This window comes from Apodemus sylvaticus, chromosome 3 (genome assembly GCF_947179515.1).
Source record: "Apodemus sylvaticus chromosome 3, mApoSyl1.1, whole genome shotgun sequence".
NCBI classification, from domain to species: Eukaryota; Metazoa; Chordata; class Mammalia; order Rodentia; family Muridae; genus Apodemus; species Apodemus sylvaticus.
The window spans coordinates 143497524-143569048 of NC_067474.1; the positions used below are offsets into that span (position 1 = coordinate 143497524).

Here is a 71525-nt window from a genome sequence, read left to right on the forward strand (position 1 = left end):
GCTGGGATTAAAGGCATACACCACCACCGCCTGGCTCAGTTGCCCTGTCTTTAAGACAAAACGGACTCTGAGCCTCATGGCTCAAGTTTCCCCCCTCTTCCCCAGTTCTTAAAACCATTTTTCTTTAGAGGAAATCCAGTTACACTTGACTCCAGAGATGGACACCTAGATTACAGACTGCCCAGGGAACAGAGACGGCTCTCGTACAGTCCACCCCATCGGATGCGATGCGGGTTCCAGCCGAAGATTTCCAGCTCCAACTGGCACCAGGACCATGAATTGTCGCCTAGAATCGACAGCTCCACTTCCTCCCCGCTGAGCTCCTCCAAAGCCAGGAGCACAGGGAAGGGTGCTGTAAGCACGCCACCGGGTGTGCTTCTGACACCAGGGCCCCAAGGCTTCCTGTACCCGCGGATCTGCAGGGCGGGGGTTGGGGGAGCTGGTTCTGCAGAGGACTGGAACCGGCGCCCTGCCCCCAACTCCGCAGTTCTTCACTCCAGAGAAAGAGGGCTGTAAAATTCCGGAAGAGAGATTAGAGGCAGGGGATGGGTGGGGCGGTGAATCAGTACATTCCTTCCAACCCCTGCCTCCTCCTCTTCGGTTATCACTCTTTGGAGGGTAGGGCCATTTTCTCATAGCTTTTTCAGTTAACTGCTTCACTGGCTGTGTCCGGATGTACGGAGGCAAACCTAGGCGGGAATTTCCCACGTTCATCTGAACTTTGTAGAGCCTCGTTAGCTTAATTTGCAACTCATGACCTATTTAGTTTGGGGCCGAAGAGTTTCAGCTGTGGCTTCCAACTTGGCCCTTCCTGTAAGTCTGTGGGTGCATTTACCAGTAGTAGCTCCTAGCACGGTGTCAAATTGCTCCGAGGTTTCTATAAACACATATTTAGAGTTAGAGGCAGGGACACCTGGGCTCAGAAAGGCTAGGTAACTTTCACCTGGTCGTACAGTGGCGGAGCCTGGAATAACCTCTGCTGGCTTGGTTGCTGTATTTCCCACCACACCCTGTTACTTCCTTTACTTGAGATCACTAAAAGACAAAGCGTGTTTGTAAAAGGGGTAGAAAAGTCACAAAGGACAGACCACTGCCACAGTGCCAGATACTCTAAATGGTGTCTTTAATTTCTAGGTTTTCCAAAACTAGAACAGAATAGATGTGACCACCTCGCTCTGTATAGAAGGAGGCTTTAGCAGTCAGGAATTTTACAATTCAAGGGCTAAAATCTTTTTATGTCCAGTTATAGTATGAAGTCTCCGTAGCTGGTCCTTCGCTACTTTGTGGGTTCTTCTTCCTTCCAACTTTCTCCACCCTTTTAACCCCCAACAGTAGATAAGAGAGATGTCTTAGTCAGGGTTTCTTTCTTTCTTTCTTTCTTTCTTTTTTTAATTTTTTTTTCCCCCGAGACAGGGTTCCTCTGTGTAGCCCTGGCTGTCCTGGAACTCACTTGTAGACCAGGCTGGCCTCAAACTCAGAAATCCGCCTGTCTCTGTCTCCCAGAGTGCTGGGATTACAGGCGTGCGCCACCACTGCCTGGCTGTTTAGTCAGGGTTTCTTATTCCTGCACAAACATCATGACCAAGAAGCAAGTTGAGGAGGAAAGGGTTTATTCAGTTTACACTGTGGAAACATTGCTGTTCATCACCAAAGGAAGTCAGGACTGGAAGTCAAGGAGTTCAGGAAGCAGGAGCTGATGCAGAGGCCATGGAGGGATGTTTCTTACTAGCTTGCTTCTCCCGGCTTGCTCAGCCAGCTCTCTTATAGAACCCAAGAATACAGCCCAGAGATGGTACCACTCACAAGGGGTCCTCCTCCCAAGATCACTAATTGAGAAAATGTCCCACAGCCGGATCTCATGGAGGCACTTCCCCAACTGAAGCTCCTTTCTCTGTGATAACTCCAACCTGTGTCAAGTTGACACATAAAACCAGCCCGTACAAGAGGAAAAAAAGGAGAGGAAAAGAAAGAGATCTTTGAATAGAATCAGGGGTCTGAAAAGGGGTGACATTATCATTAGATTACTTCCTGCTTATTAGGGCCATCGAGTTCTTTGGGGAAAATTTGATCTTCACAGTCAGGATATCTAATTTCTTATTTCTTCTTTGCATGATCAATAGCAAATAACAATCTACCAACTTCTTGGGGCCCTAGCATTTATATACTCTCTGAGAGGTACCCAGAATTCCAAACATCATGCAATCATAGAAACTTTCTCTATGATAAGTGGATATTAGCCGAAAAGCTCGGAATATCAAAGGTACAATTCACAGACCACGTGAAGCCCAAGATGAAGGAAGACCAAAGTGTGGATACCTTAATCCTTATTGGAAAGTGGATCAAAATACCAAGGGCTCACAGGCAACCAATAGACTGAGTATAGGGTCCCCAATGGAGCAGCTAGAGAAAGGACCCAAGGAGCTGAAGAGGTTTGCAGCCCTCTAGGAGGAACAATAACACGTACCAACCCGTACCCCCAGAGTTCCCAGAGACTAAACCACCAACCAAAGAGTGCACATGGAGGGACCCATGACTCCAGCTACATATGTAGCAGAAGATGACCATTTCAGACAACAATGAGAGGAGAGGTCCTGTTTAATTGTTTTAGTGATGGAGTGTCACTATGTTAACTAGGTTGGTCTAAAACTTCTGGTCTCAAGTACCTTCCAGAGTCAGCCACCCAAGCAGATGAAACTACAGGCCCACAATCATTTCTGCCCAATAGATTCTGTAGTGTGTGTGTGTGGTCAGAAATCACTATCCTTAGTTGCCCTTCATCTTATTTTTTGAGAGAGGACCTCTCATCAAATCTGGAGCTCACTGATTTGACTAAACAAGTTGGATAGGAAGTCCAAGCAATGCTGTCTGTGCCCTTGAAGTGCTGGGATTACTTATACTGTCACATCCATGAGAGTACTTCTGATTCTAACTCAGGTTCTAAATCTCGGTGGCAAGCACTTTACCAACTGAGTTGATGCTTCAGTCATGTTTGAGACAGACTCTCCATAGCCCTGGGTATGTGAAAGCAGCATTTAATTTCTCAGATGTAATTGTCTCTGATACTTACTGCTGAATAAATTCACCATTTCTAGCTCTTTCTGAACTCTGGCTGGCTGATTCAGTTCAGCTGTTTAGGCTCAAACTCTTCTCCGTGATTTCTGATTCAAACTGGATTCTCTTGGCTTCTGACTGAATTGCTCTGCTCGGTATTAAACTAATTCTGGCAATCTGTTCTAATCTCCTGGCTCCTTCTCATTCTCTGGCTCATTCTGTCTTCACCTGCAACCTGTCTCTGTAAAACTGTCCCAATAAAAACTGTTCTCTCTCACTCTCTCTCTCTCATGCTCTCCTCCTCCTGTCTGTTCTGTTCTCATGAGAACTGGGCATATCCTTTCTCTGACTCATTCTGTCAAATCTTCCTCTGATTTCTCACTTTGCCCCTCAATTAGACATCACTTTCAAACATGGCTGCTTCCGTCTATAAACTACCCTTACCTACATTGAGATTAAAGGTGTACACTAAGGACATGTCTGTATTCCAGCCAGATAATACTGTAATCCCGGGCTTGAGCTGGATCATCTCTTTGGATGTGATCCTTTGCCAGAACAGCCGTGTTGTTGGATTAAATTTCCTCTACCTGGTGACCTGGTATTTGGTATATTAACCAGGTCAGTCTCAAAACTTGTAGCAGTTTGGCACTCTGTTAGTCTGCTTTCAGTGACTGCATGACAGCAGTTTATGTCATTACCGGATGATGTCATGTGTGTGTGTGTGTGGTATATTTCCACTGTTGATTCAAGTTGTGTGTCAACACTTACCCCTTTAAAGAATTCTGGTCGGGGCTGGAGAGATGGCTCAGTGGCTAAGAGCACTGACTGCTCTTCTGAAGGTCCTGAGTTCAATTCCCAGCAACCACACGGTGGCTCACAACCACTTGTAATGGGATCTGATGCACTCTTCTGGTGTGTCTGATGACAGCTATAGGGTACTCACATACATGAAATAAATAATTTTAACCAAAAAATAAAAAATTAAAAAATAAAAAAATAAAAAATTCTGGCCACCCCAGATTGTTCTATCTTGTTCATTCTCTCTGTTTCCTAGTCTATCTTGTCTGTCTGTCTGACTCTTTTATGTCTCCACTCCCAGATGGTCTTTTGCTCTTCCCCCTTCTCCAACAATCCTCTTGTGCTAGATCTGTTGTGTGGCACGATCTCTTAGCAGTGCACCTTGCCCCCAACCCACCAATGTACCCCTGCCGTTTTATCTTAACAATCCTCCCAAGTGTTCTTAGTGTAGAGGTTGCAAATTAATGAAAATAAGAAATAAAAAAGGAAAGGACATGGTGGAGGGAAAGGTCTAATGTAGATAAGTGAGAGAGCATAACCAGGGGCAGGGACATCTGGGAGAGTCCAGAGTGACTGTGTCCTGAGCCAGGCTATGTGAGGAGAGGTGGGAGGGAAGAGAAGAAAGGACCAGCCGACCAAGACAGGTAGCCTGGGCCAAGAGACTGGTCAAGGGTAGAAAAGCTTGTCCACAAAAAGGGCAGATCAGGCAAAAAAAAGCCAAAAGGGACCAGCAAAGCAAAATGGCTGGATTATATGGGGAAGGGCAGCTGGGGGAAGGACAGCCTAGCCCTTGGGCTGGGAAAGTTAAGAGTAGGGGATGAGGTATGTGGGCCTAGTGGGGCCTGTAATAGGTAGGGACTGGGGGATGCTTGGAGAACCTAGTGACCAATGTTCACTCTGACACATCAATAGACACTTCAGTTATCCCTAACAGCCAAATGTCACCATACCTAGCTTGAGAACCTTTATGTATTTTTGCTTGTTTTTGTTTTGAGACAGGGTTTCTCTGTACAGCCCTGGCTGTCCTGGAACTCACTCTGTAGACCAGGTTGGCCTCATACTCCCAGAAATTTGCCTGCTTCTGCCCAATGGGATGGGATTAAAGGTATGTGCCACCACTACCAGGGCATGAGAGTCTATAATTTTTAATTAAACTCTATAATGCCTATAGTATCAAAGTTTAGTCCATGTTATGCTACAGTGCCAAGTGCCATTCTAATAATATTAATTAGCATTTATAAAACACCAAGAGTCCACTAGAGTGTTACATATACAGTAATGTCTTCCGGGCTCAAAATGCTTCTTTTTAAAGCATCATGCCCCCTCTTTTAATTTTCACCTATTTTCCCCCCTCCTGTGGGGGAAAATTGACCCAGGGATTTGTTGTTGTTGTTGTTGTTTTGTTTTTTTGGATTTGGTTTTTTTTTTCGAGACAGGGTTTCTCTGTATAGCCCTAGCTGTCCTGGAACTCACTCTGTAGACCAGGCTGGCCTCAAACTCAGAAATCTGCCTGCCTCTGCCTCCCAGAGTGCTGGGATTAAATGCGTGCACCACCACCGCCCAGCTTGACCCAGGGATTTATGCATGCTAGGAAGTGCTTTACTATTGAGCTATAACCCCAGTCCTGTTTAATTATTAATAATGGCATGTCACTAAATGAGAAGTTACCTTTTCTTTTTTGTTTGTTTTGTTTTTTTGTTTTTGTTTTTGTTTTTGAGGCAGGGTTTCTCTGTGTAGCCCTGGAACTCACTCTGTAGATCAGGCTGGCCTTGAATTCAGATATCCACCTGCCTCTGCCTCCTAAGTACTGGGATTGAAGGCATGTGCACTACCACCATCATCTGGAGAAAAGTTACCTTTTCATTGTGTGTGTGTGCTAGTGAGCATAGAGGCCAGAGGGCAATGCTTGGATGTCATTCCTTAAGAGCCACACACCTTGTCTTTGTGGTGTGTGTTGAAGACAAGGTCTCACTAGCTTTACCTGTCCTAGAACTCACTCTGTAGACCAGACCAAACTCACAGAGATCTGCCTGCCTCTGCCTCCCAAGTCCTGGAGTTTAATGGTCTGGCCACCATACCTGGGTACCTTATCTTCCTTGAGTCAGGGTCTCCCAGTGGCCTGGAGCCCTCATCAGGCCAGTCAGGGAGCCCCAGGAACACACCTGCCCATTTCCTCAGTGCTTGGATTTCAAGTGCTCATCAGCACACTTTTTTTTTTTTTTTGGTGTGTGTTTGGTTTTTTTGTTTGTTTTTCCATGTGAGTTCTGGGACTTGAACTCAGGCCTTCAATTTGAGGCGAGTGCTTCATACTCCATGGACTAGCTGCTTAGCGCCACCTTTTCATTTTATAGAAGGGGAAACTGACACTCTGAAACTTGAAATAATGTTCTAAGGAATCTTAGTTTGCCTGCTATTGCTGTGATAGATACTGTGACCAAAAGGAACCCGGGGAGGAAAGGATTCATTCCACCTTTCAGTTTGTAACCCATCTCAAAGGAAAGGCAGGAACTCAAGGCAGGAACCTGGAGGCCGGAACTGAAGGAGGGGGCATAGGAGAAGTTACTCACTGGCTTGCTTGAAGGGACTCTAGCCAGCAAAAGCATGGCAAACATGGCTCTGGTGGGCCTTGCCTTTCTTCCTCATTTCCTCTGCCTTTTTAAAAACCGTTAGATTACGTTCCTAAAACTAGACATCAAGGTCTATTCCCTTATTTCTTATTTATCCACTTCTTCCTCCTGAGGCTGATTGCAAAGGTCCAACTACCAAAATATTGAAGTCCAGCGATCAAAACCCCCTTTGGCTCACCTAATTAACATGCCAATTAAACACCTCAACCTAACACAGAGTTTCCCCGTGTACCTTTATGAACTGCCATTGGCCAGTGGGCCATGTCTGTCTCTGCTCTATTCAGAGGCAGTCCTGTCATGTTGTCTTGTATCCTGTGTTCCCCGACACCACACACACACACACACACACACACACACACACACACACTAACCCCTCCTCCTTCATCCTATATCTCCTGTCTTTGTCTCTTATTCCCTGATCCTTGTCTCTCTGGGGCACCTCCTTGGTGCTGAGAAGTTGGTCTTGCGATGTCCTGAACCCGTATTGATCCTTTTATTGCTCCCCAAGGCTTGCTCAGCTTGTTATCTTACATATCCTAGGATCATCTGTCCAGGGGTTGGCGCCACCCATAGTGGTCCAGGCCCTCCCACATCAATCATTAATCAAGAAACTGCCCTACAGACTTGCCTGTGGGCCATTCTAATGGTGGCATCTTCTCATCTAAAGCTCTCTCTTCCCAAATAACTCTGATTTGTTCCAAGTTGAAAAGAAAGAAAAAAATTAATCAGGACACAAGGTTACATAGCAACTTGGTGGCCACACAATGATGCTAAGTAAGAGAGCATAAACTCACAGAATGGGAACCAGGGACCTGGGTGTGTCTTAACCCTAGCACCTCGGTTTCTCTGCCATAACCCTGTATCTTCTTTGGTATTGCTGTGTATGGCCAGCCCACACTGCTTTTGCTTCCAAGGAGATCATGCCAGGAATACCGCCAGCTTAGCCTCACCAGGGTGCTGGGAGGATTAATAAGCTAATGGCACTTGGACTGCTTCAGCAATGGCCCTGGATAAACTCAGGGTACTTATGTGTGAAACTCCCTGCCAAGGTAGTTTGTGTTTAATAAGGCACCTGCAGCCCTGATCTGTTTACGGTGAGGAGGAAGTACAACTGCCTTGGAGCCTTTTCTGGCAAAACTAGATTTGACCTCTTCACTGGCCTATGGGTAAGGCAAAGTGATGGTGACCCTGTGACCTCTTAAAGGTGGGTGCCCAAGGTCTCAGAAGGCTTTCCAGTGTACTCTGAGGGACACCAATTAGTGACGGAAGTCAGAGACTAACACGATTATCTGGGCCCCAGAGGCAGACAAACCTGGGCCAAGTTCTGCTTCTGACATTTCATTTCTCTGAGCCTCTATTCTCTTTTAAAATGAGTTAATAATACCTTCTTCACAGGGTTATTTAGAAGCATAAATCTGGTAATTTATTTAAAAGCACCTTGCCCAGAGCTTGGAATAGAGTAGATGCTTTTTAAAAATGGCCATTAGTGTAGGTGTTACTGCTATCCTCATGTTGTTATGTTATTTACTGATATTTTAGGGCCAGGCTGAGAGCCAGATGGTAGGAAATTCATTCAGTTATCTACTAGTTTGCCCTAGTTAGACCCGTCCAGCAGAGGAGAATCATGAAAACAGGCATTTATAGCATGTTGTGCATACTATGGTAGGATGTGCATAATAAAGTGTTTTGAGGCCATAAAGGAAGCATCTGTAACCAGGAAATGCAGCAAAAGTTCTGCCGGGTGGTTAGTTCTTCCTCTGCAGTCTGTCCTTGGAGGAAACACAGCCACACGGAAGGCTGGGAGAATAATGCAGGCAGCCCCTGAGTGTTCACACCCTCTGCCAGGGGCCTTGATTCTAATCTGCAGTCTCTCTTGCTCCTCAAGGCCTTTTAACTCCCACGCGGCAAGGCCATGCAGCCTTGCTCTAAAATATCCGGTCCTCTTGAGCTCTGTGCGCACGAGCTGCTGGAGGAGGCTGAGTCATTAGATCTTTCCTTCTAAAACTAAGTTCTAATGGACAGCTTCTGGTCAGGAGCGATGCTCTAGGTCTGCCTTGTGGGAAAGGCTAATGATCACTGTGACCACTGCATTTCCTCACAGGGCAAGGGCAGGACAAACGGAGCTGGGGAGCAACTGCTCAAGCGGCATTTTAATTTCCTTGTAAGGGTCAATCCCGGGTGGGTGAGAGTTCCAGGCCAGATAGTGAGTACACACTTTTCTGCTCACTCCCATCTTGGGGGAAATCTAATCCGTTTCTCCACAGCCTTTTCCTGCTCCATTTGGCAATTGCCCAAACTAGTCTCCCAACTCACTGGATAACCACATTTTCCAAACTAGAATTTAGGATGCATGAGCTGGCTTATAATTTCTGGCCAGGTTCCAAAAGCAAAAGGCAAAAAAGCAAAACACAAACAAAAGCAAAAAAAAACAAAACAAAACAAAAAAAAACCAAAAAACAAAAAAAACCAAACCCTCTTTCCATTAGAGAATCTCTAAGATAATCTTCAACATTGTTAAAATGGACATTGATTAGACAATCTTGACATCCAACCCAAACATTTTTTTTTTGAGGTCCCAAGAATTGAATTAGGACCTCACATTCAAGGCAAGCTTTTACTAGAGTTATATTCCCAGTTTCAATTCCAGAGTTGCTTTCTTTCTGTAGACCAGGCTGGCTTTAAACTTGTAGGGCTGGCCTTAAAGGCGTATGTCACCACCTCCTGGCTTTTTGTTTGTTTGTTTAAATCACGAACATTCTTCATACTTTATATAGGTACTGAAGAGTATCTGCGAAGACAGTATTCTGCTTAGTAGTTGAGAATACCTAGGAAAAGACTTGTTCCTTAATTCTGCATTTCCGTATGTAAAGGGTCTGTATATTGCTAGCCGCATAGGGACCTGGGCAGAGACCCTTGGCAGAGATGTACACGTCGTTCGAGGCCTCCAACAAGGGCAGCCAAGTATAAGGTACTCGGTTCCCCACTTCTGAGCTGGAAATCCCCGAGCTCAGATCTCGGTTGCCGCCCAGTCCCAGTCTCAGCGGGATCTGGCTCGAGGCGCCTCCCGGGATCTGGAATCCGCCCGCGACCTTACGGGTCACTGGGTGGCCAGAGGCGCTAACTTAGACCCAGGTGCGGATGGGAGAGTCGCGGCGTGGGCGGGTGCTTCCCTCGGCCACGTTAGTCACCCCGCTACCCCCACCGCGCGCCGGTCACATGTATGCGCCTTCCGTCGCCCCCAGTGCGGAACGCATTAAACCACGCGGAGGCGGAGCGCGGGAGGCGCCCAGGGCAGTGGGTCAAAGCTCCTTAGGCTGAGTGGGCGGGGCCAGCCGCCGCGAGCCGCCGGTAACCAATCATCGGTTCCGAGGGCGTGGCCGCGCCGCGCGCGCCGCGCCCCGCAGCGCCCCCTGAGGGGCGGCGGCGGGAGCTGGTCCGGCTGCGCGCGCAGCGGTGGTGGCGGCGGCGCGATCGGCCGGGCTGTAACCGTCGTCCGTCCGGGAGCGGCTGTAGCGGCAGCAGCGGCCGGGCACGGCGCGAGTCGACGCCAGCAGGCAGCGGCGGTAGCGGGGGCAGCGGCGGCAGCGGGGGACACAGCGGCGGTCGAGGCAGCAGCAGCAGCAGCAGCAAGACGGACTCGTGGACACGCGCCGCCGCCGGGCCGGGCCGGGTGTCGCGCGCCGAGGCTGGGGGGGAGTCGTCGCCGCCGCCGCCGCCGCTCCCGCCGCCGCCGCCGCCGCCGCCGCCGAGGTGACTGAGGAGAGAGGCGCCTCCTCGCTCCCGCCTCCGCCGGCCTTCAATGCCCAGTCCCCAGCTCGCCAGCGTAAGTGCGCCCCTCCCGGGCGGCCCCGCGCGGCTCCCGGGCCTCGGGCAGGGGAGGGCGGGAGGCGCCGCTGCCATTAGAGCAGGCCCGAGACACGTCCCCGGAAGGAGGGCCGGGCCGGGCCAGGGGCGGGGAGCGCGGCTCGAGGTGGGGGGAGCGAGCGAGCGAGTGAGCGTGGAAGAATGCGGGAGAAGGTGCGTGTGCGGGCAGCATGTGTCCTTGTGGGGGCGAAGGTGTGGCTAGAGGGAGAGTGGGGGCGAGGAGGAGCGTGGCGGACGAGGAGGTGTGCAGGGGTGCGCCTGCGTTTGTCCGGCGCGTGAGCACAGGCATCCTGGAGGCCCCTTGGTCTTTGTGTTGATAGTGAACCTTCGCGTCCAGGGTCTTAACTCGGTCAGAAGCGTGGGATCCCTGAGTTGCAGTCAAGTAAGAGAAAAGGGTCTGAGTCTCCCGTGACTCCGATCTCTGGCGCTTCTTTCCCCTTTCGTAAAAAAGTGTATGTAAATTTATGAATTTTCAGAGATGTCTTTGCCATCCTCCCCACCCCCATTTCCCAGCGCTAACCACCCAAGCTTGACTTTTGTCCAGGAGCCTGAGTTTTTGCCGGTAAAGTATTCGGAAGCGTAAACTTTTTTTTTTTTTTTTTCTGGGCAATGCTTAGTGTTCGGGTCAAGGATATTTAATGAGGTAAACCGCAGAATCTTTTATCTGTGAGTGAGTCTCTCTTATCCTTCTGCAGGAAAGCGCCTAAGAAACGGTTATAAATATCGATAAAGAAGTGCCATAGTTTAGTTTCTGTCCTTGGATTTGTCACGAAGAATAAAGTGACTAATCTAGCGTCATTGTAGGCATTCAGCAAATGCTTCAGTTTGGAGTCGCTATTGCTGGATTAGTATATGGTATTTGTTTCCTCGCTCTGTGTTACTGAGCAGTTTCAGACAGGAAGTGAGAGAAGTTGAGCCTTGTTAGTGCGCGATGCGCAAGAGGAAACTAAGACTATAGAAGAACTCACATTATCAGACCTTTGTTTTCCGATCCTGTCATTTTTAGTTTTGGATTGGATGATCGGAAAGAATTGTTAATGGACTTTATCTATGGGGTTTCAGAAATAATTCTTTTGTCTCATTTGCTTTATTGTACTTTTAGAAATTCAAAATAAGTTCTTGTTTTGGTATCGTTTAACAGGTTGGCTTTGAACTCTGATCCTACTGCTTCAGGTCTTCCAAGTATTAAAAGTGTAGGCTGACTTGGGGATTGGAGATGAAGAATTGTTGATGCAGATTTTGTGTCTAATGATGTAATTATAGAAGGTAATTGGAAATAAGCAAGCAAAGCTGAGCCTGGCAGCAGAGTCTGTGATCTTAGTGACTCGGGCAGAGGCCAGAGAGGAAGGTGGGACACTTCAAGGGCAGTGTGTGAAACTTTGTGAGACCTAAATCTCAAAATAGTAAGAAGGAGGGGGCGGGGGAGTCTTCAAAATAGTAAAAGGGGTCTGAGGGTGTATATAGCTCAGTGGCAGAGCACTGCCTTGGATAAGGAAGAACGCAGTCCAATTTCTAGTGCTACTATTACAAAAAATGTTGGGAATGAGGAAAGTTAAAGTGGTTCTTTGTGATGTGGGTATAGAATTACAACAAAAGTCAATGTGAAGTTAGATATATATAACTTAGTTGGGTTTTTTTTTTTTTTTTTTTTTTTTTTTTTGAGGTCAGGTTTTATCCTGTAGCCTTGGCCTGGAACCTAACTGCTGGCCTGGCATTTGTGGTATTCTTGCTGCAGCTTTCCAACTCTAGGATGCCAGGCATGACCCTACTAAGTTTGGGGGAGAAGTTAATGGCGGATTCCTTTTCTCAAAAATCAGCTTACTCTGCTTGAGAAGCAGCATTGTCTTTCACTGGGAGGTGGGAGTAGTTAGTAATGAGTGCTGCTATGCTACAGGTGTCTTTTTAATATTCATCTAATTATCACAGCCACAAAGGTGGAGGATATCCTTGTTGGCATTTGTTTGGCAGGTTTTTTGAGATGCTTCTGTTTGCTAGGCACTAGGGATTTGGTGTTGTGCCCCTTGGACACATGGGCAGCAGGCACTTTGTTCAGTAGCTGTCCCAGGTCACACAGATAATAGGAATTGGATTAAAAAAAATTAAGGTCATTTTTCCAGAATACCAAGCCATTCTCTCAGAAGCATATCTGATTTTTAATGTCTCATTCTTACAGTGACCTAGCATTTGCACACAGGACAGCTGTGGATGCTAATGGAGAGCACAAGTGTCTTTGAGGAGAGAGGATGGTGTAGGAGATGCTGACTTGAGGCTTTTGGGGGGCCTAAGCTAGGCTTTTATGTGGGAGGAGATGCAGCCTTGAAACTGTCTTGGGGCCCCAGGGTGTGTGCTTTGAGACAGTTTTTATGAGGCACCTGGGATATGTCTGGGAGGAAAGTGATTAAAGAAATGTAGCAGACTTTTATGCTTGGGAATTTTGTTTATTATAGGGGGCATTTATTGGAGCTGAGGAGTCAACTGAAGTTGTCACTTTGTAAAAGTTTCTCTTGGGATGTGCAGATAATTAAGAGATTGCAAATCACATGTAAGAAAATTCACTTGAAAGTACTTGGTTAATTGTAAGTTGAACTTCAGATGCAAAAGTATTACTAAGACAACAGTTTGTTACCTTTCGTATCTAGAATAAGCTTCAGAACATCTTTACAGTGAAAATTAGTTAAGAACTGCTGAACTGGGTATTTTCTGACTCGGAACAGAAGTCAGACCACTCCCTCCATGAGTCAGTCAAGTAATATTTAATTTGAACCAAGTTTATTGCAGAAACCGTTTACAACATCACTGAACTTTGATGGCATAAGGGAAGGAAGAGTAAACGAATGCTTCTGCATGTTTTTCTTAAAGTCAAAGGCCCATATATACTTGGAAATTGTGAGCAGATTAAGTTGTATTTCTTCTTTTTTTTTTCTTTTTTCCTTTTTTTCAGGTCCACTTCCCACCCTACCTCCTTTGAACCCAGGGCCTCCTGTCACTCTCCTGCAAAGCTGCACCCTAAGTCCTTGGAGGACAGTTTTGATACAATGCTGAAATTCAATAGGGACTTTGATTACAGTTCCACCTTTTATTGGAATTAGGGGTTGGAGATCAGTAAACCCTCTGGAGAAAGCATTCTCAAAGAAAGCTTCAGGGAAACAACACACAGCTTTTCCACATTCACTCTGGAGATTGGAACATTATTATTTGTGCCTAAATAGAAGTTGGGGATTGTTAAATAAGAATTTTTTTGTTGTTGTTTGGTTTTTGGATTTTTGTTTTTTCGAGACAGGGTTTCTCTGTGTAGCCCTGGCTGTCCTGGAACTCACTCTATAGACCAGGCTGGCCTCGAACTCAGAAATCCGCCTGCTTCTGCCTCCGAGTGCTGGGATTACAGGCTTGCGCCACCATTGCCTGGCTAAGATTTTGAGTGAGTAGAAATCTAGACACAGTTTAATGTTGTAGAGTAATAGAGCAAATTAGTAAGGAGGGTAGTGGTAGAGTGGATTTAGGTGCTTGTAAAATCTGTTAGAGTTCAGTGTTCTTGGTTACAGCATAAAAATAGTGCTCCCTTTTTCTAGGTCTGTATGTGTTTGCTCACAAACTATAACCTTTATATTCATCGAGGTGATGGCTCCTCAAGTAAAGGTGCTTGTTGACAACCTGAGTGTCATCCTTGGAGTCTCACCATAGAAGGAGGGAACCAACTGCAGCTTGGGTATATGTAAAATGAAATAAATGTATAAAACAGATAATTCACATTTATTAATCTCATAGCGATACTCTTTCATTTTTACAAGGAAGGAAATTGGTTTATAGAATAAATGTTGAATTCCAAGTATTGGGATCTAAGCTGAGAGAGACATCAGGACATGGTGGTGAGTGGAAAATTGTTTTTCTTTTGGAATTAACGCACACCCCACTGAAACAGTGGAAGCTACTAGTCAGAATTGCTTTGGCAAATGGAGATTTGAGCTTAATCTGTTGAATACAGTAAGAGTTGTCCCTCATTTCCAATTTCAGAACTGTTATATATAGATGCCTGGTATCCCCATGAACTACATGGTTGTCCATGAACTGTTTTCTAGTTCACTTGGCTCACTGGACTGTCTTTTGGGCTTTAATGCCTTACGGGAAGGAGTGCCTGGTATAGAGCTATATATATGTTCTCTCTCCCCCTCTCTCCTCTCTCCTACCTCTCCCCATCTCTTTCCTCTCCCCTTCCTTTCTTTCTGAGAAAGGGTGTCTCTAACTCCTACCTGGCTGTCCTAGAACTCACTAGGTAGCCCAGGCTGGCTGGACACTCAGCTCCTCCAGCCACTGCTTTCCAGTGCTGTTCATTCTCACACCTGGCCCCCTATATGTTCAGTCATTGTAGATTTTATAAAGGATCAAAATCTTTCTCAAAAAAGTTATTTTGAAAAGTAGACTAATTATACAAGTTTTTGTGGCTTGATTACCTGTTTCTTGTTTGTATGCCTTTTTGATATTTATCTTCAGTCTAGAGGCTGAGGCTATAAATTCAAGGTCACCTTGAGCTTTGGGGTCACCCTGGGCTACAGTGAAGCTGTGTCTCAAGCACTCTTTTTCTAACTCTAAATTTATTAGAGAATTTAAAGATGAGGCTTTAGTGTGCCCCTTTGCTAGTTGAGCCTTGTCTGAAACAACACACTTGAACATTCCAGCAGCCAGTTTCCTTTGGAGAAGTGGTGTTTAATTCTTTTCGTAGTATTTTTGGGTTGAAATTACAGTCTTAGAGAATGTTAATTCTTTTGGCATAAAATGCACCCTTGATACATTTGCTTTAGCAGTTCTGATAAATTATATTTTTATTTCGACAGTGGTAAGAAATATTGGCTCTAAGTAATGTATCATTTAATAGAATTCAAAATCAGATCTTCTAGTTTGTCTTGAGATTTGGACATCCTTTTCCCTCTCATTGTCTTACAGGAAGGTTGTTCCAGCTTGTGCCATCATTATATTTGTTTATGCAATTTATATACGTGCTTTATGTGGGTTGTATTTAGTAGTGGCATGCATTTTCTACTTTGCATTATGGTGAAAAGCCTATCATGAGGGACATGGCTGGTTGGTACAGAAAGATGAGAGTCAGCAGATTGAAAAGGATGTGTTAGAGAAACAGTAGAGTCCAGTGACATGGCTCTGCCTCATGTGTGCTTACAAACAAGGTTTTGTTTGGTGAGTAGTTTAAATTATGTAAATATGGGAAGTGCTTCAAGTGTTGAATCACTATGTGCATGTGGAGTATACTCTGTGGTCCACGGGAAGCTAACCCAGAGCCTTGGTTATGTAAGGTAAGGTATATCCTTAGCTCTGACTGTCTTTTGACAGGGTCTTGCTGCGTGGCCCAGGACCCAAAACTGTCTATGACCAGTTTGCTCCTGTGACAGTTTTTGAGACCTGGAATTCATGCTCCACAAAGCCTGACTTGGCTATATTCTGTTTTCCATTTCTGATGAGATGGGTTCTTTAAAGTCGTTTCTGTTTCTGGGGGTAAACCAGCTCATTGATCAAGTGGGATTAATGAGAATAGATAATATTTTTATTGGGGAGTTTGTGTTTTAGAGGAGAAGGAACCCCAGTTCCCAAGAATGGAGTATTTGTTCTATTCTTAAGACTACTACTCCACTTTGGAATTTCTGAGAATCTTTAGAGTGGTTAGAACTGGCCTAAAATTCTCCATACGGTGAAGACTGATTCCAGTGTTAATCTGGTTAATCAAGGCTAATCTTTCTCAAGTCACATTATCTTGTTTTTTTATGATTTCTACTGAGTTCTTCCAGTTCCTGTCAGCTTCATATTTTCCTTAAGTTTTTATTTTCACATGCTCATTTGTGTGTGTCATTCAGAGGACAGTTTAACAGTTGCTTCTCAGGGAAACTCTGGTTCCCCATTGCTGCTTGGAAGTAGGCACCTTGGCTTGCTGAGCCATTCTGCTGACTTTCTTTTGAAGCCTTGATCCTCTTCCCTTTTCACGCTTTCTCTAACATATATAGTGTTAACATGAAAGCTTAATTCCTGTCAAGTATTTTCACTCATATTGATCTTGTAGGAGCCGGATCCTTAGTAGAGTGCATATGGTGTGCTGCATTTTAGTGCCATTCAGAGGTGATAGGGTATTACAAATGAAAGAAGCATTTGGAAGAAGAGGACAAGGGAAAATTTGATTTTATGTTCGTAAATTAGAGCCCATGTCAGACTAAGTTAGCGGCAGCTGGAGACTCTTGGCATGACGTTAGTAATCTCACCGCTTTATTTCACACTCTCACATACACACCTTTCATTTTCATTGTTAGTTATTTCTTTAAATTGGGAATGTTTCTTCATTTAATGAAAAAAAAACATCATGCCAATATTGGACAGTTAGTGACTGGATAATATAAGAGACCTGTGGATGCAGACGACTGTGAAGCATGATTCATAAAACAAGCATTGAGGAAGTGAGGTCATGACATAACCAGTTTTCTCTGAAATGTAGACAAAAATGTCCTAACAGCAGAATATTTTATGGAGAATTTTATGCTGACAAGATAGGTTTTAGAATGTCTTTGTTTGTTGTCCTAAATAAAGAGAACATCCCCTTGCCTCCCCCCCCCCCCCTTTGGGTGGACATTGGACAAATTGTAGTTTTGTCAATGTATTTGACAAACTGAGAAAGCAAAGTGTTAAGTTGACCTATGCATAGCTGGGAAGTTTCAAGACTCTGTATTATATAGATGCTAAAAAGGGCCTTGGGGTTCTTGCTTTGCATGCTGCCCCTGTGCTATGGGTTATTTTGAAAGGTGATTCAAATAACCTTTTCTAAATGTCAACCTCAGGGAACTTGCAGCTGCTACAGTCATTTCAACTGTCCTGATGCAGGGTAGGAAGCATTTCAAAATGGTGTTGACAAGCAGAAGCCAGGTGTTGTTTGGGGTTTGCTTCTGAGTTTGCTTTATTAAAACTATTACAGTTGAAAGTTGGAATTTTGGTGAGTAGATTTTTGGTTCTGGGGATTACTGAACCTAAGGCCTTGAGCACACTTTACTGCTCACTCTACCACAGAATAACACCCTAAGTCCTCAAGTGTATCCTTTAATGAAATAATCAATTCGGTAAGCAGGTTTTGAATTAATATGTGAAGTTAAAAAGTGAATTAAAATGATTTAAGATTTAAGTTGTTTTCCAGGAAAACTACTTAGTCTTATGAGATTAAAAGAAAGAAAGAAAAATCAAGAAAAACATTTGACTTAATTTTCAGGGCAAAGCAACTAATTTGGGGTAGTTCTTACTGCATACGAAAGTTGCTGCAGTTGTGTAGAAAAAGAACAAGCTTTTTAAAAATTTTTTATTATTTTTTAAAAAGACAGTACATTTTTGAAAAAGATTTATTTATTCATTATATATAAGTAAACTGTAGTTGTCTTCAGACACACCAGAAGAGGACATCTTATCCCATTACAGACGGTTGTGAGCCATCATGTGCTTTCTGGGAATTGAACTCAGGACCTGGAAGTGCTCTTCATCACTGAGCCATTTCTGTAGACCCCCAAGCTTAACTTTATAATAAAAGATGCTTGGTTATCTTTAGGTGCTATTAATTAGTCTCTAAATGTAAAGTATAAATGAAATGACAGTTTGAATGAGTGAATCAATTTAACTTTTATTTTTTAGTTGAGACAGTTTCTCTGTGTAGCCTTTGCATCTAGGAACTCACTTTATAGACCAGGCTGGCTTCAAATTCAGAGATCTGCCTGCCTCTGCTTCCCTTGTGTGCCACTGCTGCCCAGGCCATCTGTTTTACTTTTTTAAGATTAAACAATTAGATCAGCACCTAGTGTTAGGATCATAACATTAGGCCTTTTCATGTTATTTATTAACCAGTATACTTAATATGTTTTCAATATGAGTTGAAAATACTACAATACTTGCATCAAAGCTATTTGTAGAGAAAGATATTACTAAAATCTTTACTAAGATACTACTAAAATTACTAAAAAGGAAAATTTTATAATCATCAGGATACAAAACTTAAAAACCATTCCCTTTGATTTGGGTGGACACAGGGCCCACTGGATGTGAGCAGCAGCTGTCTGAGTCTCAGAAGCAGGTGTGGCTTGCTGGCTAATTGCTTTCCTTTCCTTTTTGAGTGGCAGGCCATGTGTCTGCTGATTCCGAAATGTTAAGACATTTCCTACCATCAAGGTCATAGCTTCTTTTTATAGACTGGATTATTGATTTCTGTACTGGAACTTCATTCTCAAGTTCCCTTCTTAAAGGAGGAAGTGCAGGAATGAGAGTAACCAAGGAGTAACTCTGAACCTCTTGAGTGTTTTCTAAAGAAGCTATCCTGCTGTTCGTCTTATTTACAGATATTGTGGTTTCTAGTATATGAAATACATTGGATATTTTATCTACCGTCTAGGATCAAAGTCAGTAGAAAGAGGGAAATTAATATGAATCTAATAAACTTCAAGAAGCCAGCATAGCAGGTTTTGTTTGATAAAGGTAGCATTAAAGGATAAAGTAAGGTAGATTCCCAGGCTGGAGAGAGTAGTTGTCTCAGCAGTACTCAGCCAGGTCAGTCAGGAAAAAGAACAATTTCCGTTTGAGACTCGTTTACGAAATGAGAAGTGTTCTCATTCAAGTTCTCTTCAGATTACATGCCTTCAGAAGCGTTCTCAAAAGCTCAAACAGTACAGTGCTTCACTTAGTACTGAGTGTAGGGAGCTATTGATGGTCAAATTGAATTCACTACAGTCTGAATAGGTGCCTATGAATTTTACTTAGGGTCTTGACTCTCACCTTCAATATCCAGTCTGTGGACGCAGTCTTCTTGGTTCTACTTTAGAGTGTATCTGAAAACTGACCTTTTATCCTCTGGATTTTTACTGTCTTGTCTCCTAGATTAGAGCAACAGGCCCCTCCCCCATCTTTTTGCTTCCACCCATATCATTTTTCCAGTCTATCTTTATAAAGCAGCTGGAGTGATCTCTTTAAAACGTAGATTGTCATTATTGCATGAAACCCTTAATTGGCTTCATTTGAGGGTCATCAGTCTCTGAATGGAAGCCAAAAACCTCATGGAGCCTATACATTTCTCACTTCTGACTCTGAATGTCTTTGCCCTCTAATCCAGTAGCATTGTCCCTCCTGTTTTTCCTGGTACACCCAAAGTATGTCCTTATTTTATAATCATAATTATATCTTATCTCTTTGTCTAAAATGTTCTTTGAATATCTATTTGGTTCACACCTTCTGAACTTAGTCACTTTTCTAGCAAGTTCTTACTGATGGGTTTTTAAAAAAAATATTGGAATCCTGGTCGATTCTGGAACTGCAGATTGTTTTACTTTGCATTTTTCTCCAAGGAGTGGCATTATGTTTATCTTTTTTTGCCCGCTAAAATATAAAATCCATTCCAACAGTAATTTTTTAAATTGCTTTGCCTTAAGAGGGATGTGATATCTATTCAATAGACATTTAAATTAATATATTCTTTTTTAAAAGATTTATTTATATATTTATTATATGTAAGTATACTGTAGCTGTCGGAAGAAGAGAGCATTTGATCTCATTATAGATGGTTGTGAGCCACCATGCAGTTGCTGGAATTTGAACTCAGAACCTTCGGAAGAGCAGCCAGTTGTCTTAATTGCTGAGCCATCTCTCCGGCCCAAATTATTCTTAACTAGACATACACAAAGAAATTTTAGCACATTTGGGTAAATTTCCAGGTTAGGTCAGTTGAATTTATTTCAGTGGGAAATGCAGATGGTTTTGTTCATGTAAAATGGATTTGTTTTAGGGAAAATATTACAAGGTTTTGGCTGTGTATACAGTGTGTGTATATTTTGTCTTTATGTTGCTTGAGCTTAGAGGCTAATCAGACTCACTTGGCTTCCTATAGAATTTCTGATAAGAAAACAGTAAATACACTTACTTGTTTTTTAGACTTTGGAGTGTAGGTTCTATTTCCTTCTGTCTGGAATTCTTTTATTGTGCATTTGTATTCTAATGTGCTGTTTTAATTGGTGAATACTGGCATAGGTCATCACATTAGGGCTTATATGACTTAATTTAGAGTTAAAAGGTGGGAAGCTTGATGGGAGTGGGTTGATGGAAGAAAGACTGGATCAAGTTAATTAGGACTGACCTCTCATGCCACTGTGCTCACATTTAAACAGGATTGTAGTTTGCTGAGTTTTTAACAAATATGAAAACTCTTCCTGGGACTGTGTTACAGGCTTGCTCAAGGCAGAGGGACTAGCTCTCTGGAGGCCTTAGTAATAGTATTGTTTGGAACCTAAATTTTAAGCCATTAGAGGTTTTTGATCATCTAAGAATTTTTGTTTTGTTTTGTTTTGTTTTGTTTTTGAAACAGGGTTTCTCTGTGTAGTCCTGGCTGTCCTGGAACTCCCTCTGGGTAGACCAGGCTGGCCTCAGAACTCAGAAATCCACCTGCCTCTGTTGCCCAAGTTCTGGAGATTAAAGGTAGGCACCACCGCCGTCCAGCCTTCTAAGAAATTTTTAAGAAGATACGCAGAATAGCTAAAAACCATTTGAAAGGTGTGTGTTAAGATAAGCAAATTAATGCTTCTGTCCTTCAGCTTCCCCTCCCCCTTCTCTGCTTCCTGGAATCCTTACCCTTATCTTTGTAACCTTTCAGATAGTCCTTGGGTTTGCGTGTATCCACAAATACATTTTTTAAAGCATATCATTTTTTCTGCCATGCATCTTTAAGGTTTGTTTGCTCAATAGTGTCTTTCATCTATCTTTACCTGTTTGTTATCATGCAGATCTATTTTATTTTTAAGTTTTGCCTAGTTTTCCATTTTAAGAATATACCCTGTATCCAGGCAGTGGAGGTGCACAAAACACCTTTAATCCCAGTACTCAGGAGGCAGAGGCCTCTGATCGCTGAGTTTTTGAGGCCAGCCTGGCTGGCCTACAGAGTGAGTTCAGAATAACCAGGACAAAACAAAACAACAACAAAGAAGAGTATACCCTGATTAAAGGGTGGGTACTGGACTGTATTATACAGCTTTAGGTTCTCATTTAGGTAGATACAAATGGCAAAATAATGATACCAGGATTTTAGTTGTTTTAAACCCCCAGAGTTTTTTTTTTTTTTAAATATTTGTTTTGTGTGCATTGGTATTTTGTGTGTATGTGTGCTAGATACCTTGAAACTGGAGTTATAGACAGTTGTGAACTGCTGTGTAGGTGTTGGGAATTGAGTACAGGTCTGGAAAAGCAGTCTGTCCCTTCATCCACTGTGCTGTCTCTCCAGCCCTCTGCCTTCAGAGTTTTACATAGTTTGTATGCCACTGACTGGCAGTACACTGTCAGCTAGTTAGGACTCAGCTAACCCAGAGCTGCCAAACCCCTACATCTTTTCCCTCTGCTCCCCATCCCTGCTATCCAGTCTCCACTTAGAGAGGTTTCTGTCACAGGCTATGCCTTCAATTCTTCTGTGAAAATACTCTTGCTGAAATTAAAATATTACATAAAAACAGAATTAACTTTTTTTTTAATGTGTGTATTTGTGGAGGTATATGTGAGTAAGGATGGGTGCTCTTGGAGGCCAGCTGTGCTGTGACTGCCTGATAATGCTGGGAACTGAATGATGGTCTTCTGAAAGAGAAGCAAATGCTCTGAACCACAGAGCCATTTCTTTACTTCCCCCAATGGAACCTTTCTAAAATTAGGCTCTATAAAAGGTAGAATATTTTGTGCTTAATAATTTGCTGTTATTTGTCAAATATAATGTATCATGTCGCTGGTAAGTTTTTTGATATAGGGTCTTGAACTCCCTCTCTAGGTGAGAATGCCTTGAGGTTTTGAGGCCTTCTGCCTCCACCTCCTGAGCGGCCAAATGTGATTCCATGATGGTGGTGGCGCACGCCTGTAATCCCAGCACTCTGGGAGGCAGAAGCAGGCGGATTTCTGAGTTCAAGGCCAGCCTGGTCTACAGTGAGTTCCAGGACAGCCAGGGCTATACAGAGAAACCCTGTCTCGAAAAAACCAAACAAGTTTTGGGTTTGCCAAGAATGTGTTCTCCCACTGAGCTACTTTTCCAAGTCAATAATAAATTTTCTTTTTTAAAGTAGGTAGAGCAGAATTAATGCTAGACAGAAGTTTAGAAAAAGATTCCCCTGTATGGGACATAAGTGCAATATTTATGCTGTAATACGGGACTCTGCAACTTTTGAGCATTCTAGCTGTGGTAGGTTATGGTGGAGATTCTGATTTGTTTTAAAACAGGTTTGCTTTGCGTTGTCAATGTAGTTAACATTAGTTCAGCTGAAGTGACAGGTGCAAAACTTGTACTATCATGTGTAGTTGGACTCTTAGGAGAAAGGGTGGGACAAAAGCTTGCTTTTATCATGTGTCTGTTAATTTTGATAGAACATACTGTTTCTTTTGGCAGTAATTCTGTTGTTGGAGCTCTTCAGTATTGAGAATTGAAAAGCTAATAAAAAGTTACCATTATCCCTGGAAATGGTTCTACCAGAATGAACTGGGAGTTATAAAATGGGATAAACCTTGTTTTCTCAACAGAAAAACACTGGAGACTAGGTAGAAAGTGTCATGCTAGGACTGTAAGCTTTGAGTCTGGCTGCCACTACAGTGCAGTCCTTCTAGTGCCTCTACCCATCTGATACACATTAGTTGTGATAAGCTTGAACCAGGAGATTCAAATGCAGCTTAGAATGTCCTTGTTTTCCTGTGCTCTGTGTGCAAGCCATTGTTTTTGAGTAACTGTTTAAATGTCCCTTTCCTCATAAAAGTCATCAGTTGCAGTTACTTGAAAAGGTAGACTTGAATGGAAAGAGAATGGACTTGAATATGTGGGTGCATCCAAAATTGAAGGAAAAAAGTAACCAAGAAGTCAGGAGATCTAGGCTCTTGTCCATGATTTGTTTAGTTAATAGTGTTGGCATAAAAACAGTTTTATCGGTGCTGGAGAGATGGTTCAGCAGTTAAGAGCACTGACTGCTCTTCTGAAGGTCCTGAGTTCAAATCCCAGCAACCACATGGAAGCTCACAACCATCTGTGATCTGACCCCCTCTTCTGGGATGTCTGAAGACAGCTACAGTATACTTATATATAATAAATAATTAATTAAAAAACAATTTTATCTACTTAAGCACGATCTTTTAGTTTTTAAGGTTAAGGTTAGAATAGAATAGTTTATCTTTGCATTTCTGCTAGCTCTAAAGCTCTTTGTACCAGGAGTGTTCTGTAAAATATCTTGTATAATCTCAGGTGCCTATGTTTAAGGTTGCAGTTACAATTTAGAGTTACAAGACTAGTCATAATATGGACAGGCCTCTGTGGAGCCCTTGTCCTGGAGCTATATAGGCCTAGATGGACTTATAAAGATCTGTACTGCTGGGCGGTAGTGGTACACGCCTTTAATCCCAGCACTTGGGAGGCAGAGACAGGGGGATTTTTGAGTTCGAGGCCAGCCTGGTCTACAGAGTGAGTTCCAGGACAGCCAGGACTATACAGAGAAACCCTGCCTCAAAAAAACCAAATCCAAAAAAAACAAACAATCAAAAAAGAATATCTATAAGGAAAAAAGATTTGAGACTAGAAGATGTTTGAAAGTTTGTAGGCCCAGGTTCTCTGTATTTTACTGTCTTCCCCAAATGACTTACACCAATATATATCTTTCATAATCTTTTTCTATCTGCTTACATAGAGCCTTTATTTTTATTTTTCCTTTTCAGTACTGGGGATGGAACCTGAGGCCTGTGCCTGCTGGGCAAGCCCTCTATTACTGAAGTACATCCAGTACAAATGTTTTTATTGATATAAATTTAATATGGTTTTTGAGACAAGGCTTAACAATGAATGTAACCCTGGCTTGGCCTGGAACTTGGATTCTTCTGCTTCTGTTTCCCAGGAGCTGGGATTTATAGGTGTGTGCCAGTGCCTTTTAAATTATTGTTTTAATTTTTGCAGTGTTGGGGTATAAAACCCAGGGTTTTATGCATATTAGGCCATCATGGGGTATATTTTTAGTCCTGAAACTTCAAATAAGTGTTTAGTTATTGGTGACATAGAGAAGAGGCAAGAGAAAAATTTTAGACCATTTCCCTGTATCCAGAGGCACTTTGGGTTATATAGACACCATCTTACTGAGCCAGTTTGTAATGAAATATTAAATCGTTTGGAAGCACCAGGCCTAAACTGATATCATAGAAGCTGCCACTTCTGACTAGTGTTGTTACAGTGATATTTGGAGAGAATGCTGTGGGAATCACTGACGTTCAGCTAGCTTCTACTTTTTTGTTTTTTTTTTTTTCCTCCCTGGCTGTCCTGTAACTTACTCTGTAGATCAGACTGGCCTCAAACTCAAAAGATCTGCCTGCCTCTGCCTTCCGAGTGCTGGGATCAAAACCCTGCCCTGCTGCTGTACTGCAGATGCCTCCCAGCTTTTTTTTTTTTTTTTTTTTTGTGGGGTGTGCCCCACATGCATGCAGAAACCTCATAGGTCAGAAGAGGTTGGATTGTTTGGAACTGGAGCTGCAGGCAGTTGTTAGCTACCATATGCATACTGGGAACCAAACCCAGGTCTTTTGCAAAAGCAACAAGTATTCTTAATACTGAGCCATTTCTCTTAGCCTCAGAATTGTTCCTATTTTTTTTCCCTTTTAAGGTGTTATTTTGTTTTGTTTTTGTTATTAGTTCTGGAGAGATATCTCAGTATGTCAGTCCTGGTTAAGTGTACTCACTGTGCTTCCAGAGTACCCAGATTCCATCCCCAGCACCCACAAAGTGACTCATCTATCATTTCATGTACATGGTGTAAAGACATAATTCAGGCAAAAATACCTGTACACAGAACAATTAATATTTAAAAGAAACATAATTATTGCATTTTTCAAAACTATTTTTTTTAAAAAGGTTTACTTTTATTACTACTTTTAACTCTGTATACATGTGTCCTGGCTATGCTCACATGGGTGCAGGTACCCTTGAAAGTCAGAAGTTTTGGATCTCTGGAACTGAAGTCATAGGGAGTTGTGAGCTGCTTGCTCAGTGCTCAGTATTGGAAATTTAAGATTACCCTCTCAACCACGAAGACATCTTTTTAGTCCTAAAATTGAGAGGGGCTTACTGTGTATATCCCTGACTGGCCTAGAATTCCCTGTGTAGACTAAGGTGGCCTCAAACATACAGGACTCCATCTGCTTTTGCTTCCCAAGACCTGAGATTAAATGTGTATGCCACTAAGTCCAAATTTTTTGGGGGAAAAAAATCCCTTAAATTATTTTTGATAGAGGATCTATCTTAATGTGTAGACAAAGTTGGTCTAAGAATTGTCATTTTCCTGTCCCCACATCCTGAGTACTGAGATTACAGCCATGCCTGGCCGATTTTGTACTCTTGATGAGGTGATGTGAAAAATGGCAAAAAGGAAAACCTGGACCAGAAAGAAATAAGAACATGGCTTACAGTGTACATGAGCTGAGTCTGTAGACAGTGGGGATACATTAAAAACAAAATCACATGGCCCAGTTAATTCACTGTGTGACTTGAGTCAAATCCTTTCACTTACATGCACGTGTGCGTGTAGACGGGGCTTGCCCTAAACTTACTGTGTGGCAAAGAATGATCTTGAATTTCTGATCTTCCTGCTTCTACCTTTGGTGCTAGAATTACTGGGTATGTGCCACACACCCGCTTTATGAGGTGCTGCTGATCAAATGAGGGTTGTAATGTTAGGCAAGCACTCTCCAACTGAGTTCTATCTCCAGTCCTAAAATAAAAGGTTTGACTATACTTAATGGATTAATATCATAATCGGGGAACCAGTTCATAATATTTTATTAAAATTACATTTTTGAAGTAAACATTTGTTAATTATCCTTAGCCTAGTTACAAATGGATACCCTATTTTAAACAGAATACACGTGAAAGAGTAGGTCACCAAAACAGAAAAATACAGTAGTTTTGTGAGCTGAAGAATTAAAAAAGAGTCCATGGAAGGAAATCTTCTTCAAATACACTTAATTTATGATTTGAATGAATTTTTAAGATCTCAAGACAATGAAAAATGAGTTAGATGTGGTCATAAGACCGGTGTTTAAGATCTTGCTATGTATGTCCCCTTATCTGAATCTTTATAGGTGTTAATAATTAGCATTTGCTACATTTTTACCTATTTTGGTCTCTTAAAGAATCTAGTCTTTCTGAAGGCTTTATGTTTATTCTATTTCCTTACTCACTTCATCTTACCTGTGTTTTTTCCCCAGGTTATTCGTTGGAATATACGTTGCACATTTATGGCGATTCTGAGTGTGAGGGCAGACTTCTGCCAGGCTCAGCACAGCCTTTTTGCTGACAAGTGAGCTTGGAGGTTATATGTGCCATAATTAGCATTGCCTTGAAGACTCTGGACACCGAGACTGGCCTCAGAAGTAGTAGGCCTTTTTTTTTTTTTTTTTTTTTTTTTTTTTTTTTTTTAAATTGCAAGCGTATTCTTTTAATGACTCCAGTAAAATTAAGCATCAAGTAAACAAAAGTGGAGAAGAACTTACACTTTTAACTTGTCTCACTAGTGCCTAAATGTAGTGTAAAGGCTGCTTAAATTTTGTATGTAGTTGGATTTTTTGGGAAGCTGAAGGTATCCATCTGCACACATTGAGGCTCAAGTTGAATTTGGATTCAAGTGGATTCTTAATACTTCTGCCTGTGTTGAAGAGAGAAGCTTGATAAGGAATAAGCAAGTTGAATAGAGAAAATAGTGATCAATAATAGGCATTTTAGTGGTCTTTTTAATGTTTTCTGCTGCGAAACATTTCAAGATTTATTGATTTCCTCCTCCCCCCATTTTTTTCCCACCACACTCACACGCACCCTCACACTTTTTATTTGCCATAATGAACCGTCCAGCCCCTGTGGAGATCTCTTATGAGAACATGCGTTTTCTGATAACTCACAACCCCACCAACGCAACTCTCAACAAGTTCACAGAGGTAAGATTGTAGCATGGTCTACTTTCAGGATTGATTTTCTTTTTTTTTTTTTTTTTTTTAAGATTTATTTATTTATTATATGTAAGTACACTGTAGCTGTCTTTAGACACACCAGAAGAGGGAGTCACATCTCGTTATAGATGGTTGTGAGCCACCATGTGGTTGCTGGGATTTGAACTCAGGACCTTAGGCAGAGCAGTCATTGCTCTTAACCACTGAGCTATCTCTCCAGCCCCAGGATTGATTTTCTTAACTGTGAATGTTTATCCTTACATTGGGTTGAATTGTTACAATAGAATTTTTGAAAGAAAATGGGATTTGGGGGATACTATAGATTATCTAGTACTTATAATTGTGTGTTCTTTCTGTGTTTATTAGTAGTACTTTTTGTCATTTTCATTAAAAAAAAAAAAAAAAAACTCCACATTTATGGACCATAGTGTGTACTCAGCATTACAGTAAAAGCTGAATACTGTTTGTTTTTAAGGTTAAGGTACGAACATAAGACCACAGGTACTAGTATTTCCTCCATTTTAGAGGAAGGAAATGCCTCTCAGCTTCAAAGCTATTTCATCATTTGCCCAAAGGCTCATTGTATTTGGTAGAACTAGCACCTTAAGCCTGTCATACACACCAGGACACGTTAAGGGGTGTGTGAGATGGGTAAGGGAGCTTGTTGTGTGTGACAACCTGAGTTCTACCCTTGGGAATATGAGAACTGATTTTCCAAGTTGTCCTGATCTTTGCATACTGCCAGAACACGTGTCCCATATGCACTAAATTAAAATGTAATAATTTAAAAAATAAACATGTTATATTTACTTCAACCGTAAGCTACTTAGTAACAGTAGTTATCACAAATACAGGAATCCAGAAACTTGGGGAAGGAAGTGGTCATGAGTAGTAAAACATGGAGCCTCATCTTCCCTCCTGTAGGTAATGAAGACAGTCTTTCTCAAGTTTTTAATCTCTTGCAGGTTATACCATCAAATGTGAGTTCTGTTGATGTGTTATGGAGTAGAGAGAGCAGCAGTGGAGGGTCAGACATCCAGGACACTTGTTTTATGGGTGGCAAAGCTGAAGCCAGATAGTTTTACCATAAAAAATTGTAATAGTTTTCTGATGAGGGTTAACTGTGAAACTCACTTTAACACACATGCACTACCCCACCCCCACCGCACACCCACCCCAGCCCTGCTCTTTTGGTGCTGGGGACTGAACCCAGGGCGCTGTTCAGGCTTGCATGGACTTACCACTGAGTTACCAACATCCTCAGCACATATATTTTGAAGTCTTTGTCTCAACTTCAGTGGCACTGGAAATGGGGCCCAGGGCCTCAGGCAGGCCAAGAAGCACAGTGCCGTGAACTATGTCCCCAGACCTTTTATATTTACTTTTTATTTTGAAGCACGCACTCAGTTTCCGAACCTGGCCTTAATTTAATAATGCAGCTCAGGTGGTCCTTGTGGTTCTTCTGTTTAGCCATCTAAGTAGCAGAGATGACAGGCCTGTGCCACTAAAAATATTCATTTTTAAATTTCCTAGCTGGGAGCTGGTGAGATGGTTCAGTGGGTATAAACCCTTACCACCAAACCTGATGACCTAAGCTCAACCCCAAAACCCATATATGGTGGAAAGAGAGAACTGAAATTTGAATATTGTTCACAAGCACAGGCACAAAAATGAACAAATGAAAATGTTTGTTTTTTAGACATGGTCTCACTATATGGCTGTCTGGCCTCAAACTCTGAGATCTGACTACCTTTGTCACTGGAGAGCCATTCTTGCCTGAATTAACTGTTTGAAGGAGTTAACTGGCTATAATTGTTTACTAACTTCTTTAAAATTACTTTTTCTTCCTAATTTCAAAATTAAACTTTTGCTCTTTAGAAAAGCAATAAATGATTATTGCATAGAAATGAAAACTGGGGAGGCAGAGGCTGATCTCTCAATTTCAGGCAATCCTGATCTACAGAGCTAGTTCTGGGATAGCCAGAGCCACACAAAGAAATACTTTGTCGGAGCGGGTGTGTGATACATAAAGGCAAAAATAAGAGCTAGGTGTTAACCCAACAATGGGAGTCAGGGACAGGCAGGTGGATCTCTGTAAGTTCAGAGCAAGCCTGGTCTACAAATGTTCCAGGACAGCCAGGGATGTTAAACAGAGACCCTATCTTGAAAATAGACAACAAAAGCAAAATAACAGAAATTAAAAACATTCAATTGTTACATATCTTAGACTTCTAGATTTTCCCCCACATGTGTGTATATTCAGAAATATACATATGTAAGATCATACCACATATTTAAAACGAGTTTCCCCTGTCTCTTTTCTGTAGCTGTCATAGTATTCACTGTTCTGTTTTTGGTGAAGATACTGTGTAAGCTGTCCTGTCTTTAATACCTGTTTTCTGTGAAGTCCCAAGAATGCAATTTCTAGGTCATTGTATATATGAACTTTTAAAAAGTTTGTGCTATGCTACTGAATTGCCCTTTAGGGAGATGATTATTTCCGCAAGGAGTGTGTGTCTGTTATGCTTATGCGGTGAGATCAGTTTAGAGCTTTGTCTAAGAAGGATACTACTGCCTAGTTTCAGTTTGTCATAGTACATTTCTAAAACCTAGGTTTCAGATTCCAAAAGCAAGTTCTTTGATAACTGTTTTTCTTTAAAGGAACTTAAGAAGTATGGAGTGACGACTTTGGTTCGAGTTTGTGATGCCACATATGATAAAGCTCCAGTTGAAAAAGAAGGAATCCACGTTCTAGTGAGTGTCGAGTGTCCTTGTTTGCTTGTTTCTGTGAGTGCACTGACATTTCAACGCTGATGTTTATGAAGCTTGGAACTCAAATGCCAAGTTAGGAGGCAGTTTTAATAGAAGTCTCATAAAGTTTCTTTGGATTAATACAGGAGCAGCATTATCCATTGTGTCCTCAGAGTCTACAATTGCAGTGTATTTTCAACAAATGAAAGTCAAAATTGAGTGCACACATTTCTAAAATGGAAATTGGGGCATTCCCAAGAATCTCAGGGGGAGAAGGGAAGTTGGGTATGGCAGTACCTGCTTTTAATTCCAGCACTGAGAGGCACTCCATGAGTTCAAGGTCATCTTGGTCTATGTAGTGAGTTCCAGACCAGCCAAGGCCACAACAGTGAGGCCATGTCTCAAGACCCCTCAGAAATGAAGTGGACAATAGCTGAGCAGGAACAAAACCTGAGGTTGTTCTCAGACCCCAGCAGGCCTACACACAATGAAAAAAGAATGGCCATGTTTTGGAGATTCATGAAGTATTTAGCTTCTGTTTCTGTGCTACTTACTAATATGAATATAATAGGTAATTTCCTTCAGAAATACTTCATATGGAAATATCTGTTGCCTTATTTGTAAGTACTAATCAGTGACTTAATATTTTGTGAATAATTTGTAGAGGACAAAAAGGCAGGGGAAAATGCTAAGGGCTGGGAGAAGGTGCAGAGTAGTTTGTAACACTTGGGTAGATTTCTGAAGAGCTCTGGTCAGGTTAGATCTAGTTATTCAATTTGAATATAAAGCAAGCATGCTAATTGCTGTTTCTTTACAGAAGAGACTGGGTTAGTTAAAACTCTATCTTTTCTCCTGAATAATTTGGCTCACCAGGTGCAGCTCTTAGGAATGAAATGACCCTACAGTCTTCTGTGCCATAAGATCTTTTGTGATTCTGTGAGGGCAATGTAATAGGTATCTGCCTGGTCAGTGGCTGGGAAGGCAGTTATGTAGGGAGGTTTCCTTGTTGGTAAGGTGAGTGGTCATTTTATGTCTGTGATCTATCTCATTTTTTTCACTTTAGTAAGAACATAAAAACTGCCACCAACATTTTTTTTTAAGTTGTTTTATGGGGGCTGGAAAGATGACTCAGTAGTTAAAAGCACTAACTGCTCTTCTAGAAGTCCTGAGTTCAAATCCCATATGGTGGCTCACAACCACCTGTAATGGGATCTGATGATCTCATTTGGTGTGTCTGAAGACAGGTATAGTGTACATTAAATAAATAGAGAAAGAAGGAAGGAGAGAGAGAGGAAGTGAGAGTGAGTTGTTTTACTACTTGGCATTGTAACATTGCAAGCATTCCTGTTCTAAAAGACTGGTCATTTAGTTGACTGGAGTTCTTGTCAGTAAGAAGACATGAAGAATGCAGCCCTGTGATTTGACTGTTTGAGGCAGTCTCATGTTTCTAGGCAGGCCTCAAACTCACTGCATAGCTGAAGGTGACTTGGAATTCTCTTTCCTCTACCTCCCAGTGCTGGCGTTTCAGGTGTGTGCTGCTATGTTTGCTTTATGCAGTTTTGGGGGAATTGAACCCAGGGCTTCTTGTATGCTAGGCAAGCACTCTTTCAAGTAAGCTATGTCTCCAGTCTATTATTAATTTTGCCTGATTGTGTGGGGTTGGGGGGCAGAGAAAGGTACCCAGAGAGCCGGGATTAAAGGTATGTACCACCACTACCTTTCTCAGAGTAAAGTGCTCTTAAACACTGAGCCAGCTATTAAGTGTTTAAATAACATTTTCTTTTTCATTATTGTGTACCTCTGTAGAGGTCAGAAAAGAACTTTGTGGAACCAATTGTCTCCTTCAGTTATTTGGATACCAGGGATTCAACTCAGTTCACCAGGCTTATGTGACTAGCACTTTTATTCAGTGGAGCCATCTAGCTTGCCTGGTCTTTTTTGTTATTGATTTTGTTTTTGAGACAGGGTTTTTCTGTGTAGCTTTGGCTGGCCTAGAACTTACAGAGTGCCACTACTTCCCAAGTGCTGGAATTAAAGTGTGCTCCATAACAACCTGCTAGAAAGCATTTCTTTAAGGAAAAGACATGATAGCTGTCTTAGGGTTTTTATTTCTGTGAATAGACACCATGACCATGGCAGCTCTCTTTTTGTTTTTTTTGTTTTTTGTTTGTTTTTTGTTTTTGAGTCAAGGTTTCTCTGTGTAGCCCTGGCTGTCCTGGAACTCACTTTGTAGACCAGGCTGGCCTTGAACTCAGAAATCTGCCTGCCTCTACCTCCGGAGTGCTAGCATTACAGGTGTGTGCCACCATGCCTGACTTTCTTTTTTTGTTTTTTAAAAAGATTTATTTATTTTATGAATGTGAATACACTATCTTCAGATACATCAGAACATGGCATCATATCCCATTACAGATGGTTGTGAGCCACCATGTGGTTGCTAGAATTGAACTCAGGATCTCTGGAAGAGCAGTCAGTGCTCTTTAACTGCTGAGCCATCTCTTCAGCCCCTGACCATGACAGTTCTTATGAAGGACAACATTTAATTACAGGTTCAGAGGTTTGGTCTATTATTGTCACTGCAGAAGCATGGTAATGGGCAGGCAGGCATGGTGCTGGAAAAGGAGCTGAGAGTGCTACATCTTGATCTGCAGGCAGCAGGAGTAGTCTGTGTGTTACACAGACCAGACTTGAGCTTCTAAGACTCCCAAAGCCCACAGTAACCTACTTCCTCCAGCAAGGCCACTCCCTATGGCTAAGAATTCAAACAGATGAATCTGTAGGGGCCATTCCTATTCAAACCACCACAGTAGGCAAGAGGAATACTCCTCAAATGCACTAGTGAAGAAGAGACCAGTGAGACTCATCTGGCATATGGTTCCGGGTGGGCTGAAAGCAAGAAAGCAATGATCCTCTTACTTGGTCTCAGCTTTCAGGGTTTTCTCTAGTATGTCTAGTTGCTACCCTGACCATACCAGATTTAGATCTGTGACATAAAGATATTTGGTTAAGATTGGGATGGGGTGGGGGATGGTCAATGGTACAATCTTTACTTGCCTAGTATTTATAAGTTCCTAGGCTCAGTTTAAAATATTTGTGTGTATGTGTTTGTCTTTAGGTGGGTGTGACATTTAGAATTTCATTTGAGAAGACTTACTTGACAGATTCAGATATTGGTCTTGGATAGATTTTCAGCAGTGATCGTGATTTTGTTAAGAATAGATATGAGGTGGCACACATCTTTTGTCCCAGAGTAGAATCTCTGAGTTCAAGGCCAGCCTGATCTACTGAGTGAGTTCCAGGATGGCTAGGGATATACAGAAAATACACACACACACACACACACACACACACACACACACACACACACACACGAGAGAGAGAGAGAGAGAGAGAGAGAGAGAGAGAGAGAGAGAGAGAGAGAGAGAGAGAGAGAGAGAGAGAGGGAGGGAGGGGGGGGGGAGGGAGAGGGAGAGGGAGGGAGAGAGGTAGGTAAACTGGTTGGTGATGACTCATGCCTTTGATTCTAGCACTTCGGAGACAGACCGGTGGGTCTCCCTGTCTGGGGGGTTGGAGGAGATTAAAAAGGAATAAGTAAAGTGGTGTATTCAGCTAAGCCTGTCTGCCCTGGCTGTTTTCAGCTCATTTTTATTAGGAAGTTAGTCCCTGAGAACATACCAGTTTAATGTAAGAAGTCATTTCTTTTCAGGATTGGCCATTTGATGATGGAGCTCCACCCCCTAATCAGATAGTAGATGATTGGCTAAACCTGTTAAAAACCAAATTTCGTGAAGAGCCAGGCTGCTGTGTTGCAGTGCATTGTGTTGCAGGATTGGGAAGGTAATTCACTTTTTCTCAATTCACTGTATCTAAATAAATCAACTGAAATTTTTACCTTGGTAGAATTTGCATTTAGTAATTAAGTGATACTAAATCACCAAAAAGGAAATGAGACAATGCCAGTGTAATAAGCTCTAATAGGAGCTCTTTGGGTTGTGTCTGGATCTGATTCTAATGCCACACTGAATGTAATGAAGGTCCCTGCCCCCCTTTCAAGAAAAAGAGATTTAGGTCATTAAGTGGGCAACAAAATTAAAGGTTGTCTTAGAGATTACATTATCTATACATAATTGGGTTTGGATTGAATGAAACTAAGTGAAGTTAGTTAACAGGTAGAAGGTTACTTTAAACTCTGGAACAGAAATGTGAACACAATGAGAGTTGTCTGTGATTGTAAAACTCTTTCACTGAGCATTGCTTCTGATAGTGTTTTACACTTTGATCAACAACTGGCTAAATTCCAATTTTAAGGTCTGCACTGTGCACTTGGAACATCACTGTGAGGTGCCATTGCATCAGGGTGCTGGTGGCTTGAGTCATTAGCTCTGCTTAGCACTTTAGTATGGCAAGGTTGCTTCATAAGGGTGGGTATTTGAGTTCTCTTGAAGTCTGGTGTTCTCGTGGTGGTGTGATTCTTTCCTGGGTGGCTTTATTTGTATTGCCTATCTCAGTGTAATTGGAGGCAGTGCTTTAGTAATGTGCTTTTTAAGAATTGACAATAGAGCTGGCTGGTGGTGGTGGCACAGTCCTTTTATCTCTCAGCACTTGGGAATCAAAAGCAGGTGGATCACTGAGTTCAGGGCCAGCCTGGTCTACAGATCGAGGACAGCCAAGGCTACAGAGAAACCCTGTCTTGAAAAACAAACAAGAATTGAGAAGCTAGGGACTGGAGAGATGGCTTTGCAGTTAAGAGAACTGACTGCTCTTCCAGAGGTCCTGGTGTATCTGAAGACAGCCACAGTGTCCCCACATACATGAAATAAATAAAATTTTATAAACAAAACTAAACAAGAATTGAGAAGCTGAGTACAGTGGTACTGGGAGGCAGAGACAAAGACTGCTTGTGAGTATTAGGCTAGCCTGCTCTACATAATAAGTCCTTGTTTTAGAAGAAAACATTAGGTTACCTGGTTGGGAGGCGGTGACACTTGAGTTTTCCTGTCCGTCTGTCCATACATCCATCTATCTATTATTCACCCATCCATCTATTATTATTTATCTATCCATCTATTATCCATCCATCCATTGTCAGTCTGTCTAAGAATGAGATTCAGTCTGTGGTCCTGCCTGCCCCAGAACTCAGAGATTTGCTTATCTTCCAAATGTTGGGATTAAAGGCATATATACCACTACACCCAACACTAGCTCAAGTTGATAATGTATAAGCTTTTGGTTAAAAACTAAAATCTTCTGATCCTAAAGGCTTGTGGACACTTATGGATGGCTTCTGTCTGTAGGGCTCCTGTGCTAGTCGCACTTGCATTGATTGAATGTGGAATGAAGTATGAAGATGCTGTTCAATTCATAAGACAGTGAGTATGAAGTTGTATGTTCAGAAACGAAGCCGGGCTGTGCATGATGAAGAGGTATGGGAAGGAATCATTTGGAATATGCAAGCTCTGGCTGCTTTGGGCTTAAGACACTGAAGATAGAAAAAGAAAAGGTTAAAGCAAGCTATAAGACTGAACATCATTGCCATCTGTGGATTGTTCTGATTTTGATGTCGGAGAGTATATGGTTGAATGTCTAGGATTCTTGACAATGAGTGTATTTATTGATCAGCACTGCTTTCAATGGTTGTCATAATAGCACAGGTGCATTTCCGTATGACCAGCAGGCAAAAGCAATGTACATGGAGAAACTGAGTCATCACTTGGTACTCTTGAGTAACCTGTTCTCATACACAGTTATACTGGTAGTATCCCTACAGTCCAGGTATTGGTCTGAAATAATACTGTTCCTTTAACAAAATTAAAGCATCCAAGTCTGTCCTGAACCTGAGGCTTTGTCTTTATATGTTTAGTTTTGGGTTTTTATATTTTAAAGTATTCTAATACTTGTTTGTCATTCCTATCTGAAGAATCCATTAATCTAAAAGGAAAGAGTGATCTGGTGTTCAAAACCCTGCTGATTTCTGTTATGCTACAGTAACAGGCAGAAAAAGAGACTTGGGAGGCAGAGGTAGATTCCGAGTTTGAGAGGTTTATACCACAAATTCCAGAACAGCTAAGGCTACACAGAAAAACAGTCTTGAAAAACCAAAAAAAAAAAAAAAAAAAAAAAGTTCATGTTTCAGCTTTCTAAAGTAATGTGGTATGGGGAATATACAGGCTTTCCGATAGGGAGAGCCAACTAGAAGGCATTATTCTAGAAATAGTACATTTCAGGAAGCTGTACAGCTCTTTGCTACATGATAGTGCACTGCTCTTATATTTTCAGAAAAAGAAGAGGAGCATTCAATTCCAAACAGCTGCTTTACTTGGAGAAATACCGACCTAAGATGCGATTACGCTTCAGAGATACCAACGGGCACTGCTGTGTTCAATAGAAGTAGAGGAAGGCTGGCTGGATCCTGGCATTAGAGGGAACTCTTGGTACCTGGAAATGTGAATCTGGATTCTTACCTATGTCATCAAAGTAGTAATGGATTCAGTACTCCTCAGCTCCTAATGATTGAGAAGAAGGCAAACAATAAAGAAATCCCTTTATTACACGAATAAAATGTTTAAGAAAAGAAAAAAGAAAGGAAAAGGGATTAATTTAGTGAAAGATGATTTTGCTCCTAGTGTTGGAGTTTTGATTTCTGCCAGGATTGAATTATTTCAAAGTCTCCTGCGTTTTTTAAGCTTTTTCAAAATAGATGTTTGAGGAGAACCAGCAGAATATTAATCCGTGTGGAGCCAGTTGTTCGGAAGCACACGCTTCCATTATGATTGGCACATAGGTCTCCTTGTGCAGGGATCTGGGGGAGGTAGATTTTCCCCATCTTCTTTCTTCCCACCTCCCTCCCGTCTCCTGATCCACAGGGATGGACTAGAAAGAAGCCCTTGTTGTGTAGATGTGCGTGTGTCTGGCAGCCTTAAGCCCACCTGGGCACTTTTAGGAAAAAAAAACCAAAAAAAATAAATAAACAAATAAATAAAAAATAAAAGCAAAGAAAAGGCAGTGGCGCATATATTCTGTGGTCCAGGTGGTTTCTAGTTTATTGATGATGGATGGTTATGTTAGGTTTTTTTGTTTTTTGTTTTTTTCTTTCTTCTTCTTCCTTGCACCCCTGATCTACCATTAGGGCGTGAAAGGTAGGTAGCCAGGAGCCTTTGGTTTTGTAAATGGTGAGGAAATGACATCCTAAATGGAGTCTTTCTCCTGTAATTTAGCTGAGAGAATCCTCTTTCCCAACAGTGAAACAAGCGGCCTCCTAGAAACTTTACTGCAACAATGACTCGGGGCCATTATTAGTATGTCCAGGAGAGTTAGCAGTGTAGAACCGTGGCTGGGAGTCTGTTATCTCACGATGTCATGGAAAAGTGGTATCTTAAAATTTTAGGGCCAATTTCAGAAATAGTCAAAGGCAACAGAACATTCATAGTATTTTGGTCTTGAGAAATGCCTGAGGTGGTGGTTTTCCAAATTATTCTTTATTCGTACATTTCAGTGTAACTACCTATCACCTTGTTAGTACAAGATTCTCTTGAGATTTAAAAAAAATCACTGTCAGAACCAGCCTTGCCTAGTGAGTGCGTGTCTACAGGCTGTACTGGGCGGTAGAGCGACAGCCGGAAGCTCAGTGCGCAGCACTATGGAAGTGCTCAGTGTGTTGATACAGAAAAGTCATTTTTACTTATTTGAGAAGGCAGTTGACCAGACAAAGCAAGTGGCGGGGCCCCTCCGTGTGCCCTCTTCACTTAAATGTTCATACTCAGCAGTGCCTGCTACAGGCCTGGAGTGCAGCCGATTGTGCAGAGCCAGAAGGTTCCCGCCTGGTTCCTGTCAGTTAGGCCAGTGAGGTGGAGGACATCTCATTGATAGTGCCTCAGATGCTGGCAGCTTTCTGAGTTGCCTGTTTACTGTTGATGGAATTGTTCTGATTTTTAACTAAATGCAAATATGTAGTCCTTCTTGCCTCATTGAAGAAAATGAAAAATAATGCTTTTGACATTGTTTCTAGAATTTTAAAGTAAAAAATGATGATAGAATCCAAAAATTCTTACTTCAGAGCACGACAGTAGATTTCTTTAACAAAGACTCAAGATCAAAATTCTTACCCTTTTTTAGGTTGACTGTTGACTCCTCAAAGGTTTTGATCAATACCACCCAAACCTTTTCCATTTGACATGCTCAGAATATTGATGTGTGTGTGTGTGTATTTGTTCATGAGCACAATAGCTCCCATGAGGGTCTGCACATGCGGGTTGTCCACCAGCATCCGTGCCTGCCTGAGACAGTGTCGTTCCTGGTTCTGGGGGAGAAGGGTCTGTGAAGGAGCACAAAGCAGCCTTTGTCTTAAGACTAATGGTGATTGTTCTCAGAACTGGACTCTCCCCCCCCCCCAAAAAAAAATTAAACCTTTTTCTTTTGGATTTAATGAAGTATTGCTAGCTGAAGCCAGTTTGACTTGTGAGAGAGGTTAGACTGATGGAAGGTGTGCAGCCTGATTTACAACCAAACTCTGAACCCTTTTGAACAATAAAACATATTTTACATGCTCTTTGTGCGTTTCTTCCCCACTCCCAGTTTGTTTGCTCTCTGTTTGGCATTCTCAAGGGCTGATTTGTGTGCATTGGATACTTCAGAGAGGTGAAGTGAGAAATATTTCGTAAGGATGTACCTGACTAATTTCATTCCAAGGAATTCATTTTTGTTACAGGTTTGCATAAAGGCATTACAACTTCAATTTAAACCTTTTCTTTGGGGGTGGGAGGCTTTGCAAGTTGGGGTTTCTTTGTGTGGCCCTTTACTGGCCTCCATCTGCCTCTGCCTCCTGAGTACTGAGATCAAAAGTGTGTGCCACCATTGCCCAGCTCTTTAAACTCTTAAAGTGGAGAATTAGCTGCTTTTTGTATCATAGAATTTCTCTAGTCACTGGTAAATTTAGCAAGCAAGCAAGCGCGCGCGCGCGCGCGCGCGCACACACACACACACATATGCAAGTAGGACTTCAGTCTAAAGGAAACAAAGCTATAGTAGGTAGATGTAGTGGGAATGTTGGCCTTAAGAACAAATGTTACAGGAATGTTTTAATCCCCTATGTGGGATATAAGGCTGCTTTAGATTGTCTGCAACAGCTGGCTATGATTTGCTTTGTGCTCTAGCAGGGGAGTGATTATACCAGCTGCAGATAGTTTGTGAGCATGTGACATTTGCAGTTCTTAGGACTCTTTAGAAGGGTATATAAATGACAAGTGACAACTTTTGCTGTTTGTCAGGTGGTTGTGGGTAAAGAAATGAGAAAAATTGGATATCCTGACTGGAGCAAACTGGCCCCGGGGAACTTGGTGCCCCTCATCAGCAGGAAATAGTTGGTATCGATGGATGTCCTCTTTTTTTTCTAGTCTTGGGGGCTTGGAAGGTGGAATAGGGGTGGAGAAAGGAACTTATAGATGGTAAGTTATCTGTAGTCTAAACTAAGCACTCTGGCTGTGGAGACAGGATCAGGGTATTCAAAGCTACTCTGAGCAAGACCCAGTCCATCTTGGTGAGCAGTTACAATGGACAGCTTTGTACTGTCCTACTTAGAAACTGTAGGTCATGGGCGGTGGTGGCGCACGCCTATAATCCCAGCACTTCAGAGGCAGAGGCAGGCGGATTTCTGAGTTCAGGACTACACAGAGAAACCCTGTCTCGAAAAACAAACAAACAAAAGAATCATGTATCCTGTTTTTCACTTAGTCACAGTAATGCATATGATGTTGTCCAAACAAAACAAACACAAAAAAACTGGGTCACATTGCTTGGTGTTAACCTTGTGCCTTGCATTAGCCCCTTTAGCTTCTGTGGTTGGTTGTGATCATTACTCTTGGCTTTAGAGGAAATTGGCATGCTTTGTCGTTTCATTCTGGTTGAACTTGTTTTTGGTTGAGCTCAGTACACCACCTCCTTTGATATTGTGCATCTGACCATGGCGATGCCAGTTTCATGGTCTCGCATCAACCCTGTGCTGTCTTTTCAATTCAACTTGCCACATCTCAGTCTCATTTGCTCTTTTTCCTTTGGGTTCTTACATCTTGAATGCCTTTCCCACCCTCACTTTAGTTCTGATTGGTTTTTAAACCTAGAAACAAGGAGCCTGACAGACAGCTCAGCAGGTACAAAGGCAAAGTATAAGTTCTGAGTTCATCCCTGGAGCCCAGGAGAAGGAGCTGGATACTGTGGATATTTGTAATCCCAGCACTCCTGTGGAGAGATAGAAAGCAGAGGCGTAGCTATCTGGAAGCTCCCTGGTTAGCTAGCTTTTGAAAGTGCCAGACGGTCTCAATGACACTGAAAGCTGTCCTCTCTGACCTCTGCAGTGTGTCCCTGCACTCACACCAAAGCTTTAAAAGAAGCTCCTCAGGTTCCTGATACATGTGACCAATCCATCTCTGGTGGGCACTATTGTAGTTACTACTACTAACATACTGACCCTGTTTAGAGGGTCCCATTGTATATCATTTCTAGGATTTAGAAAAGAAAAATGTGCCTAGGTGCCTGCTTGAGTATCTATGTACTACATGTTTGCAGGTATCCGTGGAAACCAGGAGACAGAATTGGATCCCCAGGAACCAGTGCTGAAGGAAGGTGGGTCCTCTGCAGAACCTGCAAAAGCACTTAGCCAGCAACCATCTCTCCAGCCCCCTCCCTTTTTTAAAAAAAATTAAGGCAAGCATTTCTATTTTAATTTCATCCCTTATTTGATTAAATGTTCAAATTTAAGTGCCTTTCTCTGATGCCCTTTTCATTAACTTTTCTAGATCATCCCCACCAACCTATAAACATACTATTTCTTGTATACTAAGAGTCAGCTGGAGTTAGTGGTACAAACCTTTAATCTTGGCATTATTTGGGTAGCAGAGATAGGCGGATCACTTGAATTTAAGACCACCTGGGTTCGTGAAGTGAGTTCTAGGATAGCCATGTCTATGTAGCAAGAGCCTGTCTGTTTTTGTTTGAGGAGTTGGCAAGATGGCCTCAGCAAGTGCCACCAGACCTGAGTTTGATCCTTGGAGCCTGTGCTGTAACACATGAGTGTGTACACATACAAAAGACAAACCTTTGGTTCCACATCTACCTTCTGACACAGAGTACTGGGAATTGAGCACTGCAATTAAGCGTTCTTCTTTACAGTAAACCCAAACTTGTATTCTTTGCATCTGTTCCAGCAAGATTGTTTTGTGGTTTGGGTTTTTATTTACTTTTGAGACAGGGTCTCGTTAGACTTGTCTATAACTTCTTCAGACTGGTCTCATCTTGGGATCTTCGCCTCTGACCCCTTTTAAGTGCTGGGTTTCATGCATGCACTGCCTTCCGTGGCTCCCAGGGAGAATTTTGATTTCATTGGGATTGCCCCTATAAAGATCACCAGAAGTTCTGTTGCACTTAGTTTAGTGGTGGGTTCTCCTAGCTTTGGGCACGTCTACCTGATGGAATTGACACTTTGAAATCTTCATTGAAAGCTGGGCCAGTTTTGTGCGTGCCTTTAATTCCAGCACCCAGAAGACAGGCAGGCGGATCTCTTGAGTTTGAGAACAGCCTGGTTTACAGAGGGAGTTCCAGGACAATCAGGCCCACAACACAACCTATCTTGAGGGAAAAAAACAAAAACAAGCATTGTGACTTAATAATGGTCCCTCAAAGATGTATCCATCTAAAGTTCCTAGGTCCTGGGAATGTGCTCCTGACATGATGAGTGGACTTCATGTGAGTGGTGGTACTGAAATAGGCATTTCGTAGGTGGCCTGGCAGACTCTTGATGCAAGTTCTTCAGACCCTTTCATGGGCATAGTGAACAGGATTTAATGTTGGTGGCTTTGCAGATGGATGAAGGGATCACAAGCTACCATTGTTGACAGTACGGAGAACCCACAGAAGGCAAGGAAGGAGCCCTCACATCCAAGAAGGAGCAGGTGCCACAGCACCTGGGTCTTGTCTCCATGTGGATCTAAGGCACTATGACCTGTGAACACCTGGGCAGTGATAGTACTGGGATTACAGGTGTGTGCCACCATACTTTGCTTCCCCCCCTTCTTCCCGGTATGGGGTCTCACTATGTAGCTTGCTCTACTTTGTAGACAAGGCTGGCCTTGAACTCACAGAGATCCTGCCTCCTGAATGCTGGGATTAATGGTGTGTGCTACTGCATCTGGCTTTAAGCCTAAATTTTTAAAATTACATTTATTTTGTGTATGTTGTGTGCACCCCACAGCATTTATGTGAAGGTTAGAGAATAACTTGCAGGAATTGGATCACTGAGTCCTGGGAAGTGAGGTTGGGTTGTAGGCTGATGCCAAGTGCCTGTACCTGCTGAACTATCTTGCCAGCTCTTAAGTTATATTTTTATCTTTCTAGTTGTGTAACCAAAAGAAAACAAAAACCTAGGTTGGCCTAAGACTCCCAATGGTTCTGCCTCTCACTCCACACCAGCTGTGGGCCTCATAGTGGTACACACTTGTACCTCTAGTATTTGGATGGCTGAGACAGGAGGATCATTGACTTAACCTAGGCTACATAGGTAGTCTGTGTACCAAACCCCCAGGAGATTAAGTACTGCTTGTTGAGTGCTGAAACAACCTCTGTGAGTGAGTAAAGTGTGCCTGCTGCGTGTTTACCCACTGTCCTAGGCATGAAGTGTATCAGGGTAGGGAACATGACAAACTGGCAAGAAATTGTTAAGGAATAGGAGAAGACAATAGTTTTCGGTTAGTGATCAGTTCTGTGCAAATAAGAGAACGTGAGGAAGAAGAACATAGGAGTTAGTGGCTAAGACAGTCAGGCGGAGTGGCCATGAGGCCAAGGAAGATGGAGGAGCCCACTGTATGCTGAGATATGAAGATGAAACTTGCTTGGTGTGTGTGTTGGCACAGCAGTGCAGGTCTTGAAAGTAGCAAATTTAGGTCGGGGAGGTGGGTTTTTGATGTTAAGACAGGGATCTCAGTAAATAGGCAGTGTACTTAGGGGACAGGCTTAGCTACGTGGTTTATTCAAAAGATCCATGTCTCAGGACCACCAGTATCATCTTGTTTTGTTTTTGAGGCAGGGTCTTATATAGCCCAGGCTGGCTTTGAACTGACTTTGAACAGTTGAGTTTGTATCACTAGTTTTTGAGATAGGATTATGCCTAGTTTGGCCTGGAATTCCCACCACCAAAGTGCTGGGATCACAGGATCAGAATGATATCCAGCCCACACAAGTCATCTGAGTCAGAACCTTGAACTGCAGATTGCTGCTTTCGGCAGAGCAGAGCTGAAGGTCAGTGATCAGCAGTTACAAGGTCAGGTCTTTGTGCAAAAGGTTATGTAAGAACTAACCTGAGTTAGAGACTGTGTTTGTAAAGTGTGACGGATTCGTGCGTCGAATGCGGACTGTGCACGTGGTATGTGTCATCTAAGTGGATGAGAATGAACAGGATAGGGTAGAAACTGAGGCATCCTAATGGCTAGTGATAGGCTGCCATGGTGCAGGACAGAAGTTTCAGGCCTTAAGGAAGGGAGCAAGAAGCCAGGCAGAGGTGGCGCATGCCCATAATCCCAGCACTGGGGGGGGGGGGGAGGGGGGCAGAGGCAGGCAGATTTCTGAGTTCGAGGCCCGCCTGGTCTACAGAGTGAGTTCCAGGACAGCCAGGGCTATACAGAGAAACCCTGTCTTGAAAAGGCAAAACAAAAAAGGAAGGGAATAAGAGATGGCTTAGATAGACTTCCTTCTGCACCACTGTGCAGATCTGTGTGAAAGGTCAGCAGTATATTCTCAATCAGCAGTTCAAGGAGATAGAGAGCTGGGATGTTTGGCCATGGAACTGGTGGTAAGCCCTTCCCACCCCCACCTGTCTCTGATCCTCTCCACAGCTCACACAGACTGAAAGCAATTAGAATGCTTCAGGTTTGCAGCTTGGCCATCTGCCCTGCAGGAGGCCACTGGCAGGTGTAGCATACTGTGGTGCTGGTTAAGTCACTTGTGTCTGCTTGGTTGTTTTGAAGGTAGGGAGTCAGAAAGATGGAGTAGCAAGGGGCCAACAGTACCCATATCTGTCTAGTTCTCTTGTGCTCCGGGTTGTACGTGCCTGATTAGATTTAGTCTTCACAGGCCTCACCACCAGTCCTGTTTATAAATGATAAACTACAGAGTCAAGGAACAGTGAGCAGGCTAATCCTGAAACTGACTCTAAAGTTGGCCCTTTACTGAACTGTTGCCCAGCTGAACTGTTTTGTAGACTGGGGAGATGTTTGTTGATGATTTCTTAAGCCTAGGACGGTGCAAAGGAGAGTTTATTGAGCTGTATCTTTACATTAAGTGCGGGGCAGGAGAAGGATGGGCGTGCTGGTGCACATGTGTGTGTAGCAAGTCTGCCTTGCCAGTGACTTTAGCTTGTGCAAACTGTGTGTAATGGGCCTTGCCAGTGACAAAGCAGGGCATTTGAGCCGAGTGGTTTATAGTTTATAATTGGCTTCTTATTACTGTTGGCTGCCTTTCCTGCACATTGAGTATTACTCTAGGATTGGTATTTGATTTAAGAAATTTTCAAATTGATTTTATCTCAGTGCATTAATGCGTGGCCTCAATTCCTGCAGAGGCATCAGATAAAACCAGTCTGGATGTGTTTTAGGAATCATAACAAGATCTGAGCTGCCAGTGGCTCAGCTTTCAGTCAGCATGGATAAATCCCTTTTCTGGAAAAAAAAAAAAATCTAAGTCCATCGACTTCTTAGGGCATCTCAAATGGAGGCCCCATGCAACTGGAAACATTTTCCCAAATAATGCTAAAACGCATAAATGGGAATTTGCTGACATGAATAGATCTAATCACTCTCTTCCTTCTGGAACCCAACACATAAATATTCAAGGAATAATGTGGAAATCAGCCTAACTGTCAAGGGTGCCCAATTGTGATGTCTTTCAAAATCAGCAAATGCGAAATATGACCCTAGCAATAAAAATGCTATTAATGCAGTTGAGTGCATGGAAAACTGGAGGGTGTTCTCTCTGTAATTTCGTGAGGATTAGAATAGCTAAATGTTTTTAGGGTTTTTTTTTGTCGATCTCTAAAAGTGCAGAATAGATTGCAGCTGTGTGGAATACCTATTAATCATCTTCTAATGCTTTTATGCAAATGCTCATATTTGACTTTAATTTAGAGTTGCTATTAACACCTGGAACTCTAAGATTGATAATAGGTAAAAATTTAATGAATGAATAAATTAAATATTTTTTCATCTTTAGGTTAATTTATAGCCTCTTTGTTCCTGGCTCCACGTCCCCCTGATATCTAAAACTCACAGGATTAGGCAGGAAGAGAGCTCTGAGCTTGTCATATTTCTTGTTGTTGTTAAGATTTATTTATTTTGGGGACTGGAGAGATGGCTCAGCAGTTAAGAGCAACCACATGGTGGCTCACAACCTTCTCTAATGGGATCTGATGCCCTCTTCTGGTGTGTCTGTAAACATCTGTAGTGTACTCACATATATAAAATAAATAGATAAATCTTTAAAAAAGATTTATTTTTATGTGCATGCTTTGCTTTGCTGGGGTATATCTGTCTACCATGTGTGTTCCTACTGTCCAAGAAGCCAGAAGGTGGCCTCCTGTCCACTAGAACAATTTTAGAGTGAGCCACCCTGTGGATGCTAGGAAACCAAGCCCCAGTGCTCTGCAAGGGCAGGTGCTCTGGACCTCCGAGCAGTCCTGAAAGCCCTCCCAACCCCCAACCCCACTGGAAGACAGGATTTCACTGCATTGCCCTGGCTGGCCTTGAACCTACTACAGAGTTCCACCTGCCTCTGCCTCCATTCTTTGCAAATAAATTGACTGTGCTAAATACATGAGTAGCAAGAAGACGTTTTGGTTGTTTCATGTCCTATGAATATAGATTCTTTAGATCATTTTTGTATTATTTTGCTTGTTTTATTACATTATTAGTGTTGGGGTAGGTTTTTTTTTCTTTTAATCCTCCTCTTCCTTCTCCTCTTCCTCCTGCTCTTCTTTCTTCAGTGAGAGTCTTTGATTTGCAAGCCTGGCTTCCCTCTAATTCACTGTGTAGACCAGTGAGTCATGACCTTTAACCTGCTCTTTGTCCTTTAACCTTTAATCTGTCCTCCTGCCTTCAATATACAGGTATGTGCCATCACATTATGGATTTTAAAAATATAAAGTAAAAAATTATGTATGTATGCGTGTATGTGTTTCTGCATATATGTGTAGTGCTCTAAGGGAACAGAGGTGGGTGTTGGAAGGCCCTGGAGCTGGAGTTCAGGCAGATGAGCCAACTTCTGTGCTGGGAGCTGAACCCAGGTTCTCTGTAAGAGCAGCCAGCGATCTTCACAGCTGAGTCGTCTTTCTAAACCACACCTGGCTTTTAAGATGTCCTTTGAATGTTTTTTTTTTTCTCTTCCTGTAAAGCTTAAAAGTTGTTTGTTTTGTTTTGGTTTTCTTTCTCCCTGTTTTCTAGCAAGGTCTCAGAGGCCTGAGACTCACTCTTAGCTTTCCCAGACTGACCTTAGACACAGCAGTCCTCGCACCCCAGCTTTCCCAACGCTGAGATTATGAGCTACTAGACTCAGCTCAAAAGTATTTTCAGAATGAAAGTTAAAATAGGTTTACTGTAGAAGTTTTGAATACTGGATTAAGAACTCTGTCCTAGCTTGGGTGTGGTGCCTCAAGCTTTTAGTCCCAGCTCTTGTGAGAAGCAGAAGTGGATAGGGCCAGCCTGGTCTACATAGCAAGTTCCAAACTGGCCCGGACTGCACACTGAGATTGTCTCAAAAATAAACAAACAAATAAAAACAACAAAAAAACCTGCCCTGCCACCCAATGGCTGCCATTACTAATATGAACTTTCTTTCACCCTCACATAAAATTGTATTTATAGAATCATGTATCCTAGCCAGGCGTGGTGGCACACACCTGTAATCCCAGCGCTTGGGAGTCAGAGGCAGGCAGATTTCTGAGTTCGAGTCCAGCCTAGTCTACAGAGTGAGTTCCAAGACAGCTAGGGCTACACAGAGAAACCCTGTCTTGAAAAACAAAAAACAAACAAAAACAAACAAGCAAAAGAATCATGTATCCTGTTTTTCACTTAGTCACAGTAATACATATGATGGTCCTAGGGTAAGTCCGGAGTCTTCTGAGTGGGAGGGGATTGTTTCCATTTTACACCTTTGGAAACTGAAAGCTTGGGTTGAGGGGTGTCTTGCCTGTCTAGGAAGTGGCAGAGCCACCATTGTCACCTGTCTAACAAACACTTATCATGTAGGGCATGGTGGCCCAAGTCTGTAGTTCCAGCCCTCACGAAGCTGAGGCAGGAGGATCGTGTGATCCAGGCCAGCCTCTGCTACATAGTGAACCTGTGCCTCAAACAAAAAGCCAGACAGAAACATTGGCTGTGCCACCGGATGCAGCCACTTTCCTTGCATTCAGTGAATGGGGACTGTGTTAAATTGGAGCCAGACTGTCCCTTAAACACTCTACTCTCTCTGTAACCTAAAAAATGGAGGCTCCTCATTCTCCCATGACCCCTACAGTAAGGGCGGGTGACTGAGGAGTCGGCACACCCTGGCCATGCTCAGACTTTGTCCATCTTGAATAAAGCTGGTTTGAGCCAGTGCTCTTTAAGCTGATGTTGTCTCTGGCTTCTGCTTCCCTCCCCATTCTTCGTGCCTAGAGTCCCTTGATCTTTAAATGCCCACCTGAAGCTGTTGTTTCCTCCGGTGAATTGGGTGTCACTCTGAGACACTCAGCACAGAAACCCTTCCTCCATTCGGATGATGGGTTCCTTGGGCGAGACTGCCATGCCTCTAAGAGGGTTAGGAGGCTTACCAGTGTTTAAACTGTTTCAATTTTCCCAGATATAAAGCTGGAATTACAAAATCTTCATTACAGGCGATCTCAAGGAATATGGAGTAGGTCAAAATGCTGCAAAGAGCCTGCGGCAGAGAGTGACTCAAACAAGTGCTGTTGGTGTCTGCTGCACTGATAGTTATGCATCATCTGTAAGCGGCCAAGTATTGCTTTCCTAAGACTGCCACAGCAGAGTACCACAGATGACGATGAGGACAAACAGTTGTCTGCACATAACACACATGTACACTGATACATACTAACTTGTAGTAAGTTTTACTGTTATGAGAATACTGTTTATAATAATAGTGTATACAGTATTTCAAATAAACACTTAGCTCTGCAGAATCCTCATATTCTAGCCAGTATGTGGCTGTAACTGACAGAGCCAACACAAATGTTGATGGCTCTTTTCTCTCCAAGACCCAGAAGTAAAACCCAGAAGTGTCATTCATCGGGACTGGAGAGATGGCTCAGTGGTTAGAGCATTGGCTGCTGTTCCAGAGGTCCTGAGTTCAATTCCCAGCAGTGACATAGTAGCTCACAATCATCTATAATGGAATGTGAGACTCTCTGTCATATAGGCATACACGCAAATAGAGCACTCATATACATAAAATTTTAAAGATTTTTTTTAAAGATTTATTTTATGTGTATGAGTATACTATAGCTGTCTTCAGACACACCAACCAGAAGAGGGTGTCGGATCCCATTATAAATGGTTGTGAGCTACCATGTGGGTGCTGGGAATTGAACTCAGGACCTCTGGAAGAGCATCAGTGCTCTTAACCACTGAGCCATCTCTTCAACCCAAATTTTTAAAAATCCTTAAAAAAACGTGTTTATTGGAGGTGAGTGGGGCCTCTGTGGGAAGGATGACAGTCTTTAAACAGTGGACACTTAAGCTTTGGTGCCTTACTTGTGCCTTTTCAACATAATTGTTGAGGACGTGATGCATTTTTAAATTCCAGATGCACCTTTCTCTAGGACTCCTTTGCAGCACTCCCCAGCTCAGCTTCCCCGGTGTGTGAGGATGCCGTTGATGTCACTGGAGCAGCTTGCAGGGGGGGGGGGGGGGCCGTCATTGTAGTGTCTCCATCATTCAGATGCACACAGGGGGTGAGTGTGAGAACACCAGTGAGGGCTGCGGGGGTGGCACAGTGAACAGAGGCGCTTGCCACCAAGCCTGGCCACCAGAGTTCCCAGGTTTTGCTCCCTGGGAACCACATAGTCAAAGGGAAAACTGAATCCCCAGGTTGTCCCCTGACTGTCATACATGTGTCATGATATGCATGCCACCCCCCCATACATGAATAAATGTTTTTTAAAAAAAAATAGAACACAGAATAGCAAATAATTAGAAATGTGAATTTCAAGAACTTTTAAATTTGTTTTTTATGCAGTTTGTTTTTACAACTTAACTTTTTTAAAAGACAGGGTCTGGCTGTATAATCCTGGCTGGCCTGGAACTCTATCTCCTGAGTGCTGGGATTAAAGGTGTGCACCACCACACCTGACCTTACAACTTAATTTTAATATTGGCTGTATCTAACCAGCTAGAACTTTTTCTGAACTGGAATGGACAGTGGTGGGAGCCTGTTCCCTTGGCATCCCTGTGTTTTGTGATCTCCAGTTTCTCGCCACAGGCCGCCCTGTTCCCAGCCTTTTGTCCTCTCAGCTGCCTCAGCATGCTTCCCCTTTGGCTAGTTTCCCACTTACTCCATAGCCCACTGTTTTGTATTTTCCATAATAGAATGTGCTAGAAGGTAAAGGCCCCCTTGCCTCTGCCCATCCCAGAGGTCCCTGCGGCTCCTTTTAGACTGCAGTTTTCCTCTTCCTATGCTTTCTGACCCTGTGATTACATTCAAAGCCCTGGAGCTAGGTGTATTTATTGATGGCTCCCAACCCTGTAATTCTGACCCATGCCCCTCTAATGTCCCAGACCCATGTTTTCTTTTTCTTTTTTTGGTTTTTTTTGGGGGGTTTTTTTTTTTAATTTGGTTTTTTCTTTTTTTTTTTTTTCTTTTTTTTTTTTGGTTTTTTGAGACAGGGTTTCTCTGTGTAGCCCTGGCTGTCCTGGAACTCACTCTGTAGACCAGGCTGGCCTCGAACTCAGAAATCCGCCTGCCTCTGCCTCCCAGAGTACTGGGATTACAGGCGTGCACCACCACTGCCCAGCTCTTTTTTTTTTTAAGACCCATGTTTTCTAGCAGTCTGTTTAGCAACTCTGTCTCATCCATTCGAACAGCGTCACAAGAATATATTCATGACGTCTCTTCTCACTGAGTCATCCGACCAGACACCTAACGGTCAGCCTTGCCTCCTTTCTGTTCTGTTGCCTTCACTTCCTACTCTGGCACCAAACCCAGACTTGAAGACAGAGCCATCTGTACACCAGCTGAAGTTTTCAGAACATCTGTTAGAAGAACCGGCACACAGTTTTGGGGATAGGAACATCAGAGCTTGGAGTCAAACCTGCACACATAGTTTTTGCCCCTCATTTAACCAGCTTTTGTAAGCTAGGGGAAATGCGCTCAACAACTGTTTTCAGTTTTCCTAAATATAAAGTAGGAATTACAGAATCTCCATTACAGGTGATCTCAGGAAATATCAAGTGGGTCAAAACGCTGCAAACAGCCTGCCACTGAGCACAACTCAAATGTGCTGTTGGTCGCTGCGCTGCTGTTTTCCCAAATCTCTAAGTGGCAGTGTATTGCTGTCCTAAGGCTGCTGCTGCACAGTGCCACCAACGAGGTGATATCAGAGACAAACTTATTCCTTACATTCCTGGAGACTAGAAATCAAACTGTCTGTCAGCAGGGCTGCGCCCCCACTAGAACCTCCAGGGAGTTTCTCCTGACTTTTCCCTAGCTTCGGGTTGTTTATTGAACTTTGTGGCTACTTGAGCACAACTCCAGACTCCGCCTTTGAGATAACAAGTGTTCTCCCAATGTACTTCAGTCTTCCCATGCCTGTTGGAAAAGCACTTTGTGACAGAGGCTTAGGTTCTGCCCTCCCGCAGTGTGACCTCTGGAATTACATCTCCAGCAGCTCTGTTTCTAAGTAAGGTCATGTTTTGGGGCACTGAGGGTTGGGGCTTCACCACAGTTCTGAGGGGTCATACCTACTGTAGTTGAAATGTTTATACCAGTGTTCCTGTGTTAAATTCCAGGGCGCCTCCCCTATAGTAGCAGGTGGGGCCTTCAGAACTAGAACTTTGTAGTTAGTCTCCCTAATGAAGGAGTTCCCCAGACGGTGTGAGGGTATAAGACAAAAAGACACTCGAAACAGGAAGGGGCCTGGTCTGACTGCACCTGCCAGTGCCTTCCTTGATCATGGATTTTACAACCTCTAAAACTGCAGTGAACCTCTGCGAACTATAGGCAACCTAGTTTATGGTATTTTAGTACAGTGGCTCAAATAACCTGAGATATGATCTAACCCAGCACAAGTAGAAACTACGTAATACAGGGATCATACATGATCACTGACCTTATGCCAGTGCTCCAGTATTGCAGAGAATACTACAATGAATATCTTTGTTTAAGATTTTCAAATTTAAGATTATTTAGTCACTCAACAACAAAAGACAATGCAATCTGAATATGGACAAAATACTTGATTAAGTATTTATTTATTTATTTATTGTATCTCTGGTTACCCTGGAACTCACTATGTAAACTAAGTTGATTTTTTTTTTTTAATGTATGTGAGTACACTGCTGCTCTCTTCAGACACACCAGAAGAGGGCATCAGATCCCATCACAGATGGTTGTGAGCCACCATGTGGTCCTGGGAATTGAACTCAGAACCTCTGGAAGAACAGTGTTCTGAGTTCTGAGCTATCTCTCCAGCCCAACTAAGTTGATCTTGAACCCATAAAGGTCCACCTGTCTCTGTCCTGAGTGCTGGGATGACAGGACCCACCAACGGCCCTTGAATAGGCATTTTTCTGAAGAAGCTCTGTACAGAAGCACATGAAAGGATACACAGTGCCATCAGGAAATGCAAATAAAAATGCGGTAAGATACCGCGCCAGGGGTGGGAGTGTAGCTCGGGGTAGCTCGGGGTAAGGACTTATTTAACACTCATGAAGTTCTAGGTTCTATCTCCAGCACTGCATAGAGAGAATTGTGTCTTTTCACAATAAGATGACCACTTAGCCATTAGGATGGGTATAACGGAAAACAGAACAGTGTTGGCAAGAGTGTGAGGAGGGTTGGAACACTCCTGGAGGGAAGGTAAAATGATGTTGCTTGAGAGGGATTTTGGGTTTTCAGCTTTTTGTTTTGTTTTGTTTTTAGATAGGGTGTTTCTATTATGTAGCTCTGGCTGTCCTGGCTATGTAGACCAGACTGGCCTTGAAGTCGGAGCTCTGCCTGCCTCTGCCTCCCGAGTGCTGGGATTGAAGGCGTGTGCGGCCACCATCACCCAGCTCTGCTCACATCTTTAGACAAATACATGTTTCCTTTTCTCTTGGCTAGGAGCCTAGGAGTGGGACCGTGTGCTCCTCCTGCATTATAATAAATGCTAGTTATCTGCCATTTACCAGAACCAAAGTGCCCACCAGGACTGAGAGTAATGTTCCTCTGATACCCCAAGCTGCTGGTCCCTTCTGCAGACCAAGCTGCCCCTATCTTCCTGAGCATGTTGCCTTGGAGAAGTGGTGTTGACCTCTCACTTTCCAGAGTGGAAACCCAGGACATCTTTGTGTGTGCTCTCCTGCTGCCTCTGGCCCTGCATGCTAATGTTGCAGGCCGTGTCTGCCTTAGCAGTCTGATCAAAACCTCTGTGGGTGGACAAGGTCAGAGGCTGACTCATGGAAGGAAAGCTTCAACGTTCCTCAGTCACTCCCTCTTGGGGGTCACGTATCTGATATCCTGCATATCATATTTACATTATGATTCATAACAGACTCAACATTAGTTATGAGTAAGCTACAAAAATAACTATGGTTGGGGGTCACCACAACATGAGGAACTGTATCAGAGGGTCAGGGCATTGGGAAGGTTGAGAACTAGAACTAGGCTGTGGGGTCATTTGTGAGGATGCCTCTGATTGGTCAGAGCAGCTCCAGGCAGCACAAGGCACGGGCAGCAGGTGTCTCAGAATTCAAAGGCTAGGTGTGCAATACTGAGAAAGAAGAGTAGTTCTCAGTCATTTTCACAGTTACCGGATGTCCCAAGAGGTCACCACAGCCCCTCTCACAATGGTCTCTTGCATATTCTTTCAGAGGTTTGCATATGTAAATACACGGGTGTAGATCTGAGCTGGGCTTTCTGCTTTCTTTTCTTTCTCGCTTGTCTGTCTCACTACATAGCCCTGGCTGGCCGGGAACTTGTTATATAGACCAGGCTGGCCTTGAACTCACATCAAGGGTTTCTTTTTTTTACATATGTATTAGCAGACTAAACATGTTGCTGAATATTTTTGTTTTTTTACTGTATATCATTTATTTATATTGTGTATGCATGTGTGTATGTGTGTGTATACCTCTGTGTGTGTGTGGAGGTCATTGAATAACTTGTGGGAATCCCCTTTCCCTTTCTACCTTGTAATTGTGCAGACTGAATTCCGATTCTGTGTTGTGGTGGCCTGCTCTCTGGCCTCTACATCATATACTTTTAGTTCAGTCCATAGTAAAAAGGAAGAAGCTATCTGTGTTCTGTATTCCTTGTGTTCTGGTATACTAAGGCAGTAGAGGCGGGATTTGAACACTGGTGTTGGTAGGAGCAGGACCTCTAGGGGTAAAGTTAGCTTACAGTAAGTAATGGCCAGCTGATGACAAGCAGACCAGTGATATAGTCTCCACAACAGCAGATGAAATGACAGCTCGCATTTCTGGGCCCCGATGGACCTAGGGCTCCCTGGGTGTGGTTGTTGCACTCTGGGGAGTTAAAGTGTGGCCAGGCAGCTGGCTCCCTGCCCAGAAAGCCTTGCTCACTGGAGTCTGAGGTGGTCAGAGCTCACGCTTCGAAGACATAGGATCCTTTGATGGTTTTTAAAAGTTTCTTTGCTGGAAAACAAAACAAAACAAAACAAAACAAACCCCTCATCCTCCTCTCAGGGAATAACCAAGTAGATTCAGATGGGGAACATAATTTTATTTTTGTGTTTTTACATCTGGGAGCTTTAACTTTTCAAGAGCAAATTAGTGCCTGTTCCAAGCCCCCCACCCCCACCAGCCAGGCCTCCCCCCCACCCCCACCAGCCAGGCCTCCCCCCCCACCCCCCCTGTTCCAAGCCCCCCCCCACCAGCCAGGCCTCCCCCCGCCCCCCCCCCAGTGTCCTGCCAATTGTCACCTTTGAAGAGACCAACCCCTTTGTCCCTGCTGCAGGGAAGCCAGCCTAAGGGAGGAAGTGGACCTTGTCCCCTGGCAGAGGCAGTGTGGCAGGTAGAGAGAACATTCAGGAGTCAGGGCCAGACTCCTTGTTCCCTGTTATGATAAACCAGCCTGCTTCCATCTTGGCCTTGAAAGCCATCTTACAGTGAAGACAAACTAGATTCATTTCCGTTTATGACTAAATCTTGTTTTCTCAAGGATTGGGCTATGCCCCACCTGTAACCTGTAACCTTAACTTCCTGTTCCGGGAAACAGCAATCATGCCCTGGTTTCTAAAGTTACTCTGGCCACATGTTAGTCTCACTACCTTGTTATGACCATTTGTTGGTGTGGCTACCTTGTTAGGACTTGTTATGAGCACCCTGCAGCCAGCACCCTGCAACCTGCACCCTGCAGCCAGCACCCTCCAGCCAGCACCCTGCAACCCGCACCCTGCAGCCAGCACCCTCCAGCCAGCACCCTGCAACCAGGCCTTTGGTTTAAAGCAGGTTCTTATGAGCAACTTGTTAAGCGTATGGTCTGCTTCTGTAACTCCGCCTATTTGTCTACCTAGCCCCCAGTTTGGAAGCCCTTCCTCCTGAACTGTATAACCTACATCTTACCCTGTGTCCAATTCTGATTGTGTCCTGAACACCACCTTTAGGGAGAGACAGCCCATACATACAATTCCAGAGGTCCTGAGTTCAAATCCCAGCAACCACATGTGGCTCACAACCATCTGTAATGAGATCTGATGCCCTCTTCTGGAGTGTCTGAAGACAGCTACAGTGTACTTACATATAATAAATAAATCTTTTTTAAAGCTTCTTTAATTGTTTGCTTTAATTAATTTGGCCATGATTTGATCAGTGGTCTTTCTGTGGGATTAACAGTTAACTACTCCTGACTGTCTGTGGCAGACTCCAACCTCAAGATTTTTATATATATTATCTCACTTAATAGGGACCCATTTTACAGAGAGGAAAACTAGGGCTGACATGCTTGGTAGTTTGTCTGGAGTAGAGGATAGGTCACTCTGCTAGGAGATGGGACCAAGCCTTTGAATGCACTCTTAAAGCCATTACTTTTTTTGTTGTTGCTGTTGTTTGGAGACAGGGTTTCTCTGTGTAGCCTGGCTGCCCTAGAACTTACTCTGTAGACCAGGCTGGCCTCAAACTTACAGTTTGCCTTTCTCTGCCTCTGAGTGCTGGGATCTCTGAGTGCTGGGATCAAAGGCGTGCATCAGTACTGCCTGGCTAAAGCTACTGCTCTTAACACTTTATTTCAATTTGGTGAAGGGGATGCCTCCCCCGCTGTAGGGGCTTGGGCTCCCCTAAGGCTGAGCAGCTCAGCCTCTGCCTTTCCTGGCCACCCTGGAAGTGCTGCAGGGACACATCTGGGGCCGCTTCTCCGACACCCACACGCTTGTCGTCCCTGCACACAGAAGAGCCTCTTTGGGACTGAACACTTGCAGTGGGTTCGGGGCAGAAGAGCCAGGAAAGGTTAATTCTTCCAAGTGTCATGACGCATCAGCCCACTTGTTTCTAGTAGGTTATTTTTAGTTTTAATATATGTATTTTAAAAGGATCTTTAGATTTCTTACATGCTCCATGACAATTGGAAAATCTTCCTTAAATTTAAATGTGTGTGTGTGTGTGTGTGTCCATGTGTCTGATGTATGTGTGGTGTCCTTGTATGTCCATGCATGTGATGTATGTGTGGTGCGTGTGTACTATCTGGTGTATGCATGTCTGTCCATGTCTCTGGTGTATGTGGTATGTGTGTGTCCATGTGTGTAGTGTATGTATGTGTGTCCATGTACATAGTGTATGTGGTGTGTGTGTGTGTCCATGTGTGCAGTGTATGTGGTGTGCATGTGTGTGGTGTGGTACATAGTGTATGTGTAGGTCAGAGGACAGCCTATAGGAGTCAGTTTTCTCTTCTCATCTTTTCATGTTTTGAGCTTAGATTATCAGATTTCCCTGGCAAGCACCTCGAGCGGCCCACAACCCCTTTTAGAGTTGCATATCTGGGAGTAGGAGCGTCGTCCTGGGAATAGAATGTGCTTAGCATTCACGATCGGTACATCACTGTTCCTTGTGTGAGGAGGATGAAGCCTGGCTCGCAGGAGGCCATCTTATTCTATTGCAAGCCCAGCCCTGTCCCAGAGAGGCTCTTGTGTTCAGAGAGTGAGTGTGCAAGAATGTGTGTGCGGAGAATTCGGATTACCTCAGGAGGACTGTGACAGGAGCAACCAGTGGGTTCCGGGGCTCACAGTGACTTGCTTCCATATCTGTGGTCTCTCCTATCTACTTGACACAGTGTCCTTGTACATGGAGCATGACCTTGGAGCCTGAGAGGGGACTGTAGTGCTTATTCCCGCGGAAGGCTGGTCCCAGGACTTCTATAAAGCAATGAATTCAAGGTCCTTGGCCTTGATCCCAGGACTCCACAGCTGCTGTATCACTCACTTCTCTGCTTGCCGGGACCAAACACTTGACAAGAGCTGCCTGAGGTAGGGAAGGTTTATCCTGCCGTTGGTTTGACAGGATGCAAGGGATGTTCAGTCGTTCGTTTGAGACAGGGTTTCTCTTTGTAGCCATGGCTGTCCTAGAACTCTCTCTGTAGAGTTCTAGGCCTTGACCTCAGGCTGGCCTGCTGGGATGGCAGAACAGTCAGAGCCATGACTGTAGAGCCGAGACCGTGGGCTCATGAAGCTACCTGCTCACAGCTTAGCCCATTGGGAAGCAGAGGGCTTGGGCTGGAAGCAGTGCCAGGCTGCAGCGCTGGAGCCTCTGTGACCCTATGTCCAGCTAGGCCCTTGTAGCTAAAAGATTCCACCACTTTCACAAACAGCGCCACCAGCTGGAGACCAAGTGTTCAAACACACAAGCCTGTGGGGGATAGTTCACATTCAAACTGTCAGCATCACGAAGGGTAGTGGGACCTCCGTCCATGGCAGTCATAGAGGCTGCCCATGGCTGGTGTGATGAGCATATTAATCACTGTTAGGCCACGGTGAAGGACTTAACAGAAGCCACTTAAGGGTGGCCGGGCTTACTTGGGTTTCCAGTTTCAGGGCTTTTTATCCATCAAGTGAGAGTCACAGCTGAGGAACTCGGTTCATTGGTCAGTGTGTCGGTGACAGAGACCAGATTCAACCTTCAAAGGCTTGCCCCTGGTGGCTTACAATGGCTAGCTAGACCCCTCTTCCCAAATGTTCCATATCCTCCCAAAATAGCTCCACCAGATGGAGGATAAGCACACAAAATGAATCTGTGGGGGACATTTTAGACTCACACTATGACAGTGACCTTTAATTAAAGCTGGATAAAACATCAGTGTTCATAGCAACACTATTTACAAAAGCCAAAGAATTGGAAACAATCCCAGTGTTAGCTCATCAGGGAACGAAGATGCAAAATCTCTCTCTCTCACTCTCTCTCACTTTCTCTCTCTCCCTCCTTCTCCCTCCCTCCTTCCCTCTCCCTCCCTCCCTCTCCTTTCTCCATCTAATATAATGGAATATTAGTTAGCCTTTAAAAAGGCAGGGCCACGGAGATGACTCTGTAGGTAAAGTATTTATTGTCAAACCTGACAACCTGAGTTCTATCCTTGGAACCCACATAGTGGGAGGAGAGAAGTGACTCCCACAGGTTCTCTGAATCCCATATGGACCTTCTGGTAGCCCAGAACCCCAAATACATAGATAGATACACAGAGAAACACAGAGAGTTTCACAGAGAGACACACACATACACACAGAGACATACAGACACACACACACACACACACACACAAGCATTTATTTTAAAGAGAAGACAAACCTTTTTGTGACTTGGAGGATGAGCCTTGAAGACATTAGATTCTCCTAAGGGAAACAAGCCAGGTTGAAAAGGCCAGTCAGTGCCCAGGGCTACAGAGATGATTCCGTGGTTGACAACACATGTTGCTTTTGCAAAGGACTTGGGTTCAATTTCCAGCACCCACATAGTGGTTCACAACTATCTGTCACCCCAGTTCCAGGGAATCCAACAGGCACACATGGTACCCAGCATATACATGCATACAGGCAAAACATTCATACACATAAGGTAAAGGTAAGTGTTAAACTTGTTGTTTTTTAAAGAAAAGGCAAATGTAGCCAGGTGGTGGTGGCACATGCCTGTAATCCCAGCACTGTGGGAGGTAGAGGCAGGTGAATTTCTGAGTTCGAGGCTAGCCTGGTCTACAGAGCGAGTTCCAGGACAGCCAGGGCTATACAGAGAAACCCTGTCTTGAAAAAACCAAATCCAAAGAAACAAAACAAACAGACAAACAAAGAAAAGGCAAATGTCACTTAAACAAGGACGCACCTAGAGTGTCTGGTTCTCCCAAAACATCAAAATGGGGTTTGCCAGGAGCTGAGGAGGAGGGAGGTGTGGGGGTGTATGTTCGAGGGTGTGGGTACGGGTGTGGGTGTGGATACTTGCAGACTTGCAGCTTGAGAAAAGGAAAAGGTTTGAGAGATGGGGCGGGGGTGATGGTTACATGACACACGGAACAGACTTAACCTCTCTGGACCGTACACTTACAGATCATTAAAGTTGCACATTTTATACCCTGTGTATCTCAACGACAAAAGCCAGATAAAGCTTCCTTTACACCGAAGGAATCAAGTCACTTTTTGCCTGTGTCACTAACTGCATCTGGAGCTCCTCCTTGCCCCGTCCATGGGTTTTATGCCCCCCCCTTTTTTTAATTACTCCTTTTTATTTCATGGTCATTATTTTAAAAAATTAAAATACAGTTAAGCATACGGAAAAGCCTCGCCAGGCACCCGTCCTGCAGCAGTAAGTCCTGATAATGTTCCACCCGGCTCATTCCAAACACTTTCCCAAACACTTTGCATATAATTACACTTGTCTGTGGACATTTATACCATCTTGCATCCAGGCGTAAAATCAGGTCGTAGTATAAAATAGTGATATGTAACCTACTTTCCCTACAAAATAATAACTATGTGAGCAGCTCCTGCATCAGGCACAAGCATGCATCATCATTTTTAACAGCTGCCCAGCTTCCCGCAGAGCGTGTGGGTGTTCCATCCTTAGTTAACCCAGCCTCTCTCCGGAGACTCCCAATAGCTCCAGGTTTTGTTGTTATAAACAAGCTATGGTGGACATATGATATTGGCCCTGTTATTTTTTGCTATGGGTCAGATACTAGCTTGTCTCCCCACCCCCACCCTTTTGTTTTTCTTCAAAATAGAATCCCGCAGCGTAGCAGACTTCAAATTTAATAGGTAGTTTAGAGAGGCCTCGAACTCAGGACAATTCTCTTGCCTCAGCCGCCTGAGTGCTGAGATTCAAAGCTTACACCACCATGCCCAACCCTATCTAGCTCTTAGGAAACCAAAATGGATTCAAAAACTCCTAGGCTGACTGCTCTCTAGTACAGTTCCTGACTCTTCAGAGAAGCCCCCACAGTGGATGGAGATTAATAGAAAGATCAACAACCAGACAAATACAAAGACTGAGCAGTTGTCGAGCCCTTGTCCCTAAAGGCTCTCTGTATCATGTCCCTCCCCCTGAGGCTCAGAGAACATCACTGAAGATGGGGCAGAACAAGTCCAAAGAGCAGGAAATGCGCCTCACGTTATTGTCCCCAAGTTATTGTCCCCTGGACTTGACAGGGACACTGCGCTTGCTTGTGGATCCCAGCAAGACCAAACCAGTCAACATTCCAGCACAGATGTGGGATGGGCTCACAGGCTGGCTTCCAGTGGAGGAGTTAAGGAATCCTCTGAGGCTGCTAGAAGAGGGAGTGTCAGGGGTGTGGCCCCAGGTAGGTGACCTGTACCCGAGTGGGTAGAGAGCCTTCCACATATGGGCAGCACATTCAAACTCAGTGAATTATATACAATAGGCGGCTGGTTGTTGTGGTGCACACACACACACACACACACACACACACTTGTAACCCCAGCACTTAGGAGGCAGAGGCAGGAGAATCTCTGTGAGTTCAAGGCCAGCCTGGGCTACGGAGTGAGTTCCAGGACAGCTAGGGCTACACAGAGAAATTCTGTCCAGAGAAAAAGAAAGAGAGAAAGAAGGAAGGTAGGAACCAGAGGGAGAGGGGGAGGAGGGGGAGGAAAGAGGGGGAGGAAAGAGGGGGAAAGGAGGAGGAAGAAGAGGTTGAAGAGATGGCTAAGTAGTTTAAGAGCTCTGACTGGGGTTGGTGAGATGGCTCAGTGGTTAAGAGCACTGATTTCTCTTCCAGAGGTCCTGAGTTCAAATCCCAGCAACCATATGGTGGCTCACAACCATAATGAGATCTGACACCCTCTTCTGGTGTGTCCTAAGACAGCTACAGGATACTCATTCTCATATATAATCATAAATAAATCTTTAAAACAAAAAGAGCCCTGGCTGGCTGGGTTCCATTCGCAGCACCTACCTGGCATGTCCTGGCCATCTTGTAATTCCAGTTGCAGGGATCTTGCTCCCCGTTCTGGTCTCCTCAGGCACTGGGAATGCAGGTGGTGTACGGACATACCTGCAAGCAACTCATTCATCCACATAAAATTAAATTGGTTTTGAAAAATAAAAAAAGAGAAGGGAGGTTTGAAGTTGTGAGGGGGAGGGGAGCTTGGGAGAAGCTGAAGAGGGCAGGGCAGATATGGCCCTGATACATCGTATTCACGTATGATATTCTCAATCAAATAATAATGAAAGAGAGTCTTGGCCCATTTCCCTTTAAGAACATTCATGGACTTGCTGGGGACGTCGTTCCCCTGATGGGGGCTTCCCTGGTACAAATGAAGCCTAGGGCTTGTCCCCAGCACTGTATAAAATTTGGTGCCACATGCCCACAAGCCCAGCATTCAGGGGTTTAAAGGCCAGCCTGGGCTACGTCAGACCTTGGAGACTGTAGAGAGGAGTCAGGAGTTATGAAGACTGGCTGTTCCAAAGGATACAGCCACCTCTTCTGGCCTCCATGGGCATCAGGAGCACATACATACACTCCAGCAACACACACACACTGGAAGTAAAATTAAATAAATCTAAAAAAAAAAAAAAAAAAAAAAGCAAAGTTTATGGACCTTTTTGTTTTGTTTTTTTGGATTTGGTTTTTTTCAAGACAGGGTTTCTCAGTATAGCCGTGGCTGTCCTGGAACTCACTCTGTAGACCAGGCTGGCCTCGAACTCAGAAATCCGCCTGCTTCTGCTTCCCAGAGTGCTGGGATTACAGGTGTGTGCCACCACTGCCCAGCAGTTTATGGACTTTTTAAAGAAAGATACCAGTTCCTCCCCCTGGCCACTGCAGTCTTTGATGTGGGTGGTCGCTGCCAGCCAGCAGGCTGGGTCTCGGGGTCTTCAACATGCTTAGTGGTGGCCTTGTCCCAAGACCAGCACACCTCCTGCTCCGGCCTGCATCCCTAACGGAAGATTGATTGAACCAGGCTAGTGCCTCTGTGAGTGCATGCGCACTGCAGCAGAGCTGCTACCAGGCCCTGGAAACTAATAGCGGAGCCACGCGTCAGCTGGTTAGCATTAACACGCAGGTCTTAGGGGAGAGCAGGAAATGCCAGCGAGTGGGGGATGGTACAGGGAAGGGTGTGCCCCAGGCTGAGATCCCTGGGAATCCGTCCTAGCCTGTGTCCAAAGAAGCCAGATTCGGCCGCACTTCCTTAACAAGGAAATACAAAAGAGCCAAGTTCATAGCCGCGGGGAGAGATTTATTCATGTGAGCACACCCGGAAGAGGAACAAAAAGATCCAGTGACTCCCTCCCCCAACTCCAAGTCTATCTTCAGGGTCCTGACCTGAGGATAGGGCTTAAACAGAAAGCTAGAGCCAGGCATAATTGAGCAGTTCAGCAAATGTGGTCTCCGGATCGCCACTCTCTCGGCGCCAAGGCCCCCAGGGCGCCACCCGGTTCCTCTTCCAGCGGGAAACCTCTGGAGAAACTCTAATTTTTGGGGGGTCCATTCTCTCAATAGTCTGATATCCAAAAAGGGGGTGACACAAGTGTCTCTTTAGGATGTATCCATTCTTGCCAGGGAAGTGGTTATGAGACTGTCACAGGGCCGCCTGGCTGATTCACCAGGGGATGGAGGGGATACTGTATTTGCCCTTTGGTCCCTAACAGGGCAGAGAGATCTCTAGCATCTTCTGATAAGGATCGGAGAGCGGAGCCCCGTGATGAGGTCTGAGGTTTGCAGGTGGGATTGTGGACAAAGCCCTCGTGTCCTCCGTACCACACAGGAACGAAATCTTCCCACGCCCAGCCCCAGATACGGCTGAAAGCCACGTTTTAAATATCCGCGTGGAAGTCTGCATATATTCAAACCTCTTATCTCTTAATTTACATTCTTTCCCCTGTTTCTTCTGAGATTTGGTTTTTCATCTTGTTCTTATTTCCTGATATGAAAGCTGTCCTCTCTGGTTTTATTCTTCCTGTACCTTGGTAATTCAGCATGCTACCTGATTTATGAAATCTTAAAAATTAATCAATGCCTCATTTTCGCCCCCAGAATGAAAAACTGCCCTAAATACTGTAGCTTCATTAGCCATTCTCCAGCTATCCGCTGGCGTGTCTGGTTTTTGTTTCTTTTTTTTAAACTTTACTCATTTTTTTTAACCCTCCGAAGACATTGTTATAATTTTCTCTCTAGTCAATGACTAACATGAATTATTTAGAAACATCTTCGTTTCTAAATAATGGGGATTTTTGCAGTTACCGTTTCTTTGTTAATTTATAACATAAATGCATTGCGATCTGAAAACATTCTGTGTAGTTTTAATGCTTTGAAATCTGTTCAAACCGAAGGTCCCATGACACAGTTTGGATTTTGGGTTTCCGTGAGCGCTGAAAGGGAACATGGAGTCTGCCGGAGTGCGCGTGCGCTGTAGGGCTCAGGCCCGGGAACCTGACCTCTTCTGTGACTGCTTTCTGGTAACTGCTTTCTGGTGTTGGTCCCAACAATTACCTGAGTGTTGGGTTGCCGCCTCCCGCTGAGATGGCGGTTTGTCTGCTCCTCTGTCCCCGTGCTTTCCTCTTTTGATTACACCTTCTGGAAAGCCTCTTATTAGGTACACGCACATTTAAGATTGTTGTATCTTCCTGGAAAATTGAACTTTAAACATTATAGAGTGACCTCGAATTACTAAATGTATGTCCTTAAAAACCTATTTTCAGTGGGCTTCTGCGTTTTAGCATTTGTTACGGTTTTGAATGTTTCTCCCCACCGGAACCCATGTCAGGTGCTTAAAGTGGAACCAATTTTTAAAAGATGTTTTCTATTTATTTGTTTATTTATGTATGGGGAGGAGGCTCCTGCTGCGGTGCAGATGTAGAAGTCAGGACAATTTGAAGGAGTGGGGACTCTCCTTCCACCACGTGGGCCCAGGGGCAGGGCGCCCACCCTCACCAGCAGAGACATCTCGGCCTCCCTGCCTTCCTCGCCTTCCCCCACAGTACTGGGAACTGAAGCCGGTGCCCCACCCGTGACAGGCAGTTGCTTCTCCACTGAGCTGTCCTTTTAGCTAGGAGGCGCTTGGCCTCATGGGGGCACAGCCATCTTAAGTAGTTAGAGGACAGAAGTTTGTCTCTCTCTCTTGCTCTGCTCTCTTCTTTTCCTCCCTCTCTTCTCTTTGCCTTTCCACCTTCCTCCATGTTATGACAGGACAAAAAGCTCTTGCCAGTGCTGGCTCTCTGATCTTGGACTGCCTGGCCTGTAGCACTGATCTTTGCAGACTACCCAGTGGCACACATTCTGTTACAGTAACATAAACAGACTGAGAGGACTTCGATAAACTGCTTTTTGTTGTTTTTTGTTTTTTGGTTTTTTTTTTGTTGTTGTTGTTTTTGGATTTGGTTTTTTTTTCGAGACAGGGTTTCTCTGTGTGGTCCTGGCTGTCCTGGAACTCACTCTGTAGACCAGGCTGGCCTCGAACTCAGAAATCCTCCTGCCTCTGCCTCCCAGAGTGCTGGAACTACAGGTGTGCGCCACCACCGCCCGGCTCTCACCTCAGGTTATACACCCAGTGCTCACTTAGAATGGCTACTTGGGGTCATATCCTAGCTGCCTGAAGTAAAACCTTGTAGAGATTCCCTCTACGTCTGGGATATTCCAGTTTGTTGGTGGCCAACGGCTTCAGGCTCCTCCTCTCTCCTTTCTCTACCCCCTTCCCCCTCTCCTCCTCTCCCCCTCTCCTCCCCTCTCCTCCCCTCTTCCCCCTCTTTCTCTTTCTCAGTCTGAGGTCTGTAGGACAGCAGGCACTTAAGTGCTTGGCCTCAGTCTCAGGTTTCAGTTCTCCTTGTGCGAGCTCCTCACCTGCTCAGCAACTCTCATCTCAGCGGCTATTTAATATGCGCGGAGAACGTGAAAAGCCAGCCTAGAATTCTATTCCAGCGGCAAACCTATCCTCCAGGAATGAAGACTGAACGAAGCAGGGCCGTCCTCCACCGTGCTCCCTCAGCGTTCCCTCACTGCACCTGTTCTCTGACAAGCCCAGAAACCCATGCAGGCGAGGAGTGGGCCTGCCTGATTCATTTTCTTTCCTCTTATCCTTTTGGGTTTACTTCTTTTTGAGATAAGGTCTCCCTCTGGCTTTGCTGAATCTTTCTATTAGACCTGGCTGGACTAGAATTCACAGAGATCTGCCTGCCTGGGATGAAAGGAAAATGTCACCAAACTCATCCCTCAGTCCACGGCTTACCCCAATTCTGCCTTAGTTTAAGCTACAGTTGTCTCAACTAATCAATAGCAGCAGCTCCTGACTGGTCTCTGTGCTTCCTTTTGTCTGTCTGTCTGTCTGTCTGTTTTCTGTGGGCGTGTGTCTGAGTACCCTCACACAGATGCCACATGTGGCGGTCAGAGGAGAGCTGCTAGGGGTGGATGACTCTCAGTCATGTCTGTCTCGGGGATTGAACTCAGGCTGTCAGGCTTGGCAGCAACACTCTTACCTGCTGAGCCATCTCATCCACCCTCTGTTTCTTTCCTTACCAACCACGTCCTATTTTTTGGCACAGCACCTGTCTTGGGATGTAGGGGAGATATTATTTCTCTGCACAGAAACCCTCCCCACTTCCTAGTCCCGTCTCCACTTTAATTTTCTCTGTAAATTATGACTGTGTGACTTTAATGTTCTAGACCGTAAGCTTCCGGAGGCCAAGATTGACCTTGTCAATCCCGGGTGCCTAGAACATGCCTGGCGCCAAGGGGGCTCCCAGCACGCACCCGCGGAACCTACCACCATTCTTTGTGTCTGTTTTACACCGAGAAAAAGCATGTGAAAAATATTTCAATGCAGACATAGCTCAAATCTCTGACTCCATCAGCCCGTGGCTACTACTGAGTTGGGTTAAGTCCCTGCGTGTATCAGCGTCCTGTTTGGGTGCTGACAAGTCCTCGGTTCTCCTCAAAGGCTCCTCAGTTATCTTTGGGACTCCGCAGAGAAGGGCTCATGGGAGTGGCCCTGGGAGGATGAGCAAGAGAGAGCTGCTTGCTAAATCTGCAGGAATTCTGTGAGCTGCTTGTTACACTGTGGTAGCGTGAAATTGGCCCCGGTGGGAATATTTACATCACGGAAGTAAGCAAATGCTGCAAAACAGAGTAATTTAATTTTTTTCTAAGAAAGAACCAGTTTCCTAACATAAGGATTCCCCAACTAGTTAGTAAAGGATAATCCCTAGGTGGCTTAGGTGCTTTTCTGGCAGAGACCCCATGAAGCCCCACCCCCACCGTCATCCTGAGAAAGGCAGAGTCCTTGCCAAGGTTGTGTGCCACATCCTGTCAGCCAGCCAGCCAGAGGTAAAGTTCAGGCCACAGGAAGTCCTTCCCTACAGAAACTGGGCAAGTGTCTAAAGTCCCCCTCACCCCTGCCCTGTTCCTTCTCCTCTGGGACCATTTAGGGACTTAAAAATTGTGCACATGCCTTGAAGAGGTAGTGCAGATGTTAAACTGTGTTGCACAAATGTGAGACCGGGAGTTTGGATGTCCAGAACCCATGAAAGGCCAGGTGGACGTGGTGGCCTGCTGGAAGGCAGAGAAAGGTATCTCCAGAGTCGGCTAGTGTGACTAGCACATCGGTGAGCTCTGGGTTTGACTGAGGGAGCCTGCCTTAATGAATGAAATGGAAGGGCAGTGAAGGAGGAACTTCTCTATTCCTTTTCTGTTTGTTGTTGTTTTGTTTAGAAACGGCATCTTGAAGCCTGGGCTTGTAGTTCAGTGATAGAGCATTTGCCTGCAGTTGGCTGAGATCCCTGGATTCTATGCCCAGAGTTACAAGTTACAATGAGAGACGGGAGAGGGGGGAGAGAGAGACAGAGACAGACAGAGACACAGAGACAGAGTGAGAGACAGACAGACAGAGACACACAGAAACACAGACAGAGACAGAGAGATAGCAAGTGAGAGTTTGAGAGAGACAGAAATACACACAGAGAGACAGAAATACACAGAGAGAGAAGGGGGGGCGGGGAGAGGGAGAGGGAGACCAAAGACTGTGCTGTTCAGGGTGGCTTCAGTCATGAGTTTAAGAGCCTCAGCCTCCTGAGCTATAATTTATTTATTGCAGAACAAGTGTAGATTTATTAAAGAGAAGCCAACGTCTAGCAAACAGCTAGATTTGTAAGCTTAAATCTTCCAAACCAGGAAGAGGTCGCACATGCCAGCACTCAGGAGGCAGAGGCAGACAGATCTCTGAGTTTGAGGCCAGCTTGGTCTATAGAGTTCCAGGACAGTCCAGTCTACACAGAGAAACCTTGTCTCAAACAAACAAACAAACAAACAAACAAACAAACAAACAAACAACAAAAACAAAGGCCTCCCCAGACAGTTGGGAGCTGGAGACCTCATCTGTGGCTGAGCCTGAAGGTGTTAAGGCTGGAGACTGAAGGGAAGATTAGGATGAAGGAACTGGTGTGCACAGCCACTGAAGCCAAGGGAAGGGCACTCTGTGACTGAGGAGGTGACCAGCTTTAGTCTGGAGGTTAGAGCAGTTTGGGTTGTGGGGAAGTGAGACGCCCTAGACTGAGGAGCTAACACAGGCTAATACAGGCAGGCAAGCAGATGCCGCAGGCAGGCTGGGAGACGCAGAGGAAGCAAGGACTGCCTAGACCCCGCCCGGGGCTGGCTCAGCTCCCTGTTCCTCAGAAGCCCAGGATTTAGCCAATTTTTAAATGCCCCACCTATCTCCATGGAAACCAGAGCCTTGAGCAGGCTGTATAAGCATCAAAACCAAACGACTACTACCAGCCTTCTACCCATATCTGACAAATTAAAGTGGTTGTTTTAAATTTGCATTTATTTGATTATCAGTGTAGATTAGCAAATTTTGTATGTGGAGGGTTATTTGTTTTTTAGACAGAGTCTCATGTTTCCTAGGCTGGTCTCCAACTCCTACAGTAGCTGAAGGTAGCCATGAATTCCTGCCTCTATCTGCTGGGACGTCAGACGTACATACACCACCAAGCCCAGATTATATGGTGCTGGGGCACAGGGCCTGGTGCACAGTAGGAGTGATGATTAGAATGTGCTTAGCTCAGGGAGTGTGGCACTATTAGGAGGTGAGGCTTTGTTGGAGTAGGTGTGTCACTGTGGTCGTGGGCTTTAAGACCCTCATCCTAGCTGCCTGGAATCCTTAACCGCTGAGCCACCTCTCCAGCCCTCTTTTTTTTATTTTTAAGATCTATTTATTTTATGTACGTGAGTACAATGTCGCTGTAGCTGTCTTCAGACACACCAGAAGAGGGCATTAGGTCCCATTATTGATGGTTGTGAGCCACCTTGTGGTCAATGGGAATTGAACTCAGGACCTCTGGAAGAGCAGCCAGTGCTCTTAACCGCTGAGTTCATCTTTCTAGCTGGCTGTTTGAATTTCTAAACCTTTGTAATGCACATGGGAAAATCTGGCTTGCTCTGATGACAGACTCTGTAGCATATGCATGTATCATGAGGTGCACACGTGTGTGCGTACATGTGTGTGTGCATGTGCACACGAACGTGTGTGTTTGTCTATATGTGCCATGTGTGTGCAGGTGACCACCAAGACCAAAAGAGGGTGGGAACCCTGGAGCTGGAGTTACAGATGGTTGTAAGGAACTCATTATGGGTGCAGAGATTTGAACCCAGGGTCTTCTGGAAGAGTAGCAAGAACTCTTAACTGCTGAGCTATCTCTCCAGTTCCCTTGACTTTTATTTCTACAGCTTTATTGTTCAAATTCTCTTTAGAATCACTTTGCCAAGTTCTATGATAAGGCCCTTCGAGATTCTAAATATGATTTTTACATTCGTTTGAAGGAGGTATATTATGATTCTGTTTTTTTTTTTCTAGACAAGATTTTGCCTGGGTGTCTGGCACTCACTCTGTACACCAGATATCCTTGAACTCAGAGAGATCTGCCTGCCTTTGTCGTCTGAGTGCTATTATTAAAGGCGTGCACCATCATGCAAAATTTTGTTTTGTTTCTGACACAGAGTTGCAAGTAGCCCAGATTGGCCTCAAACTCATTTCATGACCAAGGATGACCTTGAATGTCTTTCTCTCTCTCTTTTTTCTTTCTTTGTTCTTTTGTTTTTTTGTTTTTGTTTTTGTTTTCTGAGACAGGGTTTCTCTGTGTAGCCCTGGCTGTCCTGGAACTCACTCTGTAGACCAGGCTGGCCTCGAACTCAGAAATCTGTCTGCCTCTGCCTCCCAAGTGCTGGGATTAAAGGCGTGCGCCACCACTGCCCGGCTTTTTTGGGTTTTTCGAGACAGGGTTTCTCTGTGTAGCCCTGGCTATCCTGGAACTCACTCTGTAGACCAGAACTCAGAAATCCGCCTGCCTCTGCCTCCCAAATGCTGGGATTAAAGGCATGCGCCCGCCACCACCGCCACCACCACCTCCGCCGCCACTGCCATCACCGCCCCCACTGCCCGGCTAACCTTGAATTTCTAATCCTGTCTCTACCCCCGGAAGTGCTGAGATTACAAGTCTGTGCCATGTCTGTCTTTATGTGATATTGGGGTTTAGTGTCTCTTAAGCAAACACTCCACCAGTGATTGCTTGATGGGGCTTATGTACTGAGTGTCTCTTGGGCAAGTCTTGATGTCCCGCCTCAGAATTTTTCCCTATAAATGTTTTACACATCAAAGTAGTTTGCTTCTTTTTTAAAAATATTTTTTATTCATTTATTTTTATAGGTATTGTGTATTGGTATTTGGCCTGCATGCATATCTGTGCATCACATATATGCCTGAGGAGGTCAGAAGAGGGGTTGAGATCCCCCAGAGTTTCAGAAGTCGGGTACTGCCATGTGGGTGCTGGGGATCACACGTGGCTTCTCTGGAAGAGCAATGCGTGTTTTTAACAGCGGAGGCATCTCACTGTCTAGTTTATTTCTACTTCCTTTATGCTTTTAAGATACTTTGAGTGGAGTCATTCTGTGTCATATTTATTAAGTACCTTTTATTGTGTGATTGGAATGCCTTTGGTTTTTGTATATTTATTTTGTAATTGGCCAAGTTCCTGGACCCAGTTAATATATTTAATCGATTTCTGGGAGGGATTTCTAGCTACTTAATCATGCAAACTTTAAATAATGATTACTTTGCCTCCTCTTTCCTCCTCTTTATCTCACTTTTCATGTATTTCTCTAATTAAACAACTAGGACTTTTGGAACAATGTTAATCAAGAGCTGCCGCTGGAGACGGCAGGGAGTCACGTGTTTGAGGTTAGTCTAGACTGTGAAATGAGATTCTGATTTCTCAAGAAGCTTCTGTGGACATTCTTGACTGTTCTTTACCTAGAAGAGTTGTTTATGCCGCATGGCGGAGGCGGCGGCACACGCCTTTAATCCCAGCAGCACTTAGGAGGCAGAGGCAGGCGGATTTCTAAGTTCGAGGCCAGCCTGGTCTACAGAGTGAGTTCCAGGACAGCCAGGACTACACAGAGAAACCCTGCCTCGAAAAAAACCAAAAAAAAAAAACAAAAAACAAAAAAAACCCCAAAGAACAAAAACAAACAAAACAAACAAACAAAACAAACAAACCACCAAACAAACAAACAAAAAAGAGTTGTTTGTTTATGCAGTCTCTTTGGGATGCGGATGCTCATAGCTGCCCTGGGACATCAGAAACCCTCAGTGGTAGTACGTTTCTACAAGCTGATGTAGCTGCAGCTGGGATATGAAAAAACCGGAGGTTGAAGGTCATCCTTTACACAGTGAGTTCTAGATCAGCCTGAACTGGAGACCCTGGCTCAAAAAGGAAATAGGGTCAGTGAGGGCAGGTGACACCTTGGTGTGACAGATGCCAGCTGTCAAGCCCGAAGACCTTCATTGGATCCCCAAGACCTACATGATAGAGAACCGACCCCAACACTTGTCCTCTGTGGTCACATATGCATGTGGCCACACACACACTAAATAGTACATACATATATACATGTAATAATTAAAGTAGGTCTGGCAAGATTGTTTGGTCGGTAATGTGCTTGATGCTAAGCCTGATGACCTAAGTTTGATCCCTGGGGACTGACAAGGTGGAAGAGGAAACTGATCTCTGCAGGTCATGCTTTGACGCCCGCTTGCACGCTAGAGCAAGCGTGTACACACAGACTAATAAATAAATGTCAAAACATTTGAACATATAATATGCAAGTATCATTCTTTAGGATGTTAGAAACTCAGGGATATTCTATTTATCAAATATATTTTCATTATCTTTATATAATGGTTTTCTTTTTCAAATTATAATTCAACTAAATTATATCAATAGATTTTCTAATATTGATCTATGTTTTTATTCTTGTAATGAGTGCCACTTAGCCTTGGTATATTTTTCTCTTAAGCCATTAGTGTAGTCTACTTTCTAGAATAAATTATATTAATCGATTTATTAAACCATTGATTGAACCATCCTATAAGCAACACCTCTTGATCTGAGATATTTTTCATCTAATACACTGAGGCTTTCCTGGTAATATTTTGTAAAGGGTATGAATGTGTTATTTGAAATCATTTGTACAAGAAACATCACGTTCTGCTGTGGCTTTATTAGGAAATTTGAACTGATATAAATAAGACAGGGAGTTTGGTCTGTTTCTGTCTCCACCCTGCCTCCCACCCTTTTTTACTGCACTATTCTTTTTCTTTATTCGGTCTGAGGGACAGAGACAGGGAAGCTTTCTTCTTTCTCTGTGTTCTGGTGCCGTTGTTCCCGACAGCCGATGTAACAGTCCAATGCGTAGGATGCATTGTTCCCACCGACCATCTCAACGTTCACA

General features: G+C 43.9%; 1 protein-coding gene across 3 annotated transcripts; it reads left to right on the forward strand.

Annotated features, from left to right (window-relative positions):
* The first annotated feature begins 10202 nt into the window (after window positions 1–10202).
* Ptp4a2 (protein tyrosine phosphatase 4A2) lies at window positions 10203–38629 on the forward strand. 3 transcript variants are annotated; one of them, XM_052177490.1, is made up of 6 exons: window positions 10203–10299; window positions 26601–27323; window positions 29997–30089; window positions 33793–33923; window positions 35381–35455; window positions 36363–38629. In XM_052177490.1, the coding sequence occupies exons 2-6, from the start codon at window positions 27228–27230 to the stop codon at window positions 36469–36471; spliced, it is 504 nt and encodes a 167-aa protein (XP_052033450.1). In that variant the 5' UTR covers window positions 10203–10299; window positions 26601–27227; the 3' UTR covers window positions 36472–38629. The 3 variants fall into 3 exon arrangements, with proteins under 3 accessions (XP_052033450.1, XP_052033452.1, XP_052033451.1); XM_052177491.1 differs by lacking the exon at window positions 10203–10299 and adding an exon at window positions 10436–10493; XM_052177492.1 differs by lacking the exon at window positions 35381–35455.
* The last annotated feature ends 32896 nt before the right edge of the window (window positions 38630–71525 follow it).

What these genes read in the sequence shown, in the direction of transcription:
- Ptp4a2 (XM_052177490.1), top strand. Translation starts at nt 27,228, where the DNA reads ATGAACCGTCCAGCCCCTGTGGAGATCTCTTATGAGAACATGCGTTTT. An exon ending in CTCTCAACAAGTTCACAGAG is followed by an intron (nt 27,324 to 29,996) that starts GTAAGATTGTAG and finishes TTTTCTTTAAAG; the next exon opens with GAACTTAAGAAGTATGGAGT. An exon ending in TGTGTTGCAGGATTGGGAAG is followed by an intron (nt 33,924 to 35,380) that starts GTAATTCACTTT and finishes TTCTGTCTGTAG; the next exon opens with GGCTCCTGTGCTAGTCGCAC.